Raw genomic sequence first — 72,089 nt, 5'->3', positions numbered from 1 at the left:
TGCACACCTAGCCGAACAAAGCGGAACGTAGGAGGCAAGCGCAGGAGCCGGGCAACCCAACTATTGACCGAAGACACAATTCTAAACCGATGCATATATAGCAATATCCGAGAATGTTTTTGCCGAATCTCTAAAGGTGTCCGGCGTTGCACTGCGAGACTTGTGCTGAAAACACACAAATAGTTTAAAAGTGCCACAAGCTTGGAAAACCAAAAAACGTCAGTAAAAACTTGACGTCCAAACAAGATCAAGTGTTCGGTGCCAATCCGAAAATTGGCCTTAGAAAAAAAAGTGCTTCTGTCATGCTTTAACATGACACATCCTATCTCAAGACTTCAAGCGGGTCAGCCTACGGCTTCAACCTCCTATCCCGAAGGCGGAGTACTTCTCGTTAGGCCAGCTTAGCAAACTAAACTCTAGTGGCTTTGAGAGAGAAATTAGGCTCCCCGGCTAGTGACCACACACTTGTGTCAAAAAAAGGAGTGATAAGTAATAATAATAAAACTTTGCAACGACTAAGAAGAATAACACTTATTATAAAATGGCTCAAATAAACTTAAGAGCCTCCAAGTGACTTGAGTAAAAGAATGATTGCATGTACCGAAGTACTTATATCATATCTATGTTCAACCGAACTTTAAACGCGTCTTAACCGACCGTCGGCTTCTCCCTCTTCGGTCAAGGACCGAAAAGTGTTATGTACTCCATCTATCAGGAATATCGATGGTGTTTCCAATAACCAGGCAATCAGGCCATAAGGCTATAACAGACAAAGCGTGCTCAGGGAACCTATGCTATATTACTGCAAAGTGTAAGAAGCATCTTCGAAGAAAATAGTACCCCCACCGATCCCTTTCTTCGGTGCTCATTGTTATTATGAGACTTGTGCAATAGATTTTTTGTACTCATGAGTTCCGTTGTGTGCCGACCATCATTGAAAACAATAAGAGCGCTAGCTTTCGGCTTCACCCAGTCTGAGGTCCGGCTCGGGTGACCCGATCGTGACAATCGCAGAGGTGCTCCCTTTACTCCCTAGCCGAACAATCGGGAACGTAGGGGTAAACACAGGAGCGAGGCAACCCAGGTTGCAAATCTCTTAAGTCAATATGGTGCATATTGTGGCGTAATACACAAACAAGGAACTAAGCCGTACAAGTATAATCATATGCAAGAGGAAAAGCTTCATAAAGGAAGCCCCCAAGTAAACGGGGTATTTGAATTTATGTTTCACAGACAAGGTTATGACAAGGAAATTTTATACAAGCAACTTTTTTCCAAAAAAGTATAATGCTTGGTCGAACTGAACACAAGTTAAAAATTTAAAACTTGGAGCATGAAGGCAACCTAGCTGGTTAATGTGTTCGGTATTAACGACGTGGTCCGAGCTTGATGCGGTACAAGGTTCCATCCCCCAAGCCGGTCCCGAGGTGGCGGAGCGGAGAGCTCGACACGCCGAAGTGGTGACATAGCACGGTCAATGCAGGCCGGCAGAGTGATGCCGAAGTCCCCGGCATGGGGTAATGAAGTATTGACGAAGCCTCCCGTCTAGCCCAGGTGGCGTGGTATGTCAATACGCCGAGTTGACGATACTGCCCAACCCGGATCATTTTCCTGTGCACAAAAAGTGATGCAAACCGGAGATAATAGTAAAAAAATCGTTGCATAATAAATAATTTATACAAAGTGAGTAATAAGAGAAATATGGCCTGGCGCCAAAGTCAATGTCGTTGCAGGGCGTCGGCGTGATGCGGTAAAGGCGTGGCAAAGTCTGAATTCACAGGTCGGTCCGAGTTCCGGATGCGGCATTCGCCGGACTATGTACGGAGACTGACTGAACCACCATGCGACCGTTGTTAATGCGGCCACCATTTGATAGACCTGTGTATATATGATGGACAAGCCAGAGTAATAATTCCTTTGGAAAAAATGAGCCCAAACAAGCAAAAAATACTGGGATTAATAGCACCTGGTTTATTTGTTGTAGCAATCCAAAGGAGGGTGATTTCCAAAATTGGGATTCGGTCCGCACACCCATTGCCTGATGGGCGATAAAACGACGGCATGGCAATACTGGCAAAGGTTGGCTCGTCGAGGCAAAGCCCTTGGTCCAGCTAACGTGACGGAGCTGGTTGGCTAGTAACGCCGAAGTGTCCGAAGTAGGTTGATGAAGAGATGGCGAAGCCCCCGGTCCAGCCGAGATGTCGAAGCCTCGATGTCAGCCGATGAGTTGAAGTAGGTCGGCGTGATGGACACCAGCTTGAAGAAGCAATAGCGCGGCCCTACCGATGCAGGTCGTGACGTGGTCGATGCCGGCTTGATGAAGCAACCGTGCGACGATGCCGGTATGCCCGCTCCGTGTAATTCGTGGGGCGGCGATGTTGATGTTGATTTATCCTTCGCGATGCCGGACTCTTGTTCGACTTGCCGAGATGATGATCCGAAGAAGTTGAGCTCGACTCAACAAAATGACGACGTGTCTAGCGCAGGTCGGCAGCCGTGGAGCAATATTGCCGGACTGGTTTGACACCAGCATGATGTTGAAGATCATGTTCAAAAGATCTTAAAGTTAGTGGGATGTGTTCGGAAAAAAAACACAATACCCCATACAAAACTTCCTTCAAAACGGATATCTGAAATCCCGTCCATAAAAAGGACGAACTCGGGTCGGATTTATTTTCGCGCAGAAAACAGATCCGAAAAGTGATGCACTAATTGGAAGGTTTCCGGAGTTTGAACGGTCGGATCGAGCTGAAATTTTGAGAGCTGGTAGATGTAGGAATTCCGCTGCCGATCAACGGTTGGATCTTCCAAAAGACGTCCGAGCTAGAAGCTGGACACTATGCCCTAAACTCATCTAGATTCCCGTCCAGATTTGACAGGGCTCCGGTATATCGTGGATTGCCTGAGATTGCTCCATCGGAACTCGACGAAAATTTCCAGGGTTGTTGTAGACTCAATTCCGCACAATTACACCAAAGCGATCGTTAAAAAGACACTTGAGGAGGCGGTGACGGCAGACACAATTTTGATGTCCAGGAAAACAACACGGTCGCCCAAGGGCAATGTTGACGTTGAGCCCCCGGGCTCCCTGAATGATTCCTCCATGATCTTGATAGAGATCGGAGTTGATATTTATAAAGGCCCTCATCCGAACATGATGATCAGAGGTAGGGCGCAGTCCTTGGTCGAACCAAGGTGACCAGTCGAGCTAGTGATGAAGATGCCGAAGTCGTAGTTGATCTGCAGGCGAGCCATCAACCTTTTGCCGAACACACAGCGGAACTCTCAATGAAAGCACTAATGTCGGTGTCAAAAACCGGCGGTTCTCGGGTAGGGGATCCCAAACTTTGCGTCTAAGATGGATGGTAACAGGAGGCAGGGGACACGATGTTTTACCCAGGTTCGGGCCCTCTTGGTGGAGGTAAACCATACATCCTGCTTGATTTATTCTTTATGATATGAGTAGTACAAGAGTTGATCTACCACGAGATCAGAGAGGCTAAACCCTAAAAGCTAGCCTATGGTATGATTGTATATATATGATCTATCGACTAGCCTGGCCTCGGTTTATATAATGCACCGGAGGCCTAGGATAACAAGAGTCCTAGCCGAATACGCCGGTGGGGAGGAGTCCTTGTCTTGATCGCCAAGTCTTGTGGAATCTTTCTTGTATGCGGCAGCTGTCCGAACTGGCCCATGAGTATACGGCCATGGGGGTCCTCGGCCCAATCTAACAGATCGGGAGATGATGTGGTGAGTACCCCCTAGTCCAGGATACCGTCACCCCAAATAAATGTTCATCCTGTGCGGCTTCATTTTAGAAGCCGGGGAAAATTTATTTCAGGATTTTTGAAGTCCGTTTAGTAGTTCTTTTGTTTTTTCCAAGCGAAATTATTAAAAAACGTCTGAACCGACCTTGGGCAGTAACCGGCTAGGAATCTCCTGGTCGGGCCTCTTATAAGCCGCGCCCCGCCCCCGGCCAAAGCCCAAGCCGCTGCCCCGCCCAAACCATAACCCTAGCCGGCCCCGCCGCCGCCGCGCCTCGCCGCCGCCGCTGCCGCGCCGCTCCGCCGCCACCTCGGCGCCCCGCCGTCTCGCCGCCGGAACGCCGCCGCCGCCGTCGCCGGAGTTGCCGGAGGTAGTTGTTTTTTCGCCTCCGGTTTTTCTCGAAAAACCGTTCGGTTTTTCCGACGGTTTTGCTCATTTTTTTGTTTCGGTTTTTTTAAATAGATCGCTTTTCCGATTTATTTAAGTAGCGAGCGTTCGTCCGTTCGTTCGTTTTTCTTTTTCTTGGATTAAATCCGTGATTTTTCTGATCGCGATCTCTGATCCGATTTTCGTTTTAGTCTAACTTTTCGCTCGTTTATCGGAATCAGGCGATTCAAGCGCCTGGAGTTTCGTCTCGAAACCCTCTTTCCGTTTAACCAACTCAAACAAGTTTTTTCCACTATAAAAATTGCCCTAGATCCAGAATAGTAAACGAATCCTGTTTGTTTTGCCGTTTGTCTTTCGTTGCTTCGTTCGATTTGATTCTTTTTGCCAACCGGAGTTCTTAAGTTGAACTTTCTGGTTAGATCTCTTATTTGAGTTTCACCTGTGCATTAGATGAGTACTTATTGTATGTTTGTTTGTTTGCGATAGAGTACCCGGAGTGTGCCGCTTGCTACTTCGAATCGCTAGGTTTCCGGGATCATCCGCAAGGGAAGTAACACTTTGATCATGTTTTCCCTCTACCCATTTTATTGCATTAGATCAATCCTCACACATTGCATGATTAGGATCTAATTAAATTGTGGGTTTGGGAAGTAGTTGAGGTAGAACCTATTACCTATTATTATCAAACCCCTGGGAGTTACTTCTACATTTGCTTATTATGCCATGCTATGCTAGTAGACGTGGATTGGGTTTGAGTGTATCCATGACAGATGTGAGATGTTAATTAATGGTTTACCTAAGGTGGAAACTTAAACACACATCTGGGTGGATTGAGGTACCTGGGTATTTCAGGATTGCCTGTTTTTTATGGACCGCCACCTAGGCTCAAAGGGACCAAGAGATTATTCATGCTAGAAACTTCCGTGTGCAGCCACAAGCTATTATGGGCTCTATCATAGTTGACTAAGTTGTGCGAACTCTTACAGTGGTAGACTAGCAGATGTAGGGGAAAGTAGGTGTAACGGTCTACCCGATCGTAAGGTGCTAGCGCTTCTGAAAGACTATGTGTCGGTCATCCGTTTCTCAAACACCATTTAGTGCGAGAATCCAAACGGAGGCAATGGAGTCTTGTGGGGAAAAGTATGCAAACCTCTGCAGAGTGTATAAACTAATCATGGTTAGCCGTGTCCCCAGTTATGGACATCTTGAGTATCTAGTACCTGGATTATCATGTGAATCTCAACATGTTACTCAAATAATTAATTTTGTTGGGTTTGTTTAATGATGATGCTTAATTGGGATTGAGAATGCTGTCAACCATTCTCAATGTTTAACAACTACCATGATAGTTAAATAAATGTATTCCTTTGCAGTAGGGAAAAATTGGCTTTACGCAAAACTGTAACCATAGAGCTTTCCACCAGCCAAATATGCATGTAGAATAGTTGTTTCATTCCATTACTCTCTATGTGTTACTTTGCCAGCATATTCCATGTGCTGACCCATTTCGGGCTGCAACGTTAATGTTGCAGACTTTTCAGATGATGATTAAGGTGCTTTTAGGTCGTGGTTCTCTACTCAGTGATGCCGTTGGAGTTGATGGACTCACTTATCTTCCAAGCCTTCCGCTGTTATCGTTATTAGATGGCCTTAAGCCATATTTATTGTAATAAGTTCTCTTTTGAGACATTCGATGTAATAAGTGTGTGATTGCTAATCTGTTATAAATCCTTCAAGTACTGTGTGGTGTCAGCATTACTGATCCAGGGATGACACCTGAGCACAAAGATTGGACCATTTGAGGTCTGGTCGCTACAAGATGGTATCAGAGCACACGCTGACTGTAGGACACGACCACTAAGCTAAAGACCTAGATCACTACTCACTCTCTTCTCTTTCGGACTTCTCATCTTTTCTACTCTTTTAGGATGGCGGACGCAAGGAACAAGTTCACGCAACCGTATGAAGATACACCCTTTGGACGTCACTTGAAGGAAGTCACTAGATCCTGAACATAGGAGTACCAAGCTTCACCGGAACCTACAACGCCACTTTACCTGAAGAAGAGCGCTGGATGATTCAAGTTCAAGTTCCAGGAAGGACGTTCATGCCAGTCACTGAGCCCATAGAGTTTTTATTTGATCCACCAACTTGGAGTCTAGGAACAAGCATGGCAGCTCACATCGCCATGGGACGTATTGGAGAAATCTGCCGCAATGATCTTAAGGATACTATCTACCAGATTTGTGGGCGCCTAGATAAGCACTGGGAGATGATCAGCATCAGAAAGGATAGATCGGTCGCAGCGTTTATCCTGGAGTTAAACCAGCACATTCGACGTCAGGAGAACCAGATGTGCACCGACATGATAGACCTGAAGAAGGCAAAGACAAGAATCAAGGAACTGGAGGAAGGGCTCAAGGCTACACGTGAAGATTATGAAGAGGAAATAGAAGTACTAGTGGACAAGAATGCCGACCTAACAAAGAAGATCAGAATATTCATGGGGGGGCCTGCACCAGTAGAAGACGAAGAACCCAAGGAGATTCGTCTGGAAGACTACATCATCATCGATGACACTGACTCGGATCCAGATGATAGCGATGATGACTATGTTGATGAAGCAGGAGCAGATATAATGGAGTCTGCAACCGAGGAATATTTCTAGTAGACCACCTCATCAGTAGTAGTAGTCCACCATGTAAATATACTAGTCCGATCACTTTTGTGATAGTTAGATCGTTTGTATGCCCTTGTTTGATTGATTGAATGAAGTGAATTGTTTGCTTTTGCCTCATGTGCATATGGGTAGTGTTTTCTCTTTAGACCCCTCTCTATTCTTAAATCTCATCTTTTCTAAACCCTCAGATGCCTCTAAGACGTGACCCCAGATTTACCTTCCCACCGGAGCTCACCCAGTTGATCCAACAGCAGAACACGTTGATGCAGTTGCTAGTCCAGAATCAGAATCAGGGGAACAATAACAACAACCCACCACCACCACCTGTTGATCACTTAGCACGTTTTCTTAGGCTGAATCCACCGGTGTTTTCCAGTAGCACCGAGCCGATAGTAGTAGATGATTGGCTCCGCAAGACAGCTAGAGAGTTGACCACAACAGGATGCACAGATGCGGAAAAGGTGAAGTTTGCCGCACATCAGCTTGAAGGACCCGCAACATCATGGTGGGATAATTTCACATCCACTTTCCCTGTCGACACTGTCACGTGGGACCAGTTTCAGCAGGCTTTTTGAACTGCCCATGTTTCAGCAGGAGCTATGGCCATAAAGAAGCGAGAGTTTCGCAACTTGCGCCAAGGAGGACGGACAGTTGGCCAGTATGTGGAGGACTTTAGTAAATTAGCACGTTATGCCCCAGATGACGTTGCTATAGATGCAGCTAAGCAGGAGAAGTTTCTAGAAGGACTGAATGATGATTTGAGCATGCAGTTGATGGTAGCAACCTTCAACAACTACCAGGGGTTGGTAGATCGTGCTCTCATGATTGAAGGGAAGCAACAACTGATTGAGAACCGCAAGAGGAAGTATGGACAAGGGAAGCACAATTCAGGAGCTCAGCAGAAGCCACGTTTTACCCCTAGACCGGAAGGACATTTTCAGCATACCCATGGAGGAGGTAGTTCGCACAATCACAACGGCACCAAGAATGGTTATGGGAATGGAAGCAACGGCCAGAACCGCAACAACCCATCGACCCCAGCCAAGAGAGACCTGAGCCAAGTCACTTGTTTTAAGTGCCAGAAGACCAGACATTATGCCAATGAATGTCCTGAATCCCAGAATGGTAATGGCAATGGAAGCTCTGGGAAGAAGCCGAACCCTTTCAACAGGGGACAAGTGAACCACATTAACGTGGAGGAGGTTGAAGAGCAGCAGGATGCAGTAATCGGTAAGTTTTTGGTTAAGTCATTTACTGCACTCGTTCTTTCCGATACTGGTGCATCGCATTCATACATATCAAGGGGATTTGTGGATAAGTATAACCTGCCCACCAAAGTTCTTAGAACACCTATGTTAGTAAGCTCCCCAGGAGCGGAGTATATGGCTAGCCAAGGATGTTTTCAAGTGCCATTAAGTATAGGTAGGCATGTGTTTCCCTCAGATTTGATAATATTGGAATCACAAGGTTTGGATGTAATTCTGGGTATGGATTGGTTGTCGATGTATGGAGGAAACATCGATTGCTCCAGTAAGTCGATCTTGCTTACCACCCCAGAAGGGAGAAGGATCAAGTATGTATCCCGGCATGTGCCGAAGAGGACTCAGGTAAATTGTTTAACATGAGTTGTGCAGGAGGAAGTACCAGTAGTGAAGGATTTCCCTGATGTATTTCCAAAAGAATTGCCGGGCATGCCACCGGATAGAGATATTGAGTTTTTGATTGAGCTTTTGCCAGGCACAGGGCCAATATCTAAGAGACCATATAGGATGCCTGCAAAGGATTTGGTGGAGATTAAGAAGCAAATTAAGGAGTTACTGGATAAAGGGTACATTCGCCCAAGTTCATCGCCTTGGGGATCTCCAGTACTTCTAGTGGAGAAGAAGGATGGATCGTTAAGGATGGTTGTTGATTATCGAGGATTGAATGAAGTAACCATCAAGAGCAAGTACCCACTACCTATGATCAATGATCTGTTTGATCGATTGCAAGGAGCTAAGGTGTTTTCCAAGATTGATCTACGGTCAGGATACCACCAGTTGAAGATTCGAGAACAGGATATACCTAAGACAGCTTTTACCACCAGGTATGGGCTGTACGAGTATACCGTTGTGTCATTTGGTCTGACTAACGCACCTGCATATTTTATGAACATGATGAACAAAGTGTTTATGGAGTTCTTGGATAAGTTCGTCGTAGTGTTCATTGATGATATCCTGGTTTACTCGAATAATGAAGAGGAGCATAAGGAGCATTTGCGTTTGGTTCTTGGAAAGCTCAGAGAACATCAATTATATGCCAAATTTAGCAAATGTGAGTTTTGGTTGAAAGAAGTTGGATTTCTCGGACACGTTATATCCGGAGAAGGTATAGCAGTAGATCCCACTAAAGTTGATACCGTGACGAAGTGGGAAGCACCAACCACCGTTGGAGAGATCCGGAGTTTTCTTGGACTCGTAGGATACTACTGGAGGTTTATTGAGAATTTCTCAAAGATTGCGAAGCCTATGACGGAGTTGTTGAAGAAGGATACCAAATTCATATGGACTGAGGAATGTGAGGCTAGTTTCCAGGAGTTGAAGAAACGTTTGGTTACCTCGCCAGTGTTGATTCTGCCAGATCAACACAAGGATTATGAGGTGTATTGCGACGCTTCACGTCGAGGACTTGGAGCAGTGCTTATGCAAGAAGGAAGAGTTGTTTCATATGCCTCACGACAGCTTAAGCCTCATGAGTTGAATTATGCTACGCATGATTTGGAGTTAGCAGCCGTAGTGCATGCATAGAAGACTTGGAGACATTTTATGATTGGAAACCATTGTGAGGTGTACACGGATCACAAGAGTCTGAAGTATATTTTCACACAGAAGGAGTTGAACCTCAGACAAAGGAGATGGTTGGAGCTCATCAAGGATTATGATATGAAATTGCATTATCACCCCGGAAAGGCTAACGTAGTAGCTGACGTGTTGAGCCGTAAGAGCCATGTCAACACCCTAATGACAGGAGATTTACCAGGGGAGTTAGCCGAAAATCTTCGAGAGCTATGTTTGGAAATAGTCCCGAAAGGCTATGTTGCAGCATTGGAGATTCAGTCTACGTTGATGGATAAGATCAGAGAAGCTCAAAAGACTGACAAGGAGACTGCCCCTATTAAGGAGAAACTAAGCAAAGGAAAAGCCAAGGGATTTCGTGAGGATGAGCACGATACCTTATGGTTTGAAGACCGTGTTTTTGTGCCAAATGATCCGGAGATCAGGAAGTTAATTTTACAAGAGGCCCATGATTCACCGTATTCAATTCACCCCGGAAATACCAAGATGTATTTGGATTTGAAGGATATTTTCTGGTGGACCGGAATGAAGAAGGATATTGCGGAATATGTAGCAGTTTGTGATGTATGTGAGAGAGTAAAGGCAGAGCATCAGAAGCCAGCCGGATTGCTACAGCCATTGCCGATACCCGAATGGAAGTGGGATAAGCTAGGCATGGATTTTATTACAGGATTTCCTAGAACACGTTCAGGCTATGACTCGATATGGGTTGTAGTCGATCGTTTGACAAAGGTAGCTCATTTCATTCCAGTGAAGACTACCTACACCAGTGCAAAGCTGGAAAAGATATACATGACTAGAATCGTTTGTCTGCATGGAGTTCCAAGGAGCATAGTATCAGACAGAGGAACCTAGTTTACCTCAAAGTTTTGGAATCAGTTGCATGAGACTTTGGGAACCAGACTGGAGTTTAGCACAGCTTTCCACCCGCAGACAGATGGACAGACTGAGAGAGTCAATCAGATTTTGGAGGATATGCTAAGAGCTTGTGCGCTAGATTACGGATCTAGTTGGGATGAGAATTTTCCCTATGCAGAGTTCTCTTACAACAACAGCTATCAATCCAGTTTGAAGATGGCCCCTTTCGAAGCCTTGTACGGAAGGAGGTGCAGGACCCCATTGTCCTGGGATGAAGTTGGAGACCGCCAGTTGTTTGGACCGGATCTGATAAAGGAGTCTGAGCAGAAAGTGAAATTGATTCGTGACAGGCTGAAGGTAGCCCAATCCAGGCACAAGAGCTACGCAGATTCTAAACGCAAGGAGATAGTTTATGAAGTCGGAGACCCAGTTTATGTTCGAGTATATCCACTTCGAGGAGTAAAGCGCTTTGGAGTTAAGGGAAAGTTAGTGCCATGTTTTGTAGGCCCATACAATGTTTTGGAGCGTATGGGAGAAGTAGCCTACAAGTTGGAATTGCCTGAAGGATTGTCGGGAGTTCACGACGTGTTCCATGTATCCCAGTTGAAGAAGTGCCACGCAGAGATGGCTGATATACCGCTGAGAGATACGGTACCACTGGAAGCAATTCAGTTGGACAGTGATTCGAGAGTATGCCAGTCGAGTCACCCGCAGCAAGGTTATCAAGTTTTGCAATGTTCAGTGGAGCCACCACACGGAGGATGAAGCCACCTGGGAACGAGAGAATGATTTGTTGAAGGACCACCCTCACCTATTTTCTAGCCAACCCGAATCTCGAGGGCGAGATTCATCTTAAGGGGGTAGGTTTGTAACATCCCAAATTTTCAATTTGGAATGTTATACACTAGATCATCATTGCATATCATATTTATTGCATTTTGGTGGATCCTAGAAATTTTACGCAACTCAAGGACCCAAGGAGAGAGTTGGGAATTTCGTTATTTTCATATTTGAGTTGTCTCAAATTTTGAAAATGGGATCATTTGATTTTATTTATTTTATCTTCAATTATTTCTATTACAAAAATAAGAGAGAGGGAATAAAATGACTTTCCCAAAATAAAGAAATACTGAGGATTTAATAAAAATCATTTAAGATTTTATTTGGTTTTATTTGCAATTTTATTTGAATTTAGGAAAAATGAGCGTTTTTCAAAATTGCATTTAGGCCCCAAATAAATGTTCATCCTGTGCGGCTTGATTTTAGAAGCCGGGGAAAATTTATTTCGGGATTTTTGGAGTCCGTTTAGTAGTTCTTTTGTTTTTTTCCGAGCAAAATTATTTAAAAAAAACGTCCGAACCGACCTTGGGCCGTAACCGGCTAGGACTCTCCTGGCCGGGCCTCTTATAAGCCGCGCCCCGCCCCCGGCCGAAGCCCAAGCCGCCGCCCCGCCCAAACCCTAACCCTAGCCCCCTCCCCCCACCGCCGCCGCCGCCACCTTGCCGCCCCGTCGCCGGAGTTGCCGGAGGTATTTTTTTTCGCCTCTGGTTTTTCTCGAAAAACCGTTCGGTTTTTCCGACGGTTTTGCTCGTTTTTTTGTTTCAGTTTTTTTAAATAGATCGGTTTTTCTGGTTTATTTAAATAGCGAGCATTCGTCTGTTCGTTCGTTTTAACAAACGGTTGTCGTTTTTCTTTTTCTCGGATTAAATCCGCGATTTTTCTGATCGCGATCTCTGATCCGATTTTCGTTTTAGTCTAACTTTTCGCTCATTTATCGGAATCAGGCGATTCAAGCGCCTAGAGTTTTGTCTCGAAACCCTCTTTCCATCTAACCAACTCACACTAGTTTTTGCCACTGTAAAAATTTCCCTAGATCCAGAATAGTAAACAAAGCCTGTTTCTTTTGCCGTTTGTCTTTCGTTGCTTCGCTCGATTTGATTCTTTTTGCCAACCGGAGTTCTTAAGTTGAACTTTCTGGTTAGATCTCTTATTTGAGTTTTACCTATGCATTAGATGAGTACTGATTGTATGCTTGTTTGTTTGCGATAGAGTACCCGGAGTGCGCCGCTTGCTACTTCAAATCGCTAGGTTTCCCGGATCATCAGCAAGGCAAGTAACACTTTGATCATGTTTTCCCTCTACCCAGTTTTATTGCATTAGATCAATCCTCACACATTGCATGATTAGGATCTAATTAAATTGTGGGTTTGGGAAGTAGTTGTGGTAGAACCTATTACCTGTTATTATCAAAGCCCTGGGAGTTACTTCTACGTTTGCTTATTATGCCATGCTATGCTAGTAGACGTGGATTGGGTTTGAGTGTATCCATGACAGATGTGGGATGTTAATTAATGGTTTACTTAAGGTGGCAACTTAAACACACATCTAGGTGGATTGAGGTACCTGGGTATTCCAGGATTGCCTGTTTTTTTATAGACCGCCACCCAGGCTCAAAGGGATTATGAGATTATTCATGCTAGAAACTTCCATGTGGTCATGAGATTATGGGCTCTAGCATAGTTGACTAAGTTGTGCGAACTCTTACAGTGGTAGACTAGCAGATGTAGGGGAAAGTAGGTGTAACGGTCTACCCGGTCGTAAGGTGCTAGCGCTTCTGAAAGACTATGTCTCGGTCATCCGTTTCTCAAACACCATGTAGTGCGAGAATCCAAACGGAGGCGATCGAGTCTTGTGGGGAAATGTGCGCAAACCTCTGCAGAGTGTATAAACTAATCATGGTTAGCCGTGTCCCCAGTTATGGACATCTTGAGTATCTAGTACCTGGATTATCATGTGAATCTCAACATGTTACTCAAATAATTAATTTTGCTGGGTTTGTTTAATGATGATGCTTAATTGGGATTGAGAATGCTGTCAACCATTCTCAACGTTTAACAACTACCATGATAGTTAAATAAATTTATTCCTTTGCGGTAGGGAAAAATTGGCTTTACGCAAAACTGTAACCATAGAGCTTTCCACCAGCCAAATATGCATATAGAATAGCTGGTTCATTCCATTACTCTCTATGTGTTACTTTGCCAGCATATTCCATGTGCTGACCCATTTCGGGCTGCAACGTTAATGTTGCAGACTTTTCAGACGATGATTAAGGTGCTTTTAGGTCGTGGTTCTATATTCAGCGATGTCGTTGGAGTTGATGGACTCACTTATCTTCCAAGCCTTCCTCTGTTATCGTTATTAGATGGCCTTAAGCCATATTTATTGTAATAAGTTCTCTTTTGAGACACTCGATGTAATAAGTGTGCGATTGCTACTCTGTTATAAATCCTTCAAGTACTGTGTGGTGTCAGCATTATTGATCCAGGGATGACAGCTGAGGTATGGTCTCTACAGACTAGTCGAGATCATCGGGAGCCGGGATGCTTTGGGCCGAGTGGCCAAGTGGGCCGTAGATTTGGCCCCCTACACCATCTACTACCAGCCTCGCACCACCATCAAGTCGCAAGCGCTGGCCGACTTCCTCGTCGACTGGGCCGAGACCCAGTATCTGCCGCCAGCGCCCGACTCCACCCATTGGCGGATGCATTTTGACGGCTCCAAGATGCGCACTGGCTTGGGAGCGGCATCGTCCTCACCTCTCCCAAAGGCGACAAGATCAAATATGTGATGCAAATCCATTTTGCCACCTCCAACAACGTCGCCGAATACGAGGCACTCATTCACGGGCTCTGGCTGGCCAAAGAGCTCGGCATTCGCCGGATCCTGTGCTATGGTGACTCTGACTTGGTGGTCTAGCAGTCGTCAGGCGATTGGGACACCAAAGACGCAAACATGGTGACCTACCGCTTCCTTGTATAGCAACTCAGTGGATATTTTGAGGGGTGCGAGTTTCTCCATGTGCCAAGAAACGACAACGACCAAGTAGACGCCCTGGCACGAATCGGCTCCACCCGACAAGCAATACCGTGCGGTGTCGCCCTTCAACGCCTCCTCAAGCCGTCTGTCAAGCCATCTCCAGAGTCAGACTCTATCTTCGTACCGGCTCCTCCTGAAGCAGTCGGATCCGACTCGAGAGCCCCCGCAGACGGCACGAATATTCTGGCAGACGGCGCGGGGATCGTGGCAGTCGCAACCGGCCCGGGGACTGCAGCGGTCGGCCCGGAGACTCTAGAGCCCGGTCCGGGGATCGCGCCAGTCGGCCCGGGGACTTCATCGACACAGCAAGCGGCTACCGACTCCAACCCACCACCTCCCGGCCCAGCCGCCCTCGTCCAAGTCGCAGTCCTGACGGTTGTAGAAATTGCAGCACCATAATGGGCCCAGCCCATCCTCAAATTCCTGGTGAACAAAGAGCTGCCAACTGATGAGATCTTAGCTCGTCAAGTGCAACACTGGGCGGCAGCCTACACCATAGTCAACAAAGAGCTCGTAAGGCGCAGTGTCACTGGTGTCTACCAGCGCTGCGTGGAACCGGAGCAAGGCCAAGCAATTCTCAAGGACATCCATCAAGGCGAGTGTGGCCACCACACGGCTTCAAGAGCACTCATCGCCAAAGCCTTCCGCCATGGTTTCTTCTAGCCGACTGCTCTTGAAGACACCAAGGCCTTGGTCCAAAAATGCAAGGGGTGCCAGAAGTTCCGCTCCAAGCCACATCAGCCGGCTTCTGCACTCAAGACTATTCCCATTGCCTGGCCCTTTGCTATTTGGGGCCTGGACATGGTAGGACCGTTCAAGACGGCACGAGGCGGGTTGACTCACTTACTTGCCGCAGTGGACAAGTTCACCAAGTGGATAGAAGCAAAACCAATCAAGAAGTTGAATGGTCCGACTGTTGTGACCTTCATCTCCGACATCACAATTCGGTACGGCATACCGCACAGCATCATCACCGACAATGGCACGAACTTTGCCAAAGGTGCCTTGGCCCGTTTCTGTGCGACGCAGGGCATCCGACTGGACTTAGCGTCTGTTGCCCACCCGCAGTCCAACGGCCAGGTAGAGCGAGCAAACGGCCTAATCCTGTCCGGCATCAAGCCTCGGCTGGTCGAGCCTTTGGAGCGCTCGGCCGGCTGCTGGCTTGATGAGTTGCCAGCCGTCCTCTGGAGCCTGCGCATGACTCCAAACAAGTCAACCGGCTTCACGCCCTTCTTCCTCGTCTATGGTGCCGAAGCCGTCATCCCAACGGACATAGAATTCGACTCCCCTCGAATCACCATGTACACCAAAGAGGAAGCAGAAGAAGCACGTCAAGACGGCGTCGATCTGCTGGAAGAGGGCCGGCTGATGGCATTCAGCCGGTCCAGCATCTACCGTAGAGCCTGCGCCGATACTACAACCGGATGGTCAAGCCAAGATCTTTCCAAGAAGGAGACCTTGTGTCTGGCTGATTCAGCGAACAGCCGGCCAGCACAAGCTCTCAGCACCTTGGGAAGGCCCTTTCATCATTAGTAAAGTGTTGGGCAACGACTCCTACTACCTGATCGATGCTCCGAAGCCCCGAGCACGCAAGAGGGACGACTCTGGCAAAGAGACGGAGCGGCCATGGAATGCAAACCTCCTCCGAAGATTTTACAGTTAATGCGGTATGTACCACGCTGTCTTTTGTATTAAAGTACGAAGACCTCGGGCCCCTCGAGAAGAGCTCGGGGACTGCCCTCTTTTATCTATATGATAAGAATTATGCCTATGAGTATGTTATTCTTTGTTATACCACTTGGCACCGGGTTCGACTAGTTGGCCCGGGGACTTGCCGTCTTGTACTATGAAATGACTTCCTGCAGCCGGACAAGTAGTGTGTGGCACTTAAGCCATCTCTTGTTAGAAGCCGCAGATCGCAGAACGACTGTCTGGTGGGCAGGAGTAAGGTAGAATGGGTGTCCACATGAAAAATGGCTAAGGACTCAAAGCATGCACATAGTTTAAGCTGGCTTCCAGCCTTTTACAACCAACTCTTGAGCAGTCGGCTCACCGTATTCTAAATTAACTTGCTAAAAAAACTCTAAACGGCTAAGTACTTGCCTTCCCAAAGAAGCTAAGTACTTGATCCAGCGGCAGTCCGCGCAGCGGCTGTCCGACTGGCAAGACGGCAACCAAGGGAAGGCGGCAAAGGAAAAAGCCAAAGAGCAATAAGCAAGAAGAGATAGAACACGGATAAATATTTACATAGAAAAGGACCTTGGCCGAATCCTCAAACAGAAGTTCAAGATACACCCCGTGGGTGGAATTTTGCAAAATAACAAGTTCACTGAGACTATTAAGCAGGTAAAAACAAAGATAAAATGGCAGCCTAGGAAACTACGAACGGAATTGGAGGACCGGAGGGGTCGGCGGTGCCAGTTGCCGGGGCGTCCGGCTGGTTGGTCTCCGCTTGATCACCTCTGGCAGCAGCTGGCTCGGTTGGGCGCGGCTCGTTGCTAGAGGCGCAGTCGAGCTAGGGCTGGCCGTCTGCCCCGACCTCTGGTGCCTCCTCCTCGTCTCCTTCCTCCTCCTCGCCTTTTTCCTCACCACTGGAGTCAATCACCTCTGCTGAGTCCTCGCCGTCGTCCGGGTTCAGCCCGAACCACTCCGGCGGTGCCTCCTCACCGTTCTCAGCCAGCTCTGGGACGAAGACGCTGGTGTCGGTGTACTCGGTGATCGACGCGGCGCGCTTGATGAGATCATCTTCCACAACCGCCAACTCCGCCTGAGCTTCCAGGCCGAACGTGGCTAGCTGGGCTAGACTCAGCCCAAGATACCACGCCTTGGCGAACTCTAAGGCCCGGCGCGCTCTAGCCCGGGCCGAAGAGCCCTTCCAGTCCTCAAGGCGGCCGGCTGCTACCTCCAGCCAGTCGGCAGTCCGACTGGGGGTGCGCGGTGCCTGCATATCCAGCCACAGGGCGGCAATCACCTGGGCGCCGACATGTTGAAGCCGGCGCAGCATCCTATGGGTCGGCCGAAGGCGGGCCTCAATGCTCAGGATCTGCTCGCCAAGAGTTCGGGGGGCGTTGGCGGCGATCTGTGCACCGTCCGCCCTCCACCCTTCACGATCAGCCTCGATGGCTTGATTGGCGGCGTCCGAATGGCCGGGGAAGAAGTCTGCCAAGGAAGAAGAACGAAGAACAAGGTTAAAGACTAGAGGCCGACTCAACTCGCAGTCGGCAGCTTAGAAAAGGAAAACGAGGGAAAGCTCACCGTCGACGAGATCTTTGATCGCGTGGAAGCCGGAGACCAGCGTCGTCTTCGTATCGGTCCAGGAGGAGCGCTCGGACGCGAATTCAGCAAGGAGGGCGGTTTCCTTGTCCTCCGCCTCCTTCTGGGTCTTCTGGAGCAGCTCCTTCTGCTCCGCCAGCTGCGTCGCCAGCCGGTCGCGCTCCTCCGTCAGCCGGCCGCACTCCTCCTCCTTGACACGCAGTGCGGTGTTGGCCTCGCCCAGCTACTACTACTGCAGGGAGGCGTTGGCCTTTGAAGAAGAAGAAGGAGGGGCGTCAGTCATCAACAAGGAAGAAAGGTCGTCGGGGAGATCCGGCCCAACTGCTCAGCAGTCGGCCCGGATCTCGGGGACTACAGCCCACAGGTGCGCCAGTGCGCCCCCACAAAGAAAGGAATCATCAACCAAAGAAAAAAGGTCGCCGGGGAGATCCGGCCCGACTGCTCAGTAGTCAGCCCGAATCTCGAGGACTATAGCCCGCGGGTGCGCCAGCGCGCCCCCGCAGAGAAGGAAGAGGACTCACCCCGGCTGTCCGACAAGTCGGTGGTCCGCTTGGCCAGCTCCTCAACATTGGCGTTGAAGGCGGTCACGCGAAGATTGTGGTAGTCCAGCATCAAAATTTCAGACAAAGTGTTGGTACTTGGAACTCACCGATTAGAGTTCCGAGCCGCTTTCTCAGCAGCCGGCCCGAAACTCGGGGACTACACCCAGTGGGTGTGCTGGCACGCCCCCAAAAAGAAGAACAAGAAACAAAAACAAAGAAGGAAGGACGCATACCCGGATGGCTACTCGCGATGCCAGATACGCCTTGGTGCATTCCTTGATGGCGTCGCCCTCGGCTCGGAGCTTGGCTTGGACGTCCAAAAGCGCCCGGTTCAACGGGCCCGTCCTGCCTCCCCGCACCCACCCAGTGGGCGCGGGGCTCGTCACCTCGGTGTCCGGGATCGTGGAGCTCGTGGCGCCGGTCTCCAGAGGGTGCGGCGCCGAGCCCACCTTCGCGAGACGGCGGCGCGTCGGTGTGCCGACCTCGAGAGCCAGGCCCGTCGCCACCACGCCTTTAGTTGGCGGCACCGGCGGGTCCGCCGGCTGCCCGCCTGGCGCGCTCCCGGAGGGCGGCGGTGGCGGCACGATTACGTCCGGCGTGGCGGTGTCGTCGGCGTCCCTCTCCATGACCGGGTTCTCGTCGCCGACTTCCCCAGTCTGCGTCGCGAACTCCAGTGGTGGCGCGCAGAGTTCAAGGGGACAACGAACACCACCGACTGGCGGTGTGCGGCTTCTTCAGTGCGCTTCCTCTCTGCATCGACGGCCTTGGCTTCCGCCAGCTTCTTCAGGGCGGTGTCCTCCGCCTTGTCGGCTTCTGCCTTCTTCAGGCGGGTGGCTTCGCGCGCCTCCCGCGCGTTCCGCTCCGTCGCCTCCCGGAGGTCGGCGCCCAAATCAATCCGCCGGGTGGTGGAGGAGGTCTCCGCCGACTTCACGACGGAGCCGGTGGCCGACTTCTCATGAGAGAGCGGGGCCCTAATGTCAAGAATATAAAGCAAAGGAATTTCAGGCAGAGTTAACGAAGAAATGTGAAGGTGCAAAGGGAGGTAGCACTTACGCCGAAATCAGCTGTGGCGTCTTCACCACCTTGCGGAAGTGGTTGGCCTTTGCGGCCGCTTCGTCCCGCTTGGTCGCCGCGGCTGAGCCCTTGGGCTTCTTCGGCCGGCTGCCTAACAGGCTCGTCCCGGTCCTACGCTTCTTAGCACCGCCTTGGGTGTCCAGCGCGGCGGCCGAGCTCGTGCCCGGCTGGCCGGCTCCCGGCTGGTGGCGTGGGGCGACCTCCTCGTCATCGTCAGGCCAATCCTCGAGACTGGCCCCAAGTCTCGGGCCACCCGCTGCGCCGCTTCCTCCCTCGGCGTCGTCCTCCAGGGCCGCCGCCCCCAAGTTGGGGTCGTCAACGTCGCTCTTCGGTCGGTCAGGGAGGAATTCGCGGTCCGGCCCCATGATGCCGGCTGCTGGCTGGAGGAGGGGGTTCTGACCAAAGCCGATTGGTCAGATCGGACAAGACGGACTCGGCAACAAAGAAGTCAGGAGAGTCAAAGGAAAAGAGAAAAGGAAAATGACTCACCAGAGGCGGAGGGGCGGCACGTGAATACGGCTCCTTGCCGAACTGCCACTCTTCTTTGAAGTCGTAGCTCGCAAGATAATTCACCATATAGGCTACCTCCTCGTGAGGCATTTCCTTGGTGCACATCCGACTCGGGTCCCGATGCCCGCTCATCTGGCAAATCATGTGGGGGCGACTTTGGAGTGGGAGCACTCGGCGCGCCATGAAGGCGGCCAGCAAATCCGGCCCGGTCAGGCCCTCCGATTGCGTCAGCACTCGGAGTCACGCGACGGTGCCGGCTCCTGCGGGCGTCAGTGTCCTGGCCCGATGCGACCAGTTGGGATGCCTCCCCGCCGGCGGGCCGGCTACGTAGGCCAGCAGATTGACCCAATCACACTCCGCGGAGACGTTCTTCACGTAGAAGTAAGACCGCTGCCACATCTTCACCGACTTTATCAGCTTGATGGAGGGAAACGGGTTGTCGGCCCCGACCTCCGCACGGCGATGAATGCGCCGCACTGAGCTGGCACGCCCACGGCTTGGGTGCCGAGCTTGGAGTAGAAGAACTCCCCCCAGAGCTCGATGGTGGGGAGAACGCTGAGGAAGCCTTCGCACAAGGTGACGAAGGCGGACAGCAGCACCACCGTGTTGGGGGTGAGGTGGTGCGGCTGAAGTCCGTAGAACTCAAGAAAAGAGCGGAAGAAGCTGCTTGCTGGTAAGCCCAGGCCGCGTAGGCAGTGCGAGCGGAAGACGACCCGCTCGCCCTCCTGTGGCGCCGGCGAGATTTCCCCCCTCCGCGCAAGGCGGACCCGCACGAGGTCCTTGCCAGGCAGCCGACGCGTCTTGTGGAGGAAATCGACGTGATCGTCGTGGACCTCCGAACCATCCCAGGTGCCGGAGTGCGCCGTAGGGGGCGTGATGGCGGAGGAAGAGCTCATTGTGAGCGAACCACCGCAACACTCGACGTAGCTTGAGGTGCAGCGGCGAGAGAGAAGAAGAAGAAGAAGCAATGAGGAGGAGGGACGCGCGTGCTCCGCCACTCCCCCTACTTATAGCCTTATGGGCTGCGAAGCCGAGGGGGTGGTTGTGGGATCTACTGCACCCACTACCCCACGCCCCCCACGTTTATCGCGCAAAGTTACTGCACGCAGTAACTCCGTGGGAAACTCAACCGTCCACTCCGGCCGCAGCGGATCCGCTCGCGCGCCGAGGCGCGTTAGTAGCGGGCCCCGCCCGTAGGCATGTCCTGTCGCACATGTGGATGGCCAGACTGGCCCGGCCACTTGTTGCCACGTGACGAGCCCGAAACGGGCGGTGGCCTGGAAGCTTAGCAAGCACGCCACTGGGATCCCGCCAGGGCATTCGAAAAAAATTTGGACAAGTCAAATTGGGTGAGTCCGACTCTTGCCAGTCGGCCCGGCAGAAATCGAACGAGGTTTTCACCTCAAATACTCGGAGAAAGAAACTGTTGAGGCTCCTTGGCTGACTGTCTGCGGCGCCTCATCAGCTTCGGGGACTAGTGTCGGAGTAATGGGCCACGGGTAGGCTAACCCGAGGCCCAAAACCTTTCAAGACATCGGGGCTGACTGCACCGCTCGAGACAACAGATGAAGAGCCGCCTTCTGGAGGACGGCTGAAGGAACAGTCGGCTGCCTGCATGCGTCTGAGTCCTAGAGGCAAGGTCAAGACCGGCCGACTCCCGCCTGGCGGCTTCCAGAGAAGCCGTCCACGGGGAGTCGGCCTACGGCACCAACAAAGCCCATGCCCTCATCAGGGGGGATGGGGCAGGGAGTGGCAACAGTGAAGCCCACTCCCTCCCCTTTTCCAAGAGATGGCTAGGCCACAGTGCGTTGTACCCACGGAGATCTCCGTCTGGCGCGGCACTATTGCCATGCCATCCCTGACATCAGCAACAGTGGGCGGAGTCCTGTGCCCACGACGGCCTGTCAGTACGGTCCACGGATGACGGGCCCTACCAGTCAGCGAGAGTCCAGAAGACGGCAAGAGCGCCACCAGTCGGACCCGCGGGAACCCGGCCCCAGGAAGTCGGTCTGCCCCTCCCGCGGGTTCCCCGCCCAATTAACCAGACAAGACGGGGAGTGGCTACAGTGATCACCCGCCAGACGGCGGGACTGTATCCACGACCCCATGACCAAGCCTGCGTCATTAGAGGCACGGCTACAGTAATCAGCAGCCAGCAAGACCCGCAAGTGGAGGGTACGGCTTGTCGGCTCCGTACCAGACCGGTCGGCGGGCCCAGCAGTCGGCGGGCCCCAGCAGTCGGTGGAAGGGCCGCCAGATGAAGAGACTAACGGCTGGGCCCTGCGCCCAGACAGTTTACCATTGTACCCCTAGGGGGTAGGCCTATATAAACCCCCAGGGCACCCATGCAAAGGGTTCCGATCCATTAGAACTAGACCAGAACATAGAGGGGGGAGAGAGCTGTCCCTGCCTTCTCCTACCTTCAGCATACAGCTCGAGGAGCACCCTTGTATTCGCTTCACCTTAGTGATCATGCGGAGACCCCGCAGAGCAGGACTAGGGGTGTTATCTCCTAGGAGAGACCCAAACCTGGGTAAAGTACACCGGCGTTCGTGTCTACGCCTCATCCCGTTTCCAGGCACCGTCGACGTTCTACTCGCCCCCACCATGATAAGCCATCCATTGGCATATGTCGCACCCAACCCCCGACAAAGATGGATGAACTTATGAAATTGTTTGCTAATAATAGTGCTCCTACTGATCATAATGAAATGCCTTTGTCTACTTTGATTGAGAATAATGATGAATCTATGGATGTGAATTTTTTTGGTAGGAACAATTTTGGTAATAACGCGTATAGAGGTAATTTTAATTCTAGATTGTTTCCTAGTAATTCCTCTAATAATTATGGTAATTCCTACAACAATTCTTATGGAAATTATAGTAAGATGCCCTCTGATTTTGAATCTAGTATTAAAGAATTTATTACTTCACAAAAGAGTTTCAATGCTTTGATTGAAGAAAAATTGCTTAAGATTGATGAGTTGGCTAGGAACGTGGATAGAATTTCTCTTGATGTTGATTCTTTCAAACTTAGATCTATTCCACCTAAGCATGATATCAATGAGTCTCTCAAAGCCATGAGAATTTCCATTGATGAGTGCAAAGAAAGAATCGCTAGGATGCGTGCTAAGAAAGATTGCTTTGTGAAAGCATGTTCTTCTAGTTTTCATGATAATAAAGATGAAGATCTAAAAGTAATTTATGTGTCCCCTATTAAATCCTTGTTTTGCAATATGAATCTTGATAATGATGGGACTGTAGATGAGTCAACTTTAGTTAGAAGGCGTCCCAAAAATTCAGAGTTTTTAGATCTTGATGCAAAAGTTGATAAAAGTGGGATTGAAGAGGTCAAAACTTTAGAAAGCAATGAACCCACTATATTGGATTTCAAGGAATTTAATTATGATAATTGCTCTTTGATAGATTGTATTTCCTTGTTGCAATTCGTGCTAAATTCTCCTCGTGCTTATAGCCAAAATAAAGCTTTTACTAAACATATCATTGATGCTTTGATGCAATCTTATGAAGAAAAACTTGAGTTGGAAGTTTCTATCCCTAGAAAACTTTATGATAAGTGGGAACCTACAATAAAAATTAAAATTAAAGATCATGAATGATATGCTTTGTGTGATTTGGGTGCTAGTGTTTCCACGATCCCAAAAACTTTGTGTGATTTGCTAGGTTTTCATGAATTTGATGATTGTTCTTTAAACTTGCACCTTGCGTATTCCACTATTAAGAAACCTATGGGAAAGATTAATGATGTTCTTATTGTTGCAAATAGGACTTATGTGCCCATAGATTTCGATGTTCTTGATATAGATTGCAATCCTTCATGTCCTATTATTCTTGGTAGACCTTTCCTTAGAACGATTGGTGCAATTATTGATATGAAGGAAGGGAATATTAGGTTCCAATTTCCGTTAAGGAAAGGCATGGAACACTTCCCTAGAAAGAAAATTAAATTACCATATGAATCTATTATGAGAGCCACTTATGGATTGACTACCAAAGATGGCAATACCTAGATCTATCCTTGCTTTTATGCCTAGCTAGGGGTGTTAAACGGTAGCGCTTGTTGGGAGGGAACCCAATTTTATTTTTATTCCTTGATTTTTGCTCCTGTTTAGTAATAAATAATTTATATAGCCTCTGTTTTGGTTGTGTGTTTTTGTGTTTAATTAGTGTTTGTGCCAAGTAGAACCGTTGGGAAGACTTGGGGAATTTTTTTTTGACCTTGCTATAAACAACAGAAACTTTAGCGCTCACGAGAATTGCTGCCATCTTTTACTGGAGAGTGATATTTAGTTAATTACTTTTGAAGAAGATTAATATATGAATTCCTCACGTCCATAAATTTTTTTCATAATTTTTGGGGTTCCATAAGTATTCCAAACCTACAGATTACTACAGACTCTTCTGTTTTTGACAGATTCTGTTTTTCGTGTGTTGTTTGCTTATTTTGATGAATCTATGGCTAGTAATAGAGTTTATAAACCATAGAGAAGTTGTAATACAGTAGGTTTAACACCAATATAAATAAATAATGAGTTAATTACAGTACCTTGAAGTGGTGTTTTATTTTCTTTTACTAACGGAGCTCACGAAGATTTTCTTTTAAGTTTGTGTTGTGAAGTTTACAAGTTTTGGGTAAAGAAATGATAGATTATAGAACTAGGAGTGGCAAGAGCCTAAGATTGGGGATTCCCATGGCACCCCAAGGTAAAATCCAAGGACACCAAAAAGCCTAAGCTTGGGGATGCCCTGGATGGCATCCCCTCTTTCGTCTTCGTCTATCGGTAACTTTACTTGGAGCTATATTTTTATTCGCCACATGATATGTGTTTTGCTTGGAGCGTCTTGTATGATTTGAGTCTTTACTTTTTAGTTTACCACAATCATCCTTGCTGTACACACCTTTTGAGAGAGACACACATGAATTGGAATTTATTAGAATACTCTATGTGCTTCACTTATATCTTTTGAACTATATAGCTGTTGCTCTAGTACTTCACTTATATCTTTTAGAGCACGGCGGTGGTTCTATTTTATAGAAATAATTGATCTCTCATGCTTCACTTATATTATTTTGAGAGTCCTTTAGAACAACATGGCAATAGTAAAAACTTTCATATAAGTGCATTGAATACTAAGAGAAGTTTGATACTTGATGATTGTTTTGAGATATGGAGATAGTGATATCAAAGTTGTGCTAGTTGAGTAGTTGTGAATTTGAGGAATACTTGTGTTGAAGTTTGCAAGTCCCGTAGCATGCATGTATTGTAAACGTTGTGTAACAAATTTAAAACATGAGGTGTTATTTGATTGTCTTCCTTATGAGTGGCGGTCGGGGACGAGTGATGGTCTTTTCCTATCAATCTATCCCCCTAGGAGCATGCACGTAATACTTGGTTTTTGTTGACTTGTTGATTTTTGCAATAATTATGTGAGTTCTTTATGACTAATGTTGAGTCCATGGATTATACGCACTCTCACCCTTCCATCATTGCTAGCCTCTTCGGTACCGTGCATTGCCCTTTCTCACCTTGAGAGTTGGTGCAAACTTCGCCGGTGCATCCAAACCCCGTGATACGATACGCTCTATCACACATAAACCTCCTTATATCTTCCTCAAAACAGCCACCATACCTACCTATTATGGCATTTCCATAGCCATTCGAAGATATATTGCCATGAAACTTTCCACCGTTCCATTTATTATGACACGCATCATCATTGTCATATTGCCTTGCATGATCATGTAGTTGACATCATATTTGTGGCAAAGCCACCATTCATAATTATTTCATACATGTCACTCATGAGTCATTGCACATCCCGACACATCGCCGGAGGCATTCATCTAGAGTCATATCTTGTTCTAGCATCGAGTTGTAATCATTGAGTTGTAAATAAATAGAAGTGTGATGATAATCAGTAATAGAGCATTGTCCCAAAAAAGAGAGAGAAAAAAAGGGGAAGGCCAAATAATAAAAAAGGCCCATAAAAGGGGGCAATGCTAATATCCTTTTTTCCACACTTGTGCTTCAAAGTAGCACCATGATCTTTATGATAGAGAGTCTCTTGTTTTGTCATTTTCATATACTAGTGGGAATTTTTCATTATAGAACTTGGCTTGTATATTCCAACAATGGGCCTCCTCAAGTGCCCTAGGTCTTCATGAGCAAGCAAGTTGGATGCACACCCACTTAGTTTCTTTTGTTGAGCTTTCATACATTTATAGCTCTAGTGCATCCGTTGCATGGCAATTCCTACTTCTTGCATTGACATCAATTGATGGGCACCTCCCTAGCCCATTGATTAGACGCGTCGATGTGAGACTTTCTCCTTTTTTGTCTTCTCCACATAACCCCCTTTATTATATTCTATTCCACCCATAGTGCTATATCCATGGCTCATGCTCATGTATTGCGTGAAAGTTGAAAAAAGTTTGAGATTACTAAAGTATGAAACAATTTCTTGGCTTGTCATCGAGGTTGTGCATGATGAGAGCATTCTCGTGTGACGAAAATGGAGCATGACCAAACTATATGATTTTGTAGGGATGAACTTTCTTTGGCCATGTTATTTTGAGAAGACATGATTGCTTAGTTAGTATGCTTGAAATATTATTATTTTTATGTCAATAATAAACTTTTATCTTGAATCTTCCGGATCTGAACATTCATGCCACAATAAAGAAAATTACATTGAGAAATATGTTAGGAAGCATTCCACATCAAAAATTATGTTTTTATCATTTACCTACTCGAGGACGAGCAGGAATTAAGCTTGGGGATGCTGATACGTCTCCAATGTATCTATAATTTTTGATTGTTCCATGCTATTATATTATCTGTTTTGGATGATAAAGGGCTTTATTTTACACTTTTATATTATTTTTGGGACTAACCTATTAACCGGAGCCCCAGCCCAAATTGTTGTTTCTTTGCCTATTTTAGTGTTTCATAGAAAAGGAATATCAAACAGAGTCCAAACGGAATGAAACCTTCGGGAGCGTGATTTTTGGAACAAACGTGATCCAGAGGACTTGGAGTGGGCATCAAGCAATCAACAAGGAGGCCCTGAGGCAGGAGGCGCGCCTAACCCCGCTGGGCGCGCCCTCCACCCTCGTGGGCCCCTCGTTGTTCCACCGACCTACTTCTTCCTCCTATATATATTCATATACCCCGCAAACATCCAGGAGCACCACGAAACCCTATTTCCACCGCCGCAACCGTCTGTACCCAAGAGATCCCATCTTGGGGACTTTTCCGGAGCTCCGCCGGAGGGGGCATTGATCACGGAGGGCCTCTACATCAACTCCATGGCCCCTCCGATGATGTGTGAGTAGTTTACCTCAGACCTTCGGGTCCATAGCTAGTAGCGAGATGGCTTCTTCTCTCTCTTTGGATCTCAATACAAAGTTCTCCTCGATTCTCTTGGAGATCTATTCGATGTAATCTTCTTTTGTGGTGTGTTTGTCGAGATCCGATGAATTGTGGGTTTATGATCAAGTTTATCTATGAACAATATTTGAATCTTCTCTGAATTCTTTTATGTATGATTGGTTTATCTTTGCAAGTCTCTTCGAATTATCAGTTTGGTTTGGCCTACTAGATTGATCTTTCTTGCAATGGGAGAAGTGCTTAGCTTTCGGTTCAATCTTGCGGTGCTCGATCCCAGTGACAGAAAGGGAAACGACACATATTGCATTGTTTCCATAGAGGATAAAAAGATGGGGTTTACATCATATTGCATGAGTTTATCCCTCTACATTATGTCATCTTGCTTAAGGTGTTACTCTGTTCTTATGAACTTAATACTCTAGATGCATGCTGGATAGCGGTCGATGTGTGGAGTAATAGTAGTAGATGCAGGCAGGAGTCGGTCTACTTGTCACGGACGTGATGCCTATATACATGATCATACCTAGATATTCTCATAATTATTTGCTTTTCTATCAATTGCTCGATAGTAATTTGTTCACCCACCATAATACTTATGCTATCTTGAGAGAAGCCACTAGTGAAACCTATGGCCCCCGGGTCTATTTTCCATCATACAAGTTTCCACTCTATTTTATTTTGCAATCTTTACTTTCAATTTATATCATAAAAATACCAAAAAATACTTATCTTATTATTATTATCATTTCTATCAGATCTCACTCTTGCAAGTGGCCGTGAAGGGATTGACAACCCCTTTATCACGTTGGTTGCGAGGTTCTTATTTGTTTGTGTAGGTATGAGGTGACTCGCGCGTGGTCTCCTACTGGATTGATACCTTGGTTCTCAAAAACTGAGGGAAGTACTTACGCTGCTTTGCTGCACCACCCTTTCCTCTTCAAGGGAAAAGCAACGCAGTTACCCGGACTTTACTTGAGACCATTGTTGAAGTCGGTTCGGCCCTGAGGGGTACCCGCGAGTTGATGTGAAAGTTGGGCAGGCCCGTAGAGCACCCACAAGTTTTCTATGAAACACGGCCGGGCATTTTGGGCCCTTGCCGTAAGTCCACAAGACGGTGCGACGGGGTCACATTATCGTGAGTCTCTGCTTGTCTCCGCGAGCCCCCAATGCACTAACAGGTTTGGGTATTTGTTCTGAGTTGGTGTTTGACCTTTACGCACTAACCACCACGCAAGAATAGTTATGGGCCTCGACGTCGTAGTATCGACCGAAGCTTTGTCAGATGTCCAGTTCAGCATTGTGGCATAGTTGAGTCATGCTGGTCATCCAAGGCGATGCTGGTATCCACCCTGCACACAATGACCCGGAGTGCAATGGGCGATGGGCCCAAGACCCCGGAGTGCTTAGGATGTACACCCGCGGGGACCTCTCTGCTGAGCCTAGGTAGGGCTGCGACGTGTTGATCTTCCGAGGCCGGGCATTGACCCAGAAAAGTGTGTCCGGACAGAGTAATCAAGTGTGTTGGGTAACATGGTGCACCCCTGTAGGGAAGTTATATATTTGAATACTGTGTCCACGGTAATGGATGTTCAGACTTGTACCCTGATCTATTACAACTAGAATTGGTTACTTGAGATATGTGATGGAGATGTTGGCTCTAGGATTGCTTTCTCATAGGGAGTCGAGGAAGGATCTCTGGGCGTTAATACTACAACATATTTGTTAAATATAAAATGCTATTCTTTACTCTTCTACATGCTGCAAGATGCTTGGAGTTGCTTGAAGATGGTAGTCTTCGATAGGCTAGGCTTTCCCCTCTATTCTGGCATTCTGCAGTTTAGTCCACAGATATATGCATACCTTCCTTTGATACCAATGCATACTTAGTATAGATCTGATGCTTGCCAGTACTTTGGATGAGTACTTGTGGTTGCTTTGCTACCCCCCCCCTTTCCCCTTCTTTCTTCTTTACGGTTGTTGCAACCAGTTGTGGATCCCTGGAGCCAGATGCCACCGCCGACGTCTACTACTACCCGATGGTGCCTTCTACTATGTGGAGACCACCGATGACCAGGAGTAGTTAGGAGGTCCCAGGCAGGAGGCCTTGCCTCTTCGATCGTGTTGCTTTTGTGCTAGCCTTCTTAAGGCATCCTTGTTTAACTTATGTTTGTACTCAGATGTTGTTGCTTCCACTGACGCTTGTGTACCGAGCTTCTATTCGAGCCCTCGAGACCCTGGCTTGTAATATAAAGCTTGAATTATTTTAATTTGTGTCTAGAGTTGTGTTGTGATATCTTCCCGTGAGTCCCTGATCTTGACCGTACACATTTGTGTGTATGATTAGTGTACGATTGAATCGAAGCCGTCACATACACCATCCGGTTTTGATTCATTTATTGGTTTTCCGGTATCTTTTGGTTTTTTGTTCCCTAAACATGATGAGAAAATGAATCTACAAAAAAAGTACAAACCAACCCATGCCTATTGTGCATGGTGAGCAATCCCATCAAAACTCCCTAATTGTGCCACTTGTCACCACCAAAGAAGGTGAGAGTGACCTTTGCAAGAGGCACTGTCGTGGATCTAAGACTGACAGTAGAATGGGGGGTAGGTATGAGGAGGCAAGATCCTAGCTATGGAGTAGTTGTACACACGAGTTTACGAGTTCAGGCCCTTCACGGAGGAAGTAACAGCCCTACGTCTCGGTGCCCGGAGGCGGTCGACTGGATTGTGTATATGTGTATGTTTACAAAGGATGTGAACCCTTGTCCCAGAGGAGGGGAGTGGCTTATATAGAGTGCGCCAGGAACCCAGCTCTCCTCCATTAAACGGTGTTCAATGTACATTAAGAGTGGAACGTTACTGGTAACGCTAGCAATTAAGTGATATAAATGATAATTACGTCTATGAGTAAACGCCCGACCGTTGTTGCGTAGAGTGGCTTTAGGTCTTTTGTACGTCGAGTGGTTTCTATGACTGTCGAGTGTCATTGATTCTTCCGAGTGGAATGCCTCTGGTCGAGTGGATGATGGTACCCTTCGAATGCTTCTGGCTTTAGGGTGATGACCTTGGGGAGGGCGTCTAGGTCAGGCCTATGACCCTACCCTAGGTACATAGCTTCATCATTAGCCCCCGAATGGTTCGGGGCTTGAGTGGAGGAGTTGAGAATTCCTCCGATTCAATTTTCGTGCTTCGGGAGTGTCTTATTTGCGACCAAGCGAACAATTATGATGATCCCAACTTATTCTCAGTCGCCTTGATCCATTCTTGGTTCTGCCGAGTGAACTTTTGCTGCAATGCTCTGAGCGCTGATATGGAAAAGATCTTCCGCCTGACAGGTTGCCTTGCTACACGCGGATATCATGGGATTTTGTATTTGGGGAAGCGTGCGAGACAGAGGAGTCCGCGGTAATCGGATGGGATCAGGTGAGGCCGCCTCGATCACCATGCCACCTTTTTCGCCACGTACCTCGCGCACGACTGTTGCGGGATTTGATTGGATCGTCCGACCCCACAGGTCAGCCACTCGGAAGCGGCCCCATATAAGGTGCCAGATTGGATTTTGTGCACAACGCTTCCCCATTCTCCTCCTTTCTCCTCTGCTTTCTCCGCCATCTCCATCTTCGCTCTCAGTGCCACTGCTCCGTTCGAGCTTCGCCTGTGACCATGGGGAAGGAGAAGACGGTGGCCCTAGAGCGTACAAAGAAGGCGACAGCGAAGGCGAAGGGGAAGAGGTCCAACCAGGGTGGATCCTCATCGAGATTCGGCCTGCCGCGCGGCTGGATCCAGGGCGACTGGATCCGGTCGACGATCAGCCAAGACGACATCGATGACCTGGTCGAGGGGGGCTGATTCCCCATGAATCGGTGCGGCTCTCGAAAGGAGAGACCGAACCGCATCCGCGAGATGGTGAGTGCGTTCTCCTCGCAACTCATGTTGACTATGGATTTTCTCTACCTCCCCATCCTTTTTTTCGGGGATTCTTGAACTTCTTTGGAGCACAACTTCACCATTTCAATCCCAACTCCATCGTATATCTTGTCGCCTACGTGTCCATGTGCGAGAACTTCTTAGGTTGTAGGCCACACTAGGGTCTTTCCAAGCACATTTTCACTTGCCGTTCTTAGTCGGTCATGAAGGCAATCCGAGTGATGAGAGAACGCGTGTGATTCAGATGTGTGGGGGTCTTGGGATTCAGATGAGAAGTAAAAGCACTTTCCCAGCCATGATCCTTCCCGAGTCGGTCCGAGGTTGGCAGTCGACCTGGTTTTACTGCAAAGACCAGCCGACTCCAGGTCAATCGACCGGGCTCCCTGCTTTTTCCATGGCTCGGGTAGAGAAGCCCTCCGCATTGAAAGTGATCCCAGAGGAGAGAGCGCAAGTGAAGGTGTTGGTCGAGCGGGTGGTCCAGCTCGTCCGGGACGGCGTGACCGGTATGGATCTGCTGGAGGTATTCCTCAAACGGCGCATCCAACCGCTCCAAGCTCGTGATCATCCAATGTGGATGTACTCGGGCATTGAGGATTCCACTCAGATCCACCCGGAGGAGGTCGACGAGGACACGGTGGAGAAGTGGTTGAGAGGCATCACAGGCAACAAGGATAACCCCAGGGGGTCCTGGAGGGTCGCTCCATTTGACCATTCACGCCAGCCAGACCAGGTCTGACTCTGGATTGCCGAGTACCTTTTTGATTAATCATGTAACTGCCTGTTGACGACTGACTATTTTTTTCTTTGCTTGTTATCTCTCAGGCTCTTACTGATATGTATTCAATGCCCAACGGAGAGCACGAGCAGGACTCGGAGGAGGAGGCGATAGCGGCGAGTGGCACTCGGACGAGGAGGAGGGTGAGGAGAGCGACGACCCCCAAGTGACGAAGAAGAGGTCGACTCGCCTCCTCGTTGAGAAAAAAGGTCCAAGCACGCTCACGACCCGGGAAGCCTCCATGACACGGTGGCCGCACCGACTGGGCAGTCTTCGAAGCGTCCCCAGACGTCCTCTCCAATGCCGACTGAGAGGACACCAAAGCAATCTAAAGTTGCACCTCCTCCAGCACCGAAACCACCGAAGGCTGCATCATCCAAACCTCCGAAGGCTTTTCCCAAGATCAAAATGGTCATTCCTACTATCTCTGGGTAATAATCCGACCTGATTCTTTGGTTGAGTCGGTGTAACAAACGTGATCGACTGAATATTGAAATTTGCAGAGCTGCTACCTCTGGGATTTCCACCCGCCAGTATGAAGACGAGGAGATGGAAGATGCAGTCACCTCCAACCCAGGTACAACTCTCGTGATCTTGTTCTTGATTACATGGTCGATTAAATTCTGGTGACTCATCTAGGGTCGACTGATTTCTTTGCAGCCCCTCCCAATGTCATTGAACTTTCGGATGATGACGAGGACGTGCCGCCGAGGCCCAGAAATAAGAAGGCAACAGCTGGCAAGACATCCCAGTCGGAACTAGCGGCAGAGCCGGTAGTTCAATAGCTCGAAGATGCGAGCAAGGTTTATGTAACATTTGCTAACCCAGTGTCGAGTGCGTGCCCCGCATCGTCGAATGCTTTAGTGGTTGCTTCAACCATCCAACTTCATGCCTCGGATCTCCAAGCCGCTACGTATGGACCGTCCGTCCCCTTCTTTGCCACTCATCATGTTCCACAAAGCCAGTCGGACGACGCTGCGGAGGCCATTCGTCAGGCTGGCATAATGATGGAGCGGGTGAAGGCGGTGCACAAAAGTAGTCAGGCTTCTTATGACGCCAGCGCGGCTCTTTGAGCCAATGTCCGGGTAAGTTGACTTCCGGCTGAACTTGTTCTATTAGGATATGCTACCCAAATATTTTCCTTCGCGCAATCTCTCATTGTCTTGCACTTCGAGACTGTACACCCACTTGGTGTTTTGTCATATTTATTATTTTCACTCTTCCACTCGGCCTGGTCGAGTGGGATCTGAACCAGTGGGGGCACGCTAAGTGCACCCACTGGGTGTAGTCCCCGAGACCGTGATCGACTGCTGGCAGTCGGTTGGGGTCTAAGTACTTCTTCTTTTTTTTACTCGGTCTGGGCGGACCAGCCGAGTGGAATCCGAACCGGTGAGGGCACGCTAAGTGCACACACTGGGTGTAGTCCCCGAGACCGCGATCGACTGCTGGCAGTCTGTTGGGGTCTGAGTACTTCCTCTTTTTTTTACTCGGTCTGGGCAGACCAGCCGAGTGGAACCCGAACCTGTGGGGCCACGCTAAGTGCACCCACTGGGTGTAGTCCCCGAGACCGCGGTCGACTGCTGGCAGTCGGTTGGGGTCTGAGTAGTCTTGAAGTTTTATCCACTCGGGAGTAAATAATCTTTGATCTTGTCGATTGATATGTCTTATACTCACTGTAGAAATCTTGTATGCTTACCTCCAAGTTCGCCAAATTTGAGGAAAAGCATAGGCAACTCAACCTTGACCTGGAGCTGGCTCAGCAGAACTTAAAGAAGGCTCAAGATGAAGTCGCTGGTACGGAAGGTAACGGCCTATCGACTGCTTATCTTGACCATCCTTCAAGTTATCCCTTCGTTCTTCGGTTTGATCTAAATGTGTATTTTGAAGAGAAAATGAGGCTGGCCCTAGAGACGAAGGACTTGGACCTTGCAACCGCGCAGAAGGAGGCTTAGGAGAAGACTGCCCTTGCTGACCAGAAATTGGCTTCGGTCGGAGCGCTCGAGGAGGAAATCACCAAGTTGAAGTTGTCTCTCACTGAATCCAACCGAGAGGCGACTCGTCTGAAAAAACATAAAGTGGCTCTGAATGATCAGGTGGAAAGCATGACTCGTAGGAGGAACGACTTGGAGGCTTATCTGAAAGCCCTCGCCAAGAAGCTCTTCCTTATGCTCGAAGGTACCCCTTTTTATCCGACTGTTTTACTGTTGGCAAGTTAGTCCTGACTAGTCGACTCATTAACTCCTTGACTCTGTAGAATTCTGCCAAAACTTTGAAGAGGAGACTAGAAGGATCGAGACGGGCTTGGATCATATCCTTTCTCCAGTCGGAGGTGAGGCTGCCATGAATGTGCTTCGACTGGAATCCTATGTCGCCAGTGTTACCAGTTATCTTGCTCGTCTGAAGGTGGCGGTGTCGCCCATTGACACGTCACTCTGGCCAAGGGCAACGCTTCAGAATGATCTCGAGTCTCTGATGACTCGGCTCAATGAGGTCCCTGGTCGAGTGTAGGAATGGAAGAAGTCCTCTGCCCGATGCGGTGCTGACGTGGCTCTATCGCTGGTTAGGGTCCACTGCAAAGTAGCTCGAGAAGAGAAGCTGGCGGCAATCAAGGTCACCAACACCAAAAGGCATGACTTCCAATCCTTCATGGAGACTTTCATTGCTTCTGCCACTCGGATCGCGGACAGGATTGATTTGGACGAATTCGTCGAGCCTGCAAGCCCTCCTCCTGCTGAGTGAACAAATTTGATACGTAAACTTGCTTTAAATTTGCCTCGGAATGCCGAGTGATTTTTGTAACCGTTAAACTCCTTCGGGCCTGATGCCTGAGTACTTTTATCTTCGTCCTGAAACTTTTGAGGTTTTATCCGATCTTGGTTTATCTTCTGCATGTGGTTGCGTTTGCCTTCGAGTGAAACTTATTCTTTACTCGGAATATTTCTTGAGATGCAGCTCTGAGGGAGATACTCCAGTCGACCTGTGCCTCGCCATCCTTGTGGATAGGGATGGAGCACATGTTGTGCTTGTGGCACTGCTCCGAGTAGAAGGTTGCACTCGAGCTGCACCTCGTCATCGTTGCGGGTAGGGATGGAGCGCACGTTGTACTTGTGGCGCAATTCCAAGGAGAAGGTTGCATTCGACCTGCACCTCGTCATCCTTGCGGATAGGGATGGAGCACATGTTGTACTTGTGAGGCAGATCCGAGGAGAAGGTTGCACTCGAACTACATCTCATCGTCTTAGGCGAGTACTAGACTGCAGCTAAGCCCCCAAGTGTGAGGTTTGCTCATCACTCGGTAGGATTTTTAATACTTAGGCGAGTACTGGACTGCAGCTAAACCCCCAAGTGTGAGGTTTGCTCATCACTCGGTAGGATTTTTAATACTTAGGCGAGTACTGGACTGCAGCTAAACCCCCAAGTGTGAGGTTTGCTCATCACTCGGTAGGATTTTTAATACTTAGGCGAGTACTGGACTGTAGCTAAACCCCCAAGTGTGAGGTTTGCTCATCACTCGGTAGGATTTTTAAAACTTAGGCGAGTACTGGACTGCAGCTAAGCCCCCGAGTGTGAGGTTTGCTCATCACTCGGTAGGATATTTAAAACTTAGGCGAGCACTGGATTGCAGCTAAGCCCCGAGTGAGAGGTTTGCTCATCACTCGGTAGGATATTTTAAAACTTAGGCGAGTACTGGACTGCAGCTAAGCCCCCGAGTGAGAGGCTTGCTCACCACTCGGTAGGATTTTTAAAACTTAGGCGAGTACTGGACTGCAGCTAAGCCCCCGAGTGAGAGGCTTGCTCATCACTCGATAGGATTTTTTAAACTTAGGCGAGCACTGGACTGTAGCTAAGCCCCCGAGTGAGAGGCTTGCTCACCACTCGGGAGGATTTTTAAAACTTAGGCGAGTACTGGACTGCAGCTAAGCCCCTGAGTGAGAGGCTTGCTCATCACTCGGTAGGATTTTTAAAACTTAGGCGAAACGGATTCACAGCTAAGTCTCCGAGTGAGAGACTTGCTCTCCACTCGGTAGGATTTTTCAAACTTAGGCGAAGGGATTCGCAGCTAAGCCACCCACTCGGGGATTTCAGACACAAACATAAGCAATCATCAATCATTTTAGAAGACTGTAAAACTCTTGTTTTTGATAAACAAGCTACAAATGTGCTTCTTATTACATCTCAACAGACTAAGTGCTTAAGTATAAAAGGGGCGGAGTAGCTCCGCATTCCAAGTGTGCAGCTCGTCTTTCTTGTGCTCGACGTTATAGAGGTGTTACGCTCCGTTGTGGAGCACTCTGGTGACAACGAAGGGGCCTTCCCAGGAAGGAGCAAGCTTGTGTGGTTTCTGCTGATCCACTCGAAGAACCAAGTCTACCTCTTGAAATGCTTGACCCCTTACATTTCTAGCGTGGAATCGATGTAGGTCTTGTTGATAGATGGTCGAACGGATCAAGGCCATCTCTCTTTCTTCCTCCAGGAGATCAACCGCATCTTGCCGTGCCTGTTCTGCTTCTTCTTCTAAGAAAAGCTCGACTCGGGCGCATTGTGGAGCAAGTCACTCAGAAGTACAGCTTCAGCTCTATAAACCAAGAAAAAGGGAATTCTGCCAGTCGACTGATTGGGAGTTGTCCTCAGTCCCCACAATACCGATGGAAGTTCATCGACCCAGGCTCCTGATGCGTGTTTGAGATCACGCGTCAGTCGTGGTTTCAATCCTTTGAGAATCAATCCATTTGCTCTTTCAGCTTGCCATTCGACTAGGGGTGGGCGACTGAAGCATAGTCGACTCGAGTACCTTGAGAAGCACAGAAACTTCTGAACTCATCCGAATCAAAGTTTGACCCGTTCTCAGTAATGATGATGTGTGGAACACCATATCTGAACGTTAACTCTCTGATGAAGTGTTACGTCTTGAGCTTGCGTTGGTTTTCCCCGAAGAGGAAGGGATGATGCAGCAGAGTAGCTTAAGTATTTCCCTCGGTTTTTGAGAACCAAGGTATCAATCCAGTAGGAGGCCACGCTCAAGTCCCTCGTACCTGCACAAAACGATAGCTACTCGCAACCAACGCGATTAGGGGTTGTCAATCCCTTCACGTTCACTTATGAGAGTGAGATCTGATAGATATAATATTTTTGGTATTTTTGGTATAAAGATGCAAAGTAAAAAGTAAAAGCAAACTAAAAAGCAAAGCAAGATTAAAGTGATGGAGATTGATATGATGAGAATAGACCCGGGGGCCATAGGTTTCACTAGTGGCTTCTCTCAAGAGCATAAGTATTCTACGGTGGGTGAACAAATTACTATTGAGCAATTGACAGAATTGAGCATAGTTATGAGAATATCTAGGCATGATCATGTATATAGGCATCACGTCCGTGACAAGTAGACCGAAACGATTCTGCATCTACTACTATTACTCCACTCATTGACCGCTATCCAGCATGCATCTAGAGTATTAAGTTAAAAACAGAATAACGCCTTAAGCAAGATGACATGATGTAGAGAGATAAATTCATGCAATATGAAATAAACCCCATCGTGTTATCCTCGATGGCAATGATGCAATACGTGCCTTGCTGCCCCTTCTGTCACTGGGAAAGGACACTGCAAGATCGAACCCAAAGCTAAGCACTTCTCCCATGGCAAGAACTACTAATCTAGTTGGCTAAACCAAACGGATAATTCGAAGAGAGTTGTAAAGATAACCAATCATACATAAAAGAATTCAGAGAAGATTCAAATATTATTCATAGATAAACTTGATCATAAACCCACAATTCATCGGTCTCAACAAACACACCGCAAAAAGAAGATTACATCGAATAGATCTCCACAAGAGAGGGGAGAAGTTTGTATTGATATTCAAAGAGAGAGAAGAAGCCATCTAGCTACTAACTATGGACCCGAAGGTCTGAGGTAAACTACTCACACTTCATCGGAGAGGCTATGATGATGTAGAAGCCCTCTGTGATGACGGCCCTCTTCCGGCGGAGCTCCAGAACAGGCCCCAAGATGGGATCTCGTGGATACAGAAAGTTGCGGCGGTGGAATTACATTTTTGGCTCCTCTTCTGATCGTTTGGGGGTACGTAGGTATATATAGGAGGAAGGAGTACGCCGGAGGAGCACCGAGGGGCCCACGAGGCAGGGGGCACGCCCTAGGGGGGGGGGGGCGCCCCCACCCTCGTGACCGCCTCTTTTGTTCCTTGGAGAAGGTTCCAAGTCTCCTGGATCACGTTTGGTGAGAAAATCACGTTCCCTAAGGTTTTATTCCGTTTCTTCGAAACACTGAAATAGGCAAAAAACAGCAATTCTGGTCTGGACCTCCGGTTAATAGGTTAGTCCCAAAAATAATATAAAAGTGGAAAATAAATCCCAATATAGTCCAAAACAGTAGATAATATAGCATGGAGCAATCAAAAATTATAGATACGTTGGAGACATATCAGGCATCCCCAAGCTTAATTCCTGCTCGTCCTCGAGTAGGTAAATGATAAAAAGAGAATTTTTGATGCGGAGTGCTACTTGGCATAATTTCAATGCAAATCTTCTTAATTGTGATATGAATATTCAGATTCGAAAGATTCAAGACAAAAGTTCATATTGACATAAAAATAATAATACTTCAAGCATACTAACAAAGCAATTATGTCTTCTCAAAATAACATGGCCAAAGAAAGTTATCCTACAAAATCATATAGTATGGCTATGCTCTATCTTCACCACACAAAGTATTTAAATCATGCACAACCCTGATGACAAGCCAAGCAATTGTTTCATATTCTAACTTTTTCAAAACTTTTTCAATCTTCACGCAATACATGAACGTGAGCCATGGATATAGCACTATAGGTGGAATAGAATGGTGGTTGTGGAGAAGACAAAAAGAAGGGGAAGATAGTCTCACATCAACTAGGCGTATCAACGGGCTATGGAGATGCCCATCAATAGATATCAATGTGAGTGAGTAAGGATTGCCATGCAACGGATGCACTAGAGCTATAAGTATATGAAAGCTCAAAAAGAAACTAAGTGGGTGTGCATCCAACTTTCTTGCTCATGAAGACCTAGGGCAATTTGAGGAAGCCCATCATTGGAATATACAAGCCAAGTTCTATAATGTGAAATTCCCACTAGTATATGAAAGTGATAACATGAGAGACTCTCTACTATTAAGATCATGGTGCTACTTTAAAGCACAAGTGTGGTAAGAGGATAGTAACATTGTCCCTTCTCTCTTTTTCTCTCATTTTTTATATATTTTTTATTTGGGCCTTTTCCCTTTTTTATGGCCTCTTTTTATTTGGGCTTCTTTGGCCTCTTTTATTTATTTTTCATCCAGAGTCTCATCCAGACTTATGGGGGAATCATAGTCTCCATCATTCTTTCCTCACTTGGGACAATGCTCTAATAATGATGATCATCACACTTTTATTTTTCTTACAACTCAACAATTACAACTCGATACTTAGAACAAAATATGACTCTATATGAATGCATCCGGCGGTGTACCGGGATATGCAATATGACAATGGTGGAGTGTGCCATAATAAACGGAACGGTGGAAAGTTGCATGGCAATATATCTCGGAATGGCTATGGAAATGCCATAATAGGTAGGTATGGTGGCTGTTTTGAGGAAGGTATATGGTAGGTGTATGATACTGGTGAAAGGTGTGCGGTATTAGAGAGGCTAGCAAAGGTGGAAGGGTGAGAGTGCGTATAATCCATGGACTCAACATTAGTCATAAAGAACTCATATACTTATTGCAAAAATCTAGAAGTTATCAAAGCAAAGTATTACGCGCATGCTCCTAGGGGGATAGATTGGTAGGAAAAGACCATCGCTCGTCCCCGACCACCACTCATAAGGAAGACAATCAATAAATAAATCATGCTCCGACTTCATCACATAACGGTTCACCATACGTGCATGCTATGGGAATCACAAACTTTAACACAAGTATTCTTTAAATTCACAACTACTCAACTAGCATGACTTTAATATTATCACCTCCATATCTCAAAACAATTATCAAGCTTTAATCTTTTCTTAGTATTCAACACATTCAAAAGAAAGTTTCACAAATCTTGAACACCAAGCATATTATTATTAAGCAAATTACCATGCTATTAAGAGACTCTCAAAATAATTTAAGTGAAGAATGAGAGATCAATAGTTTCTTTAAAACAAATCCACCACCGTGCTCTAAAAGATCTAAGTGAAGCACATAGAGCAAAATTATAACACTCAAAAGATATAAGTGAAGCACATAGAGCAAAACTACTTAGCTCAAAAGATATAAGTGAAGCACATAGAGCAAAACTACATAGCTCAAAAGATATAAGTGAAGCACATAGAGCAAAACTACATAGCTCAAAAGATATAAGTGAAGCACATAGAGCAAAACTACATAGCTCAAAAGATATAAGTGAAGCACATACAGTATTCTATCAAATTTTAATTCATGTATGGCTCTCTCAAAAGGTGTGTACAGCAAGGATTACTGTGGCATACTAAGACACAAAGACACAAATAATACAAGACGCTCCAAGCAAAACACATATCATGTTGGTGAATAAAAATATAGCTCCAAGTAAATTACCGATGGAAGTGGACGAAAGAGGGGATGCCTCCCGGGGCATCCCCAAGCTTTGACTTCTTGGTGTCCTTGGATTATCTTGGGGGTGCCATGGGCATCCCCAAGCTTAGTCTCTTTCCACTCCTTGTTCCATAATCCATCAAAAGAATTCACCCAAAACTTGAAAACTTCACAACACAAAACTCAAAATAGAAAACTTGTGAGCTCCGTTAGCGAAAGAAAACAAAAGACCATTTCAAGGTACTGTAATGAACTCATTTTTATTTATATTGGTGTTAAACCTACTGTATTCCAACTTCTCTATGGATTATAAACTATTTTACTAGCCATAGATTCATCAACAACACACGAAAAACAGAATCTGTCAAAAACAGAAAAGTCTGTAGTAGTCTGTAGCTAGCGCAAGATCTGGAACCCCAAAAATTCTAAAATAAATTGCTGGACGTGAGGAATTTATCTATTAATCATCTGCAAAAATAATTAACTAAATATCACTCTTCAAATAAAAATGACAGCAGTTCTCGTGAGCGCTAAAGTTTCTGTTTTTTACAGCAAGTTCAACAAGACTTTCCCCAAGTCTTCCCAACGGTTCTACTTGGCACAAACACTAATTAAACACAAAAAACACAAGCAAAACAGAGGCTAAATAGTTTATTTATTACTAAGCAGGAGCTAAAATCAAGGAATAAAAATAAAATTGGGTTGCCTCCCAACAAGCGCTATCGTTTAACGCCCCTAGCTAGGCATAAAAGCGAGGATAGATCTAGGTATTGCCATCTTTGGTAGGCAATCCATAAGTGGCTCTCATGATAGTTTCATATGGTAATTTTATTTTATTTCTTGGAAACTATTCCATGCCCTTTTTAATGGAAATTTAAATCTAATATTCCCTTCCTTCATATCAATAATCGCACCAACCGTTCTAAGGAAAGGTCTATCAAGAATAATAGGGCAACAAGGATTGCAATCTATATCAAGAACAATGAAATCTACGGGCACATAATTCCTATTTGCAACAATAAGAACATCATTAATCCTTCCCATAGGTTTCTTAATAGTGGAATCCGCAAGATGCAAGTTTAGAGAGCAATCATCAAAATCGCGGAAATCTAGTAAATCACACAAAGTTTTGGGAATAGTGGAGACACTAGCACCCAAATCACACAAAGCATAAAACTCATGATCTTTAATTTTAATTTTAATAGTTGGTTCCCACTCATCATAGAGTTTTCTAGGGATAGAAACTTTCAACTCAAGTTTTTCTTCATAAGATTGCATCAAGGCATCAACAATATGCTCGGTAAAGGCTTTATTTTGACTATAAGCATGTGGAGAATTTAGCATGGATTTCAACAAGGAAATACAATCAATTAAAGAGCAACTTTCATAATTAAATTCCTTGAAATCCAATATAGTGGGTTTAGCAACATCTAGATTTTTATTTCTTTCTATCCCACTTTCATCAATTTCATCATTAAGATCTAAATACTCCGATTTTTTAGAACGCCTTCTAGGTAAAGGAAGATCATATTCAGTTTCATCAAGATTAATATTGCAAAACAAAGATTTAATAGGGGACACATCAATAACTTTTAGATCTTCATCTTCATTTTCATAGGAATTGGAAGAACACGCTTTAATAAAGGCATCTTTGGAAGCACGCATCCTAGCGGTTCTTTCCTTGCACTCATCAATGGAAATTCTCATGGCTTTGAGAGACTCATTGATATCATGCTTAGGAGGAATAGATCTAAGCTTTAAAGAATCAACCTCAAGGGAAATTCTATCAACGTTCCTAGCCAAATCATCAACTTTAAGCAATTTCTCTTCAATCAAAGCATTAAAATTCTTTTGTGAATTCATAAATTCGTTAACACTATTCTCAAATTCCAAGGGCATCTTATTATAATTTCCATAAGAGTTGTTGTAGGAATTCCCATAATTATTAGAAGGATTACTAGGATATGGCCTAGGATTAAAATTCCCTCTATAAGCGTTGTTACCAAAATTATTCCTACCAACAAAATTCACATCCATAGATTCATTGTTATTCTCAATCAAAGTAGACAAAGGCATATCATTAGGATCAGAAGAAACACTCTTAGTAGCAAATAATTTCATAAGTTCATCCATATTTCCACTCAAAACATTGATTTCTTCTATCACATGCACTTTTTTATTAGAAGATCTTTCAGTATGCCATTGAGAATAATTAACCATAATATTATCTAGGAGTTTAGTAGCATCTCCTAAAGTGATTTCCATAAAAGTGCCTCCCGCGGCCGAATCTAAAAGATTTCTAGAAGCAAAATTCAATCCGGCATAAAAAATTTGTATAATCATCCACAAATTCAAACCATGAGTAGGGCAATTACGTGTCATTAATTTCATTCTCTCCCAAGCTTGTGCAACATGTTCATGATCAAGTTGTTTAAAGTTCATAATATCATTTCTAAGAGAGATGATCTTAGCGGGAGGAAAATACTTAGAGATAAAAGCATCTTTGCACTTGTTCCATGAATCAATACTATTTTTAGGCAAAGACGAAAACCAAGCTTTAGCACGATCTCTAAGCGAAAAAGGAAATAGCTTCAATTTAACGACATCATTATCAACATCTTTTTTCTTTTGCATATCACATAAATCAACGAAGCTATTCAGATGAGTAGCGGCATCTTCACTAGGAAGGCCGACGAATTGATCTTTCATAACAAGATTCAACAAAGCAGTATTGATTTCACGAGATTCAGTATTGGCAAGGGGAGCAATCGGAGTGCTAAGGAAATCATTATTATTGGTATTGGTGAAGTCACACAATTTGGTAGTATCTTGAGCCATTGCGACAAACAAGCAAACTAGCACACAAGCAAACAAGAGCAAACGGGCAAAAGAGGCAAACAGAAAAAGAGAGGGAGGATAGGGAGAGAGAGGGCGAATAAAATGGCAAGGGTGAAGTGGGGGAGAGGAAAACGGGAGGCAAATGGCAAATAATGTAATGCGAGAGATAGGGATTGTGATGGGTACTTGGTATGTTGACTTTTTGCGTAGACTCCCCGGCAGCGACGCCAGACATCCTTCTTGCTACGTCTTGAACTTGCATTGGTTTTCCCCGAAGAGGAAGGGATGATACAGCAGAGTAGCGTAAGTATTTCCCTTAGTTTTTGAGAACCAAGGGATCAATCCAGTAGGAGGCCACGCTCAAGTCCCTCGTACCTGCACAAAACGATAGCTACTCGCAACCAACGCGATTAGGGGTTGTCAGTCCCTTCACGGTCACTTACGAGAGTGAGATCTGATAGATATAATATTTTTGGTATTTTTGGTACAAAGATGCAAAGTAAAAAGTAAAAGCAAAGTAAAAAAGCAAAGCGAGATTAAAGTGATGGAGATTGATATGATGAGAATAGACCCAGGGGCCATAGGTTTCACTAGTGGCTTCTCTCAAGAGCATAAGTATTCTACGGTGGGTGAACAAATTACTGTTGAGAAATTGACAGAATTGAGCATAGTTATGAGAATATCTAGGCATGATCATGTATATAGACATCACGTCCGTGACAAGTAGACCGAAATGATTCTGCATCTACTACTATTACTCCACTCATCGACCGCTATCCAGCATGCATCTAGAGTATTAAGTTAAAAACAGAGTAACACCTTAAGCAAGATGACATGATGTAGAGAGATAAATTCATGCAATATGAAATAAACCCCATCTTGTTATCCTCGATGGCAACGATGCAATATGTGCCTTGCTGCCCATTCTGTCACTGAGAAAGGACACTGCAAGATCGAACCCAAAGCTAAGCACTTCTCCCATGGCAAGAACTACTAATCTAGTTGGCCAAACCAAACGGATAATTCCAAGAGACTTGCAAAGATAACCAATCATACATAAAAGAATTCAGAGAAGATTCAAATATTATTCATAGATAGACTTGATCATAAACCCACAGTTCATCGGTCTCAACAAACACACCGCAAAAAGAAGATTATATCGAATAGATCTCCACAAGAGAGGGGAGAACTTTGTATTGAGATTCAAAGAGAGAGAAGAAGCCATCTAGCTACTAACTATGGACCCGAAGGTCTGAGGTAAACTACTCACACTTCATCGGAGAGGCTATGATGATGTAGAAGCCCTCTGTGATCACGGCCCTCTTCCGATGGAGCTCCAGAACAGGCCCCAAGATGGGATCTCGTGGATACAGAAAGTTGCGGTGGTGGAATTAGGTTTTTGGCTCCTCTTCTGATCGTTTGGGGGTACATAGGTATATATAGGAGGAAGGAGTACGCCGGAGGAGCACCGAGGGGCCCACGAGGCAGGGGCGCGCCCTAGGGGGGCGCCCCCCACCCTCGTGACCGCCTCTTTTGTTCCTTGGAGCAGGGTCCAAGTCTCCTGGATCACGTTTGGTGAGAAAATCACGTTCCCGAAGGTTTTATTCCGTTTGGACTCTGTTTGATATTCTGTTTCTTCGAAACACTGAAATAGGCAAAAAAACAGCAATTCTGGGCTGGGCCTACGGTTAATAGGTTAGTCCCAAAAATAATATAAAAGTGGAAAATAAATCCCAATATAGTCCAAAACAGTGGATAATATAACATGGAGCAATCAAAAATTATAGATACGTTGGAGACGTATCATGAAGCTGACAGCAGTACTGGCTTCAAGGTTCTTGATAGGCTTGGCTTCAATCCATTTGGTGAACTTGTCGACTGCTACAAGCACATGAGTGAATCCACTCCTACCAGTCCTCAAAGGTCCAACCATATCCAATCCCCAAACAACAAAAGGCCAGACGAGTGGAATGGTCTTCAGGGCCAACGCAGGCTTGTGAGACATGTTGGTGTAAAATTGGCAACCTTCACATTTGTCGACTATTTCTTTTGCCATCTCATTTGCTCGTGGCCAGTAAAATCCCGCTCGGTATGCTTTGGCCACAATGGTCCGAGAGGATGCATGGTGACCACAGGTCCCCGAGTGAATGTCATTGAGGATCACTCGACCTTCTTCAGGTGTTATGCATTTCTGGTAGACTCCAGTCACACTTTCTCTGAACAACTGTCCTCTTATCACAGTAAAGGCTTTGGATCAACGGACGATCTATCAAGCCTCTTCTTCATCTTCTGGGAGTTCCTTTCTAAGAATGTACGCGATATATGGTACCGTCCAATCGGGAGTGATGACCAAAACCTCCATGATCAAATCGACCACGGCTGGAACCTCGACTTCAGTCGGATCAGTGGCACTCTTTGGTTGCGGGGGCTCTTCAGTGAAAGGATCTTCTTGAACTGAAGGTGTATGAATATGTTCCAGGAACACATTGCTGGGAATGGCTTCCCTCTTGGAACCTATCTTTGCTAGATCATGAGTTGCTTGATTTTTCAGTCGGGGTATGTGATGGAGCTCTAACCCCTCAAACCTCTTTTCTAACTTTCTCACTACATTGCAATAACCAGTTATAGCTGGGCTCCTGACGTCCCACTCCTTCATCACCTGATTGACCACTAAATCCGAGTTGCCATAGACCATGAGGCGACGGACGCCGAGTGAAATGGCCATACGCAACCCGTACAGAAGTGCCTCATATTCGGCTTCATTGTTGGAAGAGTCAAAGTGAATCTGGAGAACATAGCTGAGTTTGTCACCACAGGGGGATACCAACACCAGCCCAGCACCGGATCCATTCAGCATCTTGGAGCCATCGAAGAACATGGTCCAATGCTCCGAGTGAATTTGGGATGGAAGTTGCTGTTCGATCCACTCGGCGAGGAAATCTGCTATTGCTTGGGACTTGATAGCTTTCTTTGCCTCAAACTTGATGTCCAGGGGAAGGAGTTCAATCGCCCACTTCGCCACTCCACCAGTTGCATCTCTATTGTTCAGAATCTCTGATAATGGAGCGTCGCTGACGACTGTAATGGAATGATAAGAGAAATAGTGTGCAACCTTCTTCGTGGTCATGTAAATCCCATAAAAAAGCTTCTGATAGTGTGGATATCTTTGCTTCGATGGAGTCAGAACTTCAGAAACATAATATATTGGGCGCTAAACTTTATAGGCTTTTCCTTCTTCTTCCCGCTCGACCGTGAGTACTGTACTGACAACTTGTCCAGTGGCTGCAATATAAAGCAGTAAAGGCTCTTTGCTGATTGGTGCAGCAAGCACCGGCTGGGTGGAAAGCAGGGCTTTGAGCTCTGCAAATGCTGCATCAGCTTCGGGAGTCCACTCGAACTTATCAGACTTCTTCATCAGTCGGTAAAGAGGCAATGCCTTTCCACCGAGGCGAGAAATGAATCGACTCAAGGCGGCCAAACAACCAGTAAGCTTCTGGACATCGTGCACACGCACAGGGCGTTTCATCCGAAGTATAGCACCAACTTTCTCTGGGTTAGCGTTGATCCCTCGTTCGGAAACGAGGAAACTGAGTAAATTTCCGCTAGGAACTCCGAATGTGCACTTTGATGGATTAAGCTTGATATCATATCTTCTAAGGTTGGCAAAGGTTTCAACAAGGTCAGCCAGCAGGTCGGAACCCTTACGTGACTTGACCACAATGTCATCCATGTATGCTTCCACATTCCGACTGATTTGAGTGAGCAGACACTTCTGGATCATCCTCATGAATGTGGCTCCGGCGTTCTTCAGGCCGAATGGCATGGTGACATAACAGAAGCATCCGAATGGAGTGATGAAAGCCATTTTTATCTCATCGGGTCCATACAGTTGAATCTGATGGTACCCGGAATAGGCCTCAAAAAAAGACAAACGCTCACACCCCGCAGTCGAGTCGACGATTTGGTCGATGAGGCGAGAGGAAAATGATCTTTCGGGCAGGCCCGATTGATATGCTTGAAGTCAATGCACATGCAAAGTGAACCATCCTTCTTGGAGACCATGACAACATTGGCGAGCCACTCGGAGTGGTAGATTTCTCGGATGAACTCAGCTGCCATGAGCCGAGCCACTTCTTCAGCAATTGCTTTTCTCTTCTGGATGGCGGACCGTTGGAGATGTTCCTTGACAGGTTTCACTTTCGGGTCGACTCACAAACGATGCTCAGCCAGTCCCCTGGGTACACCCGGCATGTCAGAAGGTTTCCATGCAAAGATGTCCCAGTTCTCACGGAGGAACTGGATGAGCGCTTCTTCCTATTTGTTGTCGAGTGTCGTTGAAATATGAGTCGGAGCAACATTGGGATCAGTCGGGTGAATATGAATCAGTTTTGTTTCTCCAGACGACTGAAATGCAGAGTCTGTGGCAGGCTTCTTAGCTCACAGCAAATCACTCAGATCTGCATTTTTCTGGTACTCTTGCAATTCTACTACTGCCATTTGTGCATCGGCAATTTTTGAGCCCTTCTGGAAGCACTCTTCTACCTTCTGCCGATTGCCAGTGATAGTTATCACTCCTCTGGGGCCAGGCATTTTCAGTTTGAGGTACACATAACATGGTCGAGCCATGAAATGTGCATAAGTAGGCCTACCCAGAATGGCATGATAAGCACTCTTGAAATCCACTACCTCAAATTTCAACTTTTCCTTGCAGTAATTCTTGGAATCACCGAAAACCACTTCAAGGGCGATTTGGCCGAGTGATTCAGTCTTCTTGCCACGTATAACACCATGGAAGCTCATGTTGCTTTCACTAAGCTTGGACATCGGAATGCCCAGTCCCTTCAAGGTTTCAGCATAAAGAATATTCAGGCCACTACCGCCAGCCTTCAGCACTTTAGTCAGTCGAGTGCCTTCAACAACTGGGTCGACTACCAGTGCTTGCCTCCCAGGGGTGGCTATATGCGCTGGATGGTCTGACTGGTCGAATGTGATGGCAGTCTAGGACCACTTCAGATAACTGGGTGTTGCCGGAGCAACCATGTTCACCTCTCTGTTAATAACTTTCAATCGACTTTTGCTCTCAACATCAGCAAAAATCATCAAAGTGGAATTGACATTGGGAAAACCATCATCATCTTCTTCCCTTTCCTCACCCTTGTCTGACTCCTTTTCCTTCTCCTTGGGTTGTTTCTCTCAGAACTGCTAGATTAGGAGACGACACTGTCGAGTGGTGTGCTTAGGGTAAATGAGATTCCCCTCTTCATCTTTTTTGGTATGAATGTGGCATGGTAGATCCAACACATCATTCCCATCTTGATCTTTAACTTTCTTGGAAGTCCAGGGCCCTTTGGGCTTCTCCTTGAATTTCCCTAGGGCCACAACTAAAGCTTCACTAGGAGCAGCTGGTTCGGCCTTGCGCTTCTGTTTCCGACTGGAATTCCCTCCTCTGGTCTCTTGGGCGACTGTTTTGTGCTTACCGCTCCGGAGTCGGTCTTTCTCTTCACCATTGGCATACTTGGTGGCAATCTCCATCATTCAACTCAGGGACATATCTCCTATCCGACCGAACTTCAGGTTCAACTCTCTGTACTTAACACCTTCCTTGAAGGCACAAACTGCTTGGTGATCCGACACATTCTCCACTGTATGGTGCAATGTGATCCATCTCTGGATATAATCTCTCAAGGTTTCATTCGGCTTCTGCACACAGGACTGCAACTCTGTCAACCCCGCCGGCCTTTTGCATGTACCTTCAAAGGTTCTAACAAACACTCAGGCAAGTTCCTCCCAACTATATACGCTTCCAGGTGCTAAATGATTCAACCACACTCTGGCTGAGCCCTCCAACATCAAAGGAAGGTGCTTCATGGCCACTTCATCATTGCCGCCACCGATCTGCACAGCCACTTGGTAGTCCTCAAGCCAAGTGTCAGGCTTGGACTCTCCAGTGAACTTGCTGACTCCAGTCGCCAACCTGAAGTTGGGAGGAATCACTGCTGCTTTGATGGCTCTGCTGGAACACTCGGGACCTGAAACATGCACCCTACTTCCAGTCGGATAATCTCTATCATGGCCCTCTCTGTGTGCCCTGTTCATGTCAACCAGACCTTGAACGAGAATAGATCTCGCATCAAAGCCTGGCTCTCTGGGGTCGACTGGAATTCTTCATTCGCCTCTATGGAGGCACCTGTCCTCTTGCCGCCGATGCGTGTATGACCCACTCCTCGGAGGAGGCATGGGCACTCAACGACGGTCATCGTGGTCAAGTCGATGATCATACTGCTCATGGTTCCTATACTGATCCTGCCAGTGCCCACGTCCCTCACGCCGCGGAGGTGATCTTGGGCTGTGAGCAGATTGGACAGTGTCTGCCACCACAGATCTGCTATGAATCTTATTCCGCGATTGAGATACTATTGTATTCTGCTCTCCTGCTACCCGGAGTAAAGCCCTAATCTACATCAAACCTCGGCCAGCTTTCGACTGGGAAGGCTGAATTGACCCTACTATTTGGGCTGCAATTATGAGATTCTGGATCGGACTTCGGTATACCTGAGTCAGAGGCGGAAAACGTTGTCGTCAGCTGGACTCAGGAATCCGCTGCCGAGCACGCTCGTCAAGTGTGTGCTGGAGGTTCTCTAGTCGAGTGCGCTTAGCCAAGTTAGCCAGGCACGCCTCCTCCAATACCCGGGCTGTAGGAGATATGCCCTAGAGGCAATAATAAATGCTATTACTTATCTCCATGTTCATAATTATGTTTATGTTCCATGCTATAACTGCTATGGTTCTCGAGTCTGCAATAACACGAGGCTCGGAGGAAGACTCATATGCACGTTTGGAACAATAAACGGTAAGAAGTATTCCTAGTCTGGCCTCTAAGACTAGCTCAAGTGTTGCATGATGATTCTGTTTTCCTGGTCATGGGCATGTCTATGCCAGCAATTTTGAGGGCACAATGTTAAGAGAACATTTGTGTTGAATTGACCCGGATTGATGTTATGCTATGAGATTCGTTCGTCACAAGTTAATGGTACATAACACAGAGATGGTTAACGTTTGCATAATTCCTTAGACCATGAGAGTATCGAGTTTCTTCATACTTGCTTCATGAACTTTGGGGTTTGTTAAACGTCATCCATAAATGGGTGGCTATTACGGCGGCTTACGGGTTCATGGAAAAGTGTGTCAAGTAACTTGATAGCTCAAGATTGGGATTTACTCCTCCGACGATGGAGATATATTCTCAGGCCCTCTCGGTGTTACGGTATCCATCATCGTCTGGCCAGACACAGTGTGATTTGATCACAAGGATGCCGCAACACAGAAATGAGAAAAGAGGACAAAACCGCTAACGAGGTAACTAGCATAGTGGACAAGTAGTTGATCCACGGGGATGCAAGTAAATCTCACCTCGGGTATTTGTAACATATCACGAAGCAACAGGAATAGCACACGACAACTGGAGGTTCACTCGAATATTCATTCGTGTGGGTATAGGGGTCAATATGGGTGTCCACGGCTCCGATGTTGATCATTGATCGGAAGGGGTTCCAAGTCATGTCTATACTTCACCGAACCTATAGGGTGATACGTCTCCAACGTATCTATAATTTTTGATTGCTCCATGCTATATTATCTACTATTTTGGACATTATTGGGCTTTATTATCCACTTTTATATTATTTTTGGGACTAACCTATTAACCGGAGGCCCAGCCCAGAATTGTTGTTTTTTTGCCTATTTCAGGGTTTCGAAGAAAAGGAATATCAAACGCAGTCCAAACGGAATGAAACCTTCGGGAACGTGATTTTCTCACCGAACGTGAACCAAGGGACTGGGACCCTACGTCAAGAAACAAAAGAGGAGGCCACGAGGTAGGGGGCGTGCCTCCCCCCCTAGGCGCGCCCTCCACCCTCGTGGGGCCCCTGTTGCTCCACCGATGTACTCCTTCCTCCTATATATACCTACGTACCCCCAAACGATCAGATATGGAGCCAAAACCCTAATTCCACCGCCGCAACTTTCTGTATCCACGAGATCCCATCTTGGGGCCTGTTCCGGAGCTCCGACGGAGGGGGCATCGATCACGGAGGGCTTCTACATCAACATCATAGCCCCTCCGATGAAGTGTGAGTAGTTTACCTCAGACCTACGGGTCCATAGTTAGTAGCTAGATGGCTTCTTCTCTCTTTTTTGATCTCAATACAATGTTCTCCCCCTCTCTTGTGGAGATCTATTCGATGTAATCTTCTTTTTGCGGTGTGTTTGTTGAGACCGATGAATTGTGGGTTTATGATCAAGTCTATCTATGAACCATATTTGAATCTTCTCTGAATTCTTTTATGTATGATTGGTTATCTTTGCAAGTCTCTTCGAATTATCAGTTTGGTTTGGCCTATTAGATTGATCTTTCTTGCAATGGGAGAAGTGCTTAGCTTTGGGTTCAATCTTGTGGTGTCCTTTCCCAGTGACAGTAGGGGCAGCAAGGCACGTATTGTATTGTTGCCATCGAGGATAACAAGATGGGGTTTTCATCATATTGCATGAGTTTATCCCTCTACATCATGTCATCTTGCTTAAGGCGTTACTCTGTTTTCATTAACTTAATACTCTAGATGCATGCTGGATAGCGGTCGATGAGTGGAGTAATAGTAGTAGATGCAGACAGGAGTCGGTCTACTTGTCTCGGACGTGATGCCTACATACATGATCATACCTAGATATTCTCATAACTATGCTCAATTATGTCGATTGCTCAACAGTAATTTGTTCACCCACCGTAGAATACTTATGCTCTCGAGAGAAGCCACTAGTGAAACCTATGGCCCCCGGGTCTATCTTCATCATATTAACCTCCCAATACTTAGTTATTTCCTTTGCTTTTATTTTACTTTTCATCTTTATCACAAAAATACCAAAAATATTATCTTATCATATCTATCAGGTCTCACTCTTGTAAGTGGCCGTGTAGGGATTGACAACCCCTTATCGCGTTGGTTGCGAGGATTTATTTGTTTTGTGCAGGTACGAGGGACTGGCACATAGCCTCCTACTGGATTGATACCTTGGTTCTCAAAAACTAAGGGAAATACTTACGCTACTTTGCTGCATCATCCCTTTCTCTTCGGGCAAAACCAACGCAGTGCTCAAGAGGTAGCATAGGGTCACATGCTTAAGGGTCATCTATCTGCTGAATACTAGACAAGGAGTCTGAGAGAAAGTCACCAGAAAAGTTTCGAAGACAACGGAAGAGTTCCGAAGAGAGAACACCGAAAGAGTTTCAGTAAAACCTAAAAGTTGTTTCGGAATATATTATTAGGTCAAAATGGTTTCGGCACTCGCCTGGAAATTCTTAGAGGGCCCTAGAATTGGTCTAGGAACTTTTGGGAATTTTCAGAGAGAAAAACCAAAAATGTTCCGGAGCTGTCGTAACCGCCGTTATTGCTTTTCGCTGATAAAAATCACCACACCGGAAGTGTTTCGGATCATGCCCAGAAGAATTTTAGAGGGTGCCGGAAATGTTCTGTGACCTTCCGGAATTTTTCAGAAAAACTGTTTCGCGGAAAACATCTTGTCTCAGCACGAGGGGACAAGATCCCATGAATCGGGGGTTACATGTTTGGTGGCTTTTTGTCTAGGGAGCACCCATGTTTCTAGGAGACATGTTGGTGGCTTGTTGCCCCCCCCCATGGGAGGGGGCAAGGTTGTGGCTGGCCAAGGGGGTGCCTCCATGGTGTCCCCTTGGTGCCCCACTGGAGTTACCATTTCACCATTCATGTGGGACATGTAGCATGGGTGTTTTGGTATTTCCTCCATCACCCCACCCCTTGCCTTGGCCTATAAAAGGAGGAGAAGGGGCTGCCATTCTCCTCTACCCTTCTCACATACAAGTGTCATGCAATGATCTGGCTTCTCTCTCCCTCCCCGAGAAATAGTTTCGTAGAGCCGAAAGGCTGTCTGGGTTCTGGCAGGAACTAGTTCTGGACGGCGAAGCCCTGCTGGATAGATGACACCGTATGTGTGCAACTATGTAGAGAGATCGTAGTTTCGGTCTTAGTTCACGAGTGCCTCCCGGAGGGCTGTCCGTGTGACCATCCGAGTTTCAAAGGTCCTCCCGAAGGGCTGTCCGAGTGACCGTTCGAGTTTCGAAGGTCCTCCCGAAGGGCTGTCCACGACACCGTCCGGGGGGCTATTCGACCGCCTCCCGGAGGGCTGTCTGAGGAGCAGATGAGGTATACATCCTCGCGGTTGGAAGGTTGTAAATCCTAGCTGCGGGGATCTGCACCGCCGATCATCATCGACTCTACTTCCCGATGCGCTACGAGTCGGTAACGAAAAAGATCAAACCATGTATGCAGTCTCCATAGTGGTCCTGGGCTGGTGCGTAGGTCGGAAAATTTTTGTTTTCTGCTGCGTTACCCTACACGGGCCTCCGGGGTTTCTCCAACGATAGGAGTGTGAAGTACATCCATATTGTGGCGGCGAAGATCTTCCCTCTGCTGCGAAGAGAGGGGTTCGGGGCGGTACTCCTCGTGGACGCGCGACGGATCGCCGACGCCATCGCCACCGTCGTCACGGGGGAAGCCAGGAGGACTACGTGGTCCATTGACCATCAAGACTTCCATCGCGGGGTCACTACTATCGCACTCGGATGCAGTCTCGATGGAGCCAGCCGACAGGTCGAACAGGCCGTAGAGAGTTTCATCGGGCTCGATTGCCGCGATTTGTGGGGTGGCCGATTGGCGGGCCACCACATGCCTCACCCACCACTGGAGTCGTGACCGACCGGATCGCTTGCGCCGGCGAGCAGAGGGGAGCGAGGACATCGTAGGAGCCGACTCATACTGAGTCGACGGCTGTAGAAGAAGGACGCCGCGGACGCACGCGCGGAAGTGCGTTGCCCTGCGGACGGGGAGCGTGTCGACGTCGAGCGGAGCCTCGTGGAGCCAAGCAGAGCTGTCGGCGATGAAGACGAGCACGCCAAGATGGATCTCACGGCCCTCAGCCAACCCTCCGCCGGAAACCATGATGATGGGAATCGGAAAAATTGCAACTTCTCCAACAAACTGCTAAGACACCTGCCCCAAGGTGGGCGCTAACTGTCGTGGATCTAAGACTGACAGTAGAATGGGGGTAGGTATGAGGAGGCAAGATCCTAGCTATGGAGTAGTTGTACACACGAATTTACGAGTTCAGGCCCTTCATGGAGGAAGTAATAGCCCTACGTCTCGGTGCCCAGAGGCGGTCGACTGGATTGTGTATATGTGTATGTTTACAAAGGATGCGAACCCTTGTCCCAGAGGAAGGGAGTGGCTTATATAGAGTGCGCCTGGACCCCAGCTCTCCTCCGTTACACGGGGTTCAATGTACAATAAGAGTGGAACGTTACTGGTAACGCTAGCAATTAAGTGATATAAACGATAATTAATTCTATGAGTAAACGCCCGACCGTTGTTGCGTAGAGTGGCTTTAGGTCTTCTGTATGTCGAGTGGTTTCTGTGATGGTCGAGTGTCATTGATTCTTCCGAGTGGAATGCCTCTGGTCGAGTGGATGATGGTACCCTTAGAATGCTTCTGGCTTCAGGGCGCTGACCTTGAGGAGGGCGTCCAGGTCAGGCCTATGACCCTATCCTAGATACATAGCTTCATCAGGCACCCCTTTGCTAGTGATTTTGGGTCTTCCCTCATAGACGCTAACAGGCGTCAACTGAAGGCCTCATGTGACCCCCTTTCCTGATAGCCCCTTTGCTCTATTGAGGAACTCGGGCCAACCCAATGGTCTAGTAACAACTAGCCTGAAGAACCCAAAGCAAAAACTGACCTCATGTCTCCTTGGGTAATAGCCGTTCGATCTATTTAAATACCACATTTGTATTGAAGCAAGAATTACGAGAACAACATTTTCTTGACCAGTTGTGAATCAACCTGTGGTTGGATGGTTAAGAGGACCTCAGCCCACCAGAGTTCATGTCCTAGATTTATTTCAGGGCTTCCGACCGATGTTCGTTTAGTGGGATGAGATGTTTCTGTCGACTGTGAGGCGCCTAAGACGACTTCGTAAATCTCAAGATGCTATGCTGCCTAGTCTATCGAGGATGCTCATAGGGATAGGGTGTGCATGCGTTCATAGGGGTGAGTGTATGCTCATGTATGTGAGCGACTTCGATTGTACCATGTTAAAAAACATTTGCTTGACAAGTGAAAAAGGCTATCCAACTCGCCATCAAATTCATATGGTGCCACGTCGACTTGTGGCTAATCTGTAGATGATTGCACATATTGCTCGTGGTTCCTTGAATGATGTAATGCTGATGATTTTCTGGTAGTCGAAGATTTGCAATTGGAGAATTTGATCATGAAATGGTTGGGCGTCAATTCTCTGCCTTCTTCAGGCGCTACTTAGGCCTCTGTGCTTGTACACCCACAGCTAAGCATGAGGGTGCATGTGCGAAGGACTCTTGATGTGGCGCCAGTGGTCCTTGGTATTAAACAGAAATCATTGTGATGATTTTGGTTGAGTTTGATTGGGAGATTACAGTTTAGGTCGATTCAATGGATTAGATAGGCAGGCCAGAAAATCGTTTTCCCCGCCAAACTACCATGTCATGTATTCATGTTGCGTATCTTGGCATTCCTTTTCTTTATGTCAACCTCTATATCATTCTTAAATCCTAGTTGTGTTGTCATATGTAGATATGCTGATGATATCATATTGTTCTTAAACTATGATAAATATGTTAGAAATTTCAAGTCAACATGTTTGAAACAATGGCTCGGTTGAAGACCGATTTGGAAAAAAAGTGAGGTGCTTTTGATCGAAGATGGCTATGATTTCCACTGTTTGTACTTATCAAATGGTGTACTTCGCTGGATCGTTCTCGGGCTCTTGGCCGTCGTGCCCTAACGGTGAATGATTCTATCCTTCAATGGTGGACCTCTTGGCAACTATCCATCCCACCAAAGCTTTCGCGAGGGCGTCAACTCAGCGGTGATTTCCTTGCTAAGGTGCATTTGACTTGAGCGGAGCCGGCATGTCTTCAAGCACACCTCTTTGCTCCCTTCGGTGGTAGTCGATAGAGTAATTGATCATTGTCATGAGTGACGGACAGTAGGAAACAATACTTTAAGAAGAGTAGTACCATAAGTCCCTTGTTGTTGACCGTTCGGGCTGCCACCCTTGTTGGCGCCATGGGGCTACTCATCTAGATCATAGATTCTTTCTATCATAATACATAGGCACATATATCTCCTCATGTTCTAATAAAATACAATAATCAAAGACACTTACAATTTAAAAGATATCTTCTGTTTGATACATAAGATAAAAAACAACACAAGTTGGTTTGCTCGCCTGACTTCTCAACCTTACAGACCTTGCTCCTATTAATGGGAGCATAAGGAACAACTTTTATTTAACCACATCACATTTCAACAAAGATGCTTAGTTAAAACACAAACACATATCTAATTGTTCTTTTCATAGTTCCAACCATTGTAACATCTTGGCTCTTGCACATACCCATATCAGGGATAGCCACCGCCACCAGATCCTCCGCCGTAACCTCCACCATATCCGCCACCACCACCGTATCCTCCACCTCCACCATATCCGCCGCCACCACCATATCCCCCACCAAAGCCGCTGCCAAATCCACCATTTCCATCGCCATTGCCATACCCGCCACCATATCCGGGTCCATAGCCTCCACCGCCGTAACCACGCCCATAACCGCCACCGTGCCCAGAATTGCCGTATCCTCCACCATACCCACCACCATTGTTTCCATAACCTCCATAGCCATAACCTCCGCCACCGTTTCCATATCCCCCACCATTACCGTATCCACCAGCGCCATACCCTCCACCGTTTCCATACCCTTCACCGTCTCTGTATCCTCCATCATGCTTGTTTCCACCTCCCCACTTCTCTTCCTTAGGCAGGTCCGACCCTCCTGCAGGTTTCACATTCTTCTCCTTGGACTCTACATGAACACAATTCCTTAGTGAACATTGCATGAGGTAGGCAAGTAGTGAACATTGCTCGAGGTAGATAGGTAGCCGTGCATATATAGGATGAAGTATGAGTTGTGTAGTCTACTGTGTTAGTAAATACGTACTATAAGAGAGAGCATGTTTTACAAACCTTTAGCATCTGTAAGCTCTCTAGCACCCGCTACATCCTCGGAGAGAAGCAGGAGCGAGGCTAGTACGACACCAAGAAGAACTAGAGACTTGATCGCCATTGGCGATGATCAGTTTGATCGAGTTATAATAGCTAGCTTGGGGTGAGATGATATCGCTGCTAGAATTGCCGTACTTATAGAAGAGGCAAGACATGTATGCATGCACGCCTATGCCTATCTCCAATTTTAGAAGTTTCAACCTTCGATAACTCCATGCACCGCTATGGTTGGCTGTTAGCTAGGATATGATCAAACCGGGACCGAGCTTTGCTATATCTCGTTGTCACATTTGATTAGCTACCCCCACCCGCAGAGCGGGGCACTGACATTTATCCGTGGATTTACGTGTGATCGAGAGTGTAGAACCACTTGCTAACGAAGTAGAGATTGGCCACTTTTGTGCATCCGTGTATTAAATATTATCAGATTCATTGATCGACTATATCCTGGCTATTGATTCACTTGCTAACGTACAGTATAAAGACATTTTCAACACGGACCCTTAAAACACTGGCCTAAGTCTGGACGTAGCTGTTCGGACGCAGTGTGTCATCCAACATGATCAGTCGGGATATCCAAAATTCTAAAAACTGGACGCGAATCAGGGGATCTTTGCCGACATCCAGACCTCTGTCACGTACATGTCTGACACCCAGACCCACCCAAAAACCGAGCCCGCGCCCGCTGCCTCTCCCGCACGAAGTAGTTGCTGCACATTCATGCCGGTCAGCACAGCTCTAGAGCGTTTTCTTTACATTAATGCTGGCTCAGAACGGAAGCGACCTCTCATTGGAGTCAACATTGAAGCGGCATGCTGGACAAGAGGGACACTCGGTCTCCATGCATGTTCCAGAGATGTGTGACCGGACATGACTGGAACAATGTAGGAGAGACTCTCGACGGAGCATTCAAACCGGCTCCAGTCCGTCCGCCTGCCGGCATTAAACAAGAGGGGCGACCGAGAAACCCACTCTGGCGCCTGCATTGATACAACCCGCCGCTTGGCCTGGCCGATACCCAAATGCCGCCTCCTTGACCGGCACGACCCACTCCACAACACATCCACATCCGCCATGATCGCGAGCTCTAGAGCGATGTGGGAGAGTCTCTAGACGAAGCAAAAGCAGGAGTTGGCCGGCATTGCGACCGACTGGCAGGCCCATCATGTGTGGCGGACTGAGGCTGGCTTGCGGGCAAGCACACCGGAGGTCAGCGGCGAGACGACGGAGTAGGCATCTGACGATGAGCCGGCGCCCCCGCCCGCGTAGACGCACTTCAACACCGTCATGGTGGAAAAGCAACTGGAGGACCAACACTACAACCTCCGTCTCCTCAACGAGCACTTGCTCGTGGAGGGGCAAATCGCCGGCGAGCAGGAAAACGACGATGTCGTCGTGGCCATGGTCACGAAGGATATGGGCTTCCTTGATGAGCAGTGGGCGTTGTACCAGTCCATGCACAGCGCCTGCGACATTCGCCACAAGCGATAGCAGCTGCGTATCTTATGGGTGAAGAGGGACACTCTATTCATGAAGATCGGTGTGGAGGCAAACAAAGAGGAGCCGTAGACGACAACGGATGTCGCAAGCTTCCTATCGGACGCACCGCCCACGCGGTTTGCTTTTCGCCGCAACGATCATGAGGTCGGTCCGTCTATAGCCGGCGTCAAAGACACGACGAACTACATTGAGGAAGAGAAGTACATGGGACATGGGAACGCTTGGTGTCTCACGTGGGTTGTGCCCCCACGTCTTATTATTCCCTTCTCGCAGCTTCACTTCCTAGGGCTCATGGCCGGTGAGCTTGCCGAATATGGGGAAGATAGGAAATGGGACACGGCCGCCGCCATGGCCGCGAACATTTACACAAGGTTAAAAAAGTGTCGTGCGCTTTTGGTTAGTTGAAATATGTCAAAAATTTAATGAATTGGTTTTGTTTAAATGAAAATTGTCCAATTTGCATGAAATTTTCCTGGTTTGTTCCAATTTCCTTTGAAATGTGTCTAGACGTTTGATAGGGTTGAATAGCCGGCTCCCGTATCACTATCCACGGACCCTTCCAAAAATAGATAGTGTGTCTGTTTTAAAAGTCCGTGTTGGAGATGTCCTTATATAGAGATATAAAATTATCTGCTTACACGTACACACTAAAGTGGCACCCATAGCTTTACCGTGAAAATGCTTATACTTTTTGCTTTTGGTACTCTAATGAACTAATTTAATTAGCTAATTAATTCATCTTCTTCATAACTACATATTGTGACCTTTTCATTAGTTCAATGAAACTGATCTAAATAATTTCTAAAAATAAACGACTATGCTCCCTTTACGGTTGACTCATTGGATGAGGACGAAGAGGACTATATGGCCCATGCGCAGCTCGCCGCCAAGCGTTCGAGTGAGGACTACTTGGCATCACTTTTTCAGGTGGACCCACAGCTCTCCATGAGAACGACGCTCTCCTCTAGTCCATCAAGGAAGAACGGGAGGTCAAGGCCAATCACTAGGAGAAGGCCCACCGTTGTGTCGAGAAACATAAGTATTTCACCGAGCTTGACAAGTTCGTCGACGAGCTGAAGGAGAGCAATGACCCGTTGCCATGGATTCGGTCAACCGCCAATGATCACAAGGTGAGCCCCACTAGTAGGGGGAGGGGGGCTCTACCTGTCCCCTCCGACTCTGACTACTCGTTGCCCAGCTTCTCAGACTTCGGTCTAGAGTAGAGCTCCATTATCAGAGTAATATAGCCAGATAGTTTGATATAGATGTAGTGTTGACGTAGTAGGTAATGCAGTGCATTAGTGAATGTACCATTTAATTAAGATTCGTATGATGTTAATGTGGTACTAATGTACCATGCTAGCTCTACTTGCACTGAAGTATTTATCAGTTCTTGTGCATATGATATGTGACATGACAACTCGTTTTCCATGTTTCTTTTTATTTAAATTGTTTATTTCAAAGACATCAGGGATGGGAAGATTTTCTTGAATTTTTCCATGTTATTGTGATGATGATATTAATATGTGTTCTTTTGGTTATGTCTTTCTTATAGAAGGTGCTTCTTCAAGCATCAAGTAACTCGTGAAATCAATGAGGCTTTCTGGCAGTGGCGACCATGGCTACTCTTCCTCAAGTGGTTCTATACCCGCTGCCATGGAGGACCACGATATCTACACTCTTGACGAGGAGGAGGAGGAGGAGGTGCATGAGATGGTGTGTGAGGACGAGGAGGCGTCTGCCTCTAGCTCTACAGGTATGAAGAAGCGATCTGGATGTGGTTAGTCGGAGGTACCAAAGCTCACGCCTCTTGAGCACCAGCCTGTTGTTTGATCCTGCTGAGACAAGTAAATGATGTCCTTACAAGTTATTGGCATATAATATTTGAACACTGACATATGACATACATTTTCATTGTGTAGTTAGTGGGAACTCGTTCAAGCGGCTTCACACCACCAGCAAGTGAACCACATCATTGGTGCTCTTCTGAAGGAGAACTTCCCTGACATGGACAAGCTGAATGACAAGGTGTAATCACCCCCATGATTCACTTGGGAGAAGTACAACGCTGCCTGGGATGACGAGTGTGACAACAAGTCCCATCGGATCTACCGAGGTATGCGGGTAGGTATATTCCACCCTGCATTGGTCCATATTCGATGCTTGGTAAATATTTAACTACTATTTGCAATGTTGTTGGAACACTTTACCTGCCAAGATGGGCACCTGGTTGAGGCACGCCTGATGGCAGAGAGAGCTTCCAAGAACCGTCTCTCTGACGTGAAGCACATTGTGTGATACACGACCGAGATGAGATGTCGCCCCCGGAAGACGAGGGGAGGAAGATGAGTACTTATCGGTAAGTAACATCATTGCTTGGTACTACTTACATTAGTAGCTGCTTGTTTCTTCTATTAGTCATATGATGTATTTTTTCTGAGTAGCGGTGATGGAGCCATGGATCCCAGCTGATTGTTGGGCGACATTCACGGATATGTGGTGCGACCCTACGTGGCAGGTGCAGCACATTAGAAAAAGGGAGGAGCAACCGTGGATGAAGGGCCCGTCACACGTCCTGGGCGGCCTCACTCTGACAGTTCACCACCAAAAGATGGTATCTGTAACTCCAAGGTCAATTTTGTCTCTAGGTGCATATATGTTTATTAATCATGATCCTTTCTCTTGCAAGTGAGACAACACCATGGGTGCCACATTAGCATCATGCAGGCGTGGGCACAAGGCCATAGGGGAAAGGGGGCCCAGGGTATTACAGTGACTCAACCAAGGAGAAGATGGATGCATACACAGTTGTGTACCGGGAGAAACATGGGTCCCTGGTTTATCCTCTGTAGTAGCCAGCCGATTAATAGTTGGTCATGAGGGTAGGAGGTGTGAAGAAGAGTGGTTGCCACCTTGTTTTCAAAGGTGCGGCCGCCACCTCCTCACATCCCAAACTATTTCAGATCCACTCACCGAGCCCAAGCTCAAGTTCCTCCATGAGGAGTCAATGATGACTCATTCGCGTGAGATTGCACGACTCCAGATTTGCACCTTTCATACCCATGTCTACATTCCTGAATTGCAACCTATATTTGGGCCACAAAGCTGGAAGGAGAAAGGATGAAAAAGGAGGAGGCCAACAAGGCCGCATAGGTGGCACGACCACGGGAAGAAGTGGCCGTAAGAGAGATGATCCAGGTAGAGTGATGACCCACAAGTATAGGGGATCTATCGTAGTCCTTTCGATAAGTAAGAGTGTCGAACCCAACAAGGAGCAAAAGGAAATGATAAGCGGTTTTCAGCAACATATTCTCTGCAAGCACTGAAATTATAGGTAACAGATAGTTTTGTGATAAGATAATTTGTAACGAGAAACAAGTAATACAAGTAAATAAAGTGCAGCAAGGTGGCCCAATCCTTTTTGTAGCAAAGGACAAGCCTGTACAAATTCTTATATAGAGAGAAGCGCTCCCGAGGACACATGGGAATATCATCAAGTTAGTTTTCATCACGATCATATGATTCGCGTTCGGTACTTTGATAATCTGATATGTGGGTGGACCGGTGCTTGGGTACTGTCCTTACTTGGACAAGCATCCCACTTATGATTAACCTCTATTGCAAGCATCCGCAACTACAACAAAAGTATTAAGGTAAACCTAACCATAGCATGAAACATATGGATCCAAATCAGCCCCTTACGAAGAAATGCATAAACTAGGGTTTAAGCTTCTGTCACTCTAGCAACCCATCATCTACTTATTACTTCCCAATGCCTTCCTCTAGGCCCAAATAATGGTGAACTGTCATGTAGTCGACGTTCACATAACACCACTAGAGGAGAGACAAGATACATCTCATCAAAATATCGAATGAATACCAAATTCACATGACTACTAATAGCAAGACTCCTCCCGTGTCCTCAGGAAAAAACGTAACTACTCACAAAGCATATTCATGTTCATAATCAGAGGAGTATTAATATGCATATAGGATCTGAACATATGGTCTTCCACCAAATAAACCAACTAGCATCAACTACAAGGAGTAATTAACACTACTAGCAACCCACAGGTACCAATCCTGGACTTAGAGACAAGAATTGGATACAAGAGATGAACTAGGGTTTGGGAAGAGATGGTGATGGTGAAGATGTTGATGGAGATTGACCCCCTCCCGATGAGAGGATCATTGGTGATGACGATGGCGATGATTTCCCCCTCCCGGAGGGAGGTTTCCCCGGCAGAACAGCTCCGCCGGAGCCCTAGATTGGTTCCGCCAAGGTTCCGCCTCGTGGCGGCGGAGTCTCGTCCCGAAAGCTGGCTTCTGATTTTTTTTTTCTCATCGAAAGACTCCATATAGTAGAAGATGGGCATCGGAGGGCCACCAGGGGGCCCACGAGGCAGGGGGCGCGCCCCCCACCCTCGTGGGCAGGGTGTGCCCCCCCCCCTCCGGAACTTCTTGCGCTCGGTATTTTTTTATATATTCTAAAAATGACTTCCGTGAAGTTTCAGGACTTTTGGAGCTGTGCAGAATAGGTCTCTAATATTTGCTCCTTTTACAACCCAGAATCCCAGCTGCCGGCATTCTCCCTCTTTATGTAAACCTTATAAAATAAGAGAGAATAGGCATAAGTATTGTGACATAATGTGTAATAACAGCCCATAATGCAATAAATATCGATATAAAAGCATGATGCAAAATGGACGTATCAACTCCCCCAAGCTTAGACCTCGCTTGTCCTCAAGCGAAAGCCAAAATCGAAAAATATGTCCACATGTTTAGAGATAGAGGTGTCGATAAAAATAAAATACGGACATGAGGGCATCATGATCATTCTTAGAACAACAACTTATATAATTCTTGTCATATGATCTCTTATGCTAGAGTAACAATTAAATCACAATTTCAAGTATGAATCATAAACTTCATTGAAAACTAACAAACTATAATCTCAGCCATTGGAGCAATTGCAATTTATCATAATATAGGAAAGAGTCAATATAAGAGCTTTTCAGCAAGTCCACATACTCAACTATCATATAGTCTTTCACAATTGCTAACACTCACGCAATACTTATGGGTATGGAGTTTTAATTGGACACAGAGAAAGATAGGGGCTTATAGTTTTGCCTCCCAACATTTTACCTCAAGGGTAATGTCAACAATAATAGTTCATGAAAACTCACATCCAATTAGCCATATATACCAGGATCTTTCCAACATGTTGTGCTTGCCAAAAGATAAAGTTTAAAAAGGAAGGGTGAAGATCACCATGACTCTTATGCAAGGTAGGAGATAAAAGTAAAAGATAGGCCCTTCGCAGAGGGAAGCAGAGGTTGTCATGCGCTTTTATGGTTGGATGCACAAAGTCTTAATGCGAAAGAACGTCACTTTATATTGCCACTTGTGATATGGACCTTTATTATGCATTCTGTCGCTTTTATTTCTTCCATATCACATGATCGTATAAAGCTTATTTTCTCCCACACTAATAAGTCATACATATTTAAAGAGAAATTTTTATTGCTTGCACCGATGACAACTTACTTGAGGGATCTTACTCAATCCATAGGTAGGTATGGTGGACTCTCATGGCAAAACTGGTTTAAGGGTGTTTGGAAGCACAAGTAGTATCTCTACTTGGTGCAATGAATTTTGCTAGCATGAGGGGGGAAAGGCAAGCTCAATCATGTTGGATGATCCATGACAATATAATTTATCTCAGATGTAAGAAAACATAAACCATTATGTTGTCTTCCTTGTCCAACGTAAACTCTTTAGCATGTCATATTTTAATGAGTGCTCACAATCATAAAAGATGTCCAAGATAGTATATTTATATGTGAAGACCTCTCTTTCTTTATTACTTCTTATTAATTGCAACAATGACCAAAACTATGTTTGTCAATCTCTCAACAACTTTTATTCATCATACTCTTTCTATGTGAGCTCATTACTCTCCATAAGATCCATATGCTCTCTTTTATTTCTTTTTATTCTTTCTCTTTTATTTTATTCACTCAAGATCATGGCAAAACAATCAAGCCCTTGACTCAACACTAATCTTTATTATATATAGCTCACGGACTCGATTACATAGAAGGATCATAAAGCAAAACTCACAACTAGATCATACTAAGAACTTTTATTCTACTAGATCAAAACATTATCAAAAGGATCGAACTAAGAAAAGCGGTAAAGGTAAAAGTGATGGTGATACGATACCGGGGCACTCCCCCAAGCTTGGCAGTTGCCAAGGGGAGTGCCCATACCCATGTGGTTATGTATCCTTTGTTGGTGAAGAAGATGTTGGTTTTGTTGATGGCGTAGGCTTGTCATCCTTCTTCCAAGGCATAGGCTCACCATAATAGAAGGATGATCGAGTCTCCTGAAACCTCAAATCTGCAGCCAAACTCATCCTCTTGAATCTATATTCATACTCATAGTTTTGATTTTGCATGTCATAGATCTGGGCTTGGAGGTGCTCGAGTTTCTCATGAAGCTTGAAGATGGCCTCCCCAATGTCCTTGACATCCAGCTTGTGGTTATTGGTGAACTCCGTGATCATAATGTGATTGGAATCAAGTCCACGCTCCACCATCTCCTGGCACTTGAAAACTTCTTGCTCCAATGCCTCAAGCCTTGCCTCCGTGCTTCCGGTCTTCCTTGGTCCCTCAACATCGCGGATGTGCAACAACCCCTCACGCATCTCAATGGTTTGAGGGTGTTGCAGCAATTCCGCGAGGTAGGGGTTGATGAACTTATCGAAAAACTTGTCCTTGGGGGCACTTGAAGACGACATGACGACCTAGATCTGTCAGAAAAACAGCTCGAAACAAAGACGAGAGATATTTGCGTGATACGGGAGTCAAAACCTCCGGGAGATTATATAATGAATTTTTACCGACCAAAATATGTAACGTGTAAGAAAACGGAGTCCGGAGAGCACACGAGGTGCGCACGAGGTAGGGGGCGCGCCCAGGGGGTAGGGTGTGCCCTCCACCCTCGTGGAGCCCTCGTGTCCTTCCCGGACTGCTTCTTATTTTTCTATTTTTCTAAATATTCCAAAACGGAAGAAAATTGCCATTAGAACTGTTTTGGAGTCGGTTTACTTACCGTACCACATACCTATTCCTTTTCGGAGTCTGAAATGCTCCAGAAAGTGTCCCTTATGTATTCCTCCGGGGTTACGGTTGCAATAACATTGGTTTCAACATTTATAGGATTACCTAAGATATAATGTTTAATTCTTTGACCGTTCACCACCTTCGGATTTGTGCCTTCGAAGTTGTTGATTTTTATGGCACCGGAACGATAGACCTCCTCGATAACGTAAGGACCTTCCCATTTAGAGAGAAGTTTTCCTGCAAAAAATCTTAAACGAGAGTTGTATAACAATACATAATCACCTACATTAAACTCACGCTTTTGTATCCTTTTGTCATGCCATCTTTTAACTTTTTTCTTTAAACAATTTGGCATTCTCATAGGATTGGGTTCTCCATTCATCAGCTGAGCTAATGTCAAATAACCTCTTCTCACTGGCAAGTTTGAAATCATAATTGAGCTCTTTAATGGCCCAATATGCCTTATGTTCTAGCTCAAGAGGTAAATGACATGCTTTACCATAAACCATTTTATACGGAGACATAGCCATAGGATTTTTATATGCAGTTCTATAGGCCCATAAAGCATCATCAAGTTTCTTGGACCAATTATTTCTAGATCTATTAATAGTCTTTTGCAAAATTAATTTAAGCTCTCTGTTGCTCAATTCTACTTGACCACTAGACTATGGGTGATGCAATTCTATGATTAACATCATACTTAGCAAGCATTTTACGGAAAGCACCATGAATAAAATGTGAACCACCATCAGTCATTAAATATCTTGGGACTCCAAACCTCGGAAAAATAACTTATTTAAGCATCTTAATAGAGGTGTTATGATCAGCACTACTAGTTGGAATAGCTTCTACCCACTTAGTAACGTAATCAACAGCAACTAAAATATGTGTATATCCATTAGAGGCAGGAAAAGGTCCCATATAATCAAAGCCCCAAACATCAAATGGTTCAATAACAAGTGAATAATTCATAGGCATTTCTTGACGTCTACTAATATTACCAATTCTTTGACATTCATCACAAGATACAATAAACTTACGGGCATCCTTGAAGAGAGTAGGCCAATAAAAACCGATTGCAATACCTTGTGTGCAGTTCTATCTCCAGCATGGTGTCCTCCATAAGCCTCGGAGTGACACTTGCGTAGGATCTATTCCTGTTCATTCTCAGGTACACAACGTCTAATAACACCATCTACTCCTTCTTTATAAAGATGTGGGTCATCCCAAAAGTAATGTCTCAAATCATAGATAAACTTTTTCTTTTGTTGGTATATGAAACTAGGTGGTATAAATTTAGCAACAATATAATTAGCATAATCAGCATACCATGGAGCAGTACGAGAAGAATTTATGACATTTAATTATTCATCAGGAAAGATATCATCAATAGGTAGTGGGTCATCAAGAACATTCTCTAGACTAGACAAGTTGTCTGCAACGGGGTTCTCAGCTCCCTTTCTATCAATAATATGCAAATCAAATTCTTGTAGCAAGAGAACCCATCTAATAAGTCTAGGTTTAGCATCTTTCTTTTCCATAAGATATTTAATCGTAGCATGATCCGTGTGAATAGTTACTTTAGAATCAACAATATAAGGTCTGAACTTATCACAAGCGAATACAACTGCCAAATTTTTTTTTCAGTAGTAGCATAATTTCTCTGAGCATTGTCTAGAGTTTTACTAGCATATTGAATAACATTTAATTTCTTATCAACTCTTTGCCCTAGAACAGCACCTACAGCATAATCACTAGCATCACACATAATTTCAAAGGGTAAATTCCAATCAGGTGGCTGAACAATAGGTGCAGAGATTAAAGCTTTCTTAAGTATTTCAAATGCTTCTACGCAATCATCATCAAAAACAAATGGTATATCTTTTTGTAATAAATTAGTCAGAGGCCGAGAAATTTTTGAGAAGTCCTTAATGAACCTCCTATAAAAATCGGCGTGACCAAGGAAACTTCTTATACCTTTGATGTCCTTGGGACATGGCATCTTTTCAATAGCATCAACCTTAGCTTTATCAACTTCAATACCTCTTTCAGAAATTTTATGCCCCAAGACAATACCTTTATTAACCATGGAGTGGCACTTCTCCCAATTCAAGACAAGGTTAGTTTCCTCACATCTCTGCAAAACTCGATCAAGGTTGCTTAAGAAATCATCAAAAGAGGATCCATAGATGGAGAAATCGTCCATGAAAACCTCACAAATCTTTTCACAAAAGTCAAAGAATATAGCCATTGTGCATATTTGAAAGGTAGCAGGTGCATTACATAAACCAAAAGGCATACGTCTATAAGTAAAAGTACCGAACGGGCAAGTAAAAGTGGTCTTAGATTGATCATCAGCTGACACAGGTATTTGAGAGAAACCAGAATAACCATCTAGAAAGCAAAAATGTGTATATTTGGATAATCTTTCTAGCATTTGATCAATAAAAGGTAAGGAGTAATGATCTTTTTAGTAGCCTTATTTAATTTGCGGAAATCAATTACCATCCTATAACCTGTAATAATTCTTTGCGGAATTAATTCATCTTTATCATTAGAAACAACAGTAATACCTCCCTTTTTAGGGACATAATGGACATGACTTACCCACTGACTATCAGGAACGGGATAAATTATACCTGCCTCAAGGAGCTTTAGTATTTCCTTTCTTACCACTTCTTTCATCTTAGGATTCAGCCGTCGTTGGTGATCACAAACTGGTTTGGCATCTTTCTCCAAATTTATTTTGTGTTGACATAGTGTGGGACTAATGCCCTTAAGATCATCGAGAGTATATCCAATAGCAACACAGTACTTCTTCAGAGTTTTCAATAATCTCTCTTCTTCATGCTCTGAAAGGTTAGCACTAATAATAACAGGATATATCTTTTTTGTCATCAAGATAAGCATATTTAAGAGTATCAGGTAACGGTTTGAGCTCAAACATGGGATCACCCTTGGGTGGAGGAGGATCCCCTAGGATTTCGACAGGCAAATTGTGTTTCAGGATGGGTTCCTGTTTAAAGAACACTTCATCTATTTCCCTTCTTTCATTCATAAACATATCATTTTCATGGTCTAACAAATATTGTTCTAAAGGATCACTAGGAGGCACGGCAATAGAAGCAAGACCAATAATTTCATCTTTACTAGGCAATTCCTCTTCACGGTGTTGTCTACGAAATTTAGAGAAATTAAATTCATGAGACATATCACCTAAATCAATAGTAACAACATCCTTTTCGCAATCTATCTTAGCATTAAATGTGTCCAAGAAGGGTCTACCAAATATAATGGGACAAAAGCTATCTTGTGGGGAACCAAGAACAATAAAATCAGCAAGATATTTAGTTTTCCCACACAAGACTTCAACATCTCTAACAATTCCAATTGGTGAAATAGTATCTCTATTGGCAAGTTTAATTGTGACATCAATATCTTCTATCTCAGCAGGTGCAATATCATGCATTTCTTTGTATAAGTAATGAGGTATATCACTAGCACTGGCACCCATATCACATAAGCCATGATAACAGTGATCTCCTATTTATCAGAAATAACATGCATGCCTACCACAGGTCAATGTTTATCTTTAGCACAAGGTTTAGCAATTCTAGCAGTTTCATCACGGAAATGAATAACATGCCCATCAATATTATCAGACAAGAGATCTTTAACAATAGCAATATTAGGTTCAACTTTAATTTGCTCAGGAGGTGTATAGGTTCTAATATTGCTTTTACGAACCACAATTGAAGCTTTAGCATGATCTTTTATCCTAACAGGAAAAGGTGGTTTCTCAACATAAGCAGTAGGAACAATAGGATCTTTATAAGTGACAGTCTTTTCTTCAACTTTAATAGGTGCAACTACTTTTACTTCTATGGGAGGATGATATTTAAACCACTTCTTCCTAGGGAGATCAACATGAGTAGCAAAAGATTCACAGAAAGAAGCTACTATTTCTGAGTCAAGTCCATATTTAGTGCTAAATTTATGGAAAACATCGGTATCCATAAAAGATTTAACACAATCAAACTTAGGTGTCATACCTGACTCCTTACCTTCGTCGAGGTCCCAATCTTCAGAGTTGTGTTTAATTCTTTCCAATAAATCCCATTTGAATTCAATAGTCTTCATCATAAAAGAGCCAGCACAAGAAGTATCGAGCATGGTGCGATTGCTATCAGAAAGCCGAGCATATAAATTCTGAATAATTATTTCTCTTGAGAGCTCATGATTAGGGCATGAATATAACATTGATTTAAGCCTCCCCCAAGCTTGAGCGATGCTTTCTCCTTCGCGAGGCCAAAAATTATATATATAATTGCGATCATGATGAACAAGATGCATAGGATAAAACTTCTGATGAAATTCCAATTTCAATCGTTTGTAGTTCCATGATCACATATTATCACATAGCCTATACCATGTCAATGCATCTCCATTCAAAGATAAAGGGAAGACCTTCTTCTTAATAACATCCTCGGGCACACCTACAAGCTTAAATAATCCACAAACTTCATCCACGTATATTAGGTGCTCATCAGGATGCATTGTTTCGTCTCCTGCAAAAGGATTAGCTAGCAGTTTTTCTATCATACCCGAAGGATACTCATAAGGAATTTCATTTTCAATAGGTTCGGTAGGTTGAGGAGAAACTCTTTGCTCTACTGGTCGGGGTGAAGATACCCCGAACAAGCCCCTCAGAGGATTACTTTCCATAGTAACAAGTGACAGTAAATTTCAGCACACTATATAAATTTTTTCTTACCAAATTCCACCTACCAAAGGCGCTTCACTCCCCGGCAACGGCGCCAGAAAAGAGTCTTGATGACCCACAAGTATAGGGGATCTATCGTAGTCCTTTCGATAAGTAAGAGTGTCGAACCCAACAAGGAGCAGAAGGAAATGATAAGCGGTTTTCAGCAAGGTAATCTCTGCAAGCACTGAAATTCTAGGTAACAGATAGTTTTGTGATAAGATAATTTATAACGAGCAACAAGTAATAAAAGTAAATAAAGTGCAGCAAGGTGGCCCAATCCTTTTTGTAGCAAAGGACAAGCCTAGACAAATTCTTATATAGAGAAAAGCGCTCCCGAGGACACATGGGAATATCATCAAGCTAGTTTTCATCACGATCATATGATTCGCGTTCAGTACTTTCATAATCTGATATGTGGGTGGACCGGTGCTTGGGTATTGTCCTTACTTGGACAAGAATCCCACTTATGATTAACCTCTATTGAAAGCACCCGCAACTACAACAAAAGTATTAAGGTAAACCTAACCATAGCATGAAACATATGAATCCAAATCAGCCCCTTACGAAGCAACGCATAAACTAGGGTTTAAGCTTCTGTCACTCTAGCAACCCATCATCTACTTATTACTTTCCGATGCCTTCCTCTGGGCCCAAATAATGGTGAAGTGTCATGTAGTCGACATTCACATAACACCACTAGAGGAGAGACAACATACATCTCATCAAAATATCAAACGAATACCAAATTCACATGACTACTAATAGCAAGACTCCTCCCATGCCCTCGGGAACGAACGTAACTACTCACAAATCATATTCATGTTCATAATCAGAGGAGTATTAATATGCATATAGGATCTGAACATATGATCTTCCACCAAATAAACCAACTAGCATCAACTACAAGGAGTAATTAACACTACTAGCAACCCACAGGTACCAATCCCAGACTTAGAGACAAGAATTGGATACAAGAGATGAACTAGGGTTTGAGAAGAGATGGTGCTGGTGAAGATGTTGATGGAGATTGACCCCCTCTCGATGAGAGGATCGTTGGTGATGACAATGGCGATGATTTCCCCCTCTCGGAGGGAAGTTTCCCCGGCAGAATAGCTCCGCCGGAGCCCTAGATTGGTTCCGCCAAGGTTCCGCC

General features: G+C 45.9%; 1 protein-coding gene across 1 annotated transcript; it reads right to left on the bottom strand.

Moving 5' to 3' along the window:
- Positions 1 to 56,612: 56,612 nt before the first annotated feature.
- LOC125524640 (uncharacterized) lies at positions 56,613 to 57,761 on the bottom strand. Its single transcript, XM_048689677.2, has 2 exons — positions 57,503 to 57,761; positions 56,613 to 57,341 (listed from the first exon to the last, which is right to left on the bottom strand). The coding sequence occupies exons 1-2, from the start codon at positions 57,600 to 57,602 to the stop codon at positions 56,884 to 56,886; spliced, it is 558 nt and encodes a 185-aa protein (XP_048545634.1). The 5' UTR covers positions 57,603 to 57,761; the 3' UTR covers positions 56,613 to 56,883.
- Positions 57,762 to 72,089: the final 14,328 nt, after the last annotated feature.

The sequence above is a fragment of the Triticum urartu genome, chromosome 7A (assembly GCF_056163025.1).
Source record: "Triticum urartu cultivar PI428250 chromosome 7A, HENAU_Tu73, whole genome shotgun sequence".
Taxonomy (NCBI): domain Eukaryota; kingdom Viridiplantae; phylum Streptophyta; class Magnoliopsida; order Poales; family Poaceae; genus Triticum; species Triticum urartu.
Note: the sequence above shows the minus strand (reverse complement) of the source record. Positions and strands in the feature narration are given on the sequence as shown.

Bases quoted from the DNA above. Each gene is read 5' to 3' on its own strand.
- LOC125524640 (XM_048689677.2), bottom strand. From the start codon at position 57,602: ATGGCGATCAAGTCTCTAGTTCTTCTTGGTGTCGTACTAGCCTCGCTC. The intron at 57,342-57,502 runs GTTTGTAAAACA...GTGTTCATGTAG, and splicing joins AGAGCTTACAGATGCTAAAG to AGTCCAAGGAGAAGAATGTG.